A 72,089-nucleotide genomic window follows, 5' to 3' on the forward strand; every position below is an offset into this window, starting at 1 on the left:
CCTAGGGCAGCACAAAACCTAAATATACTACTGCATATTAGGGCTTATTTAGACAAAATCCGATTTACAGCATGTTTTTAGATTGTGGGAAGAAACCCACGCAGGCACAGGGAGAACATGCAAACTCCAGGCAGATGGTGTCACGGGCGCGACCCTTTTTGCTGCTAGGTGAAAGTACTATCCACTACACCACTGTGCTGAACGAACATGATCGCGGCTGAAAGGATGAGATCAGTGTTTTTTTTCCGATCTCATGCTTTCCAGCCTGGAGGAGAGATGTGGGGTCTTATTGACCCCGCCTCTCTCCATAAAGAGGACCTGTCACACACTATTCCTATTACAAGGGATGTTTACATTCCTTGTAATAGGAATAAAAGTGATTAAAAAAAAAAGGGACAAAAAAGTGCAAAAAGAAAAATATTACGTAAAAAAAAATTAAAACGCCCCTGTCCCTAGTAGCTCGCACTCAGAAGCGAACACGCATGTAAGTCCCGCCCACATATATAAACACTGTTCAAACCACACATGTGAGGTATTGACGCGTGCGTTAGAGTGAGAGCAATAATTCTAGCCCTAGACCTCCTCTGTAACTCTGAATTGGTAACCTCTAAAATAAAATCAAGCATCGCCTATGGAGATTTTTAAGTCCCGAAGTTTGGCGCCATTTCATGAGTGTGTGCAATATTAAAGCGTGAGAAGTTAGGTATCTATTTACTCGGTGTAACATCATCTTTCACATTATCACAACAAATTGGGCTAACTTTACTGCTTTATTTTTTATGGGAGGCAGCGGTGTGGGATCTCTGTAACTTGTCTCCAGTAAACATTTCATCCGCCACTGATTACTGACTACCAATATGAGTCCTAACCCATCACTATATACTCTATGTTGCACATTACATACTCCTGACCCCTGCACTATATACTCTATGTTGTACATTACATACTCCTGACCCCCGCACTATATACTCTATGTTGTACATTACATACTCCTGACCCCTGCACTATATACTCTATGTTGTACATTACATACTCCTGACCCCCGCACTATATACTCTATGTTGTACATTACATACTCCTGTCCCCTGCACTATATACTCTATGTTGTACATTACATACTCCTGACCCCCGCACTATATACTCTATGTTGTACATTACATACTCCTGACCCCTGCACTATATACTCTATGTTGTACATTACATACTCCTGACCCCCGCACTATATACTCTATGTTGTACATTACATACTCCTGTCCCCTGCACTATATACTCTATGTTGTACATTACATACTCTTTATTATCTCTGAACAAGAACGGTTGGAGAGCCGGTTTAGGGCCAGGACACATTTGAGTAGATGCAATGACAATTGGCAGACTCCGAGACTTCTATAGGTAGACTGCTATACAGTGGAAGGCCACCACTTCTGTATAGGTAGGACCGCTGTCTCCTATGGTAACAAATCTTGTTACAGTCACTATTGGTAGTTCTACATAACTCTTGGTAACACAGAATAGTTCTCTTCTTCTCACACAGTCTCTCACTGCAGATCTTCTCTCCCTGAGCTCCCGGTCTCTCACTAGTAGGGATGAGCTTTATGTTCGGGTCGAATATGAGTTCCACTCTAACATTGGCTGTTCGTCCGTTCATCGAAAAACAAATATTATGGGGCAATAAAAGGAAAAAGAGACAATTTGGGAGAGATGAACACTCTTCCAGATTCAGGGATTTTAAAGTGAGAAGTGTCAAATGTTGTAAAAAGGCAAGTACACCAAACACAGAAGGTTTTACAAAATTATTAAAAGTTTTTTTAATAATAATAATTCATAAAAACAATTATAGAAATAAATTGGACCACAGTAGTTACAAAAGCGAGATTAGTGACAGTATGCAGGTAGCCAACACGTTTCGCACAAAGGTGCTTCGTCAGGGCCTTGCAACTTTTCTTTTGGATTAAGTGGTCTGTGTGTGACATAAAAATATGCCATTAATACACATCAAATAATACAGTATAATACATTACATATTTTTGTCAGTACAAACATGATTTCTGTGTGCTCACCGATTCTGCTAGTAACTGAAGCAAATATGTCAAAACGCGGCCCAGAGGGTCCCAATGGCACGAGGAACAAGGATTGCCAAGGCAAAATATGTAATGTAATGTATTATACTTATTAAAAAACTTTTGATAATTTTGTAAAACTTTCTGTGTTTGGTGTACTTGCCTTTTTACAACATTTGACACTTCTCACTTTAAAATCCCTGAATCTGGAAGAGTGTTCATCTCTCCAAAATTGTCTCTTTTTCCTTTTATTGTTTTTAACCACGGGATTGTGAGTCCTTGTCATTTGGATCAGGAAACCGTCCCACCATCTTTCTTTTTTATGCCAGAATATTATGGGGCGTTTGCGCCAAATTCGAGCACCGCGTCACGCACCATAATGCACTGCGAGATCGCAGTACAATGCTGTATGATGATTGGCCAAAGCATGCACTATGACCCGCATACTTTGGCCAATCCCAGCGCCGTCAGCAAAGAGAGCCATAATTGGCCAAAGGCAGGGTGCCTTTGGCCAATCATGGATCAGGGGGACTAGGTCCACACCCCACACTATATAAGGTCGTATGCACGTCGGCCCTATGTAGTGTGTTGTTGGCGTGGACAGAGACAGAGTGTCATTTAGATTGAGCAGGCAGGTGATTCAGTTAGCTGCAGTGCATTTAATATATATATATATATATATATATTGTACAGGACGCCAGGGTTGGGTCCTGGACGGGTGCTATACAGCACTACTATTTGGGCTATGGTCCCTTTTAAATAGCGGGACGAGTGTTCAGGGGGTCACCCAAAGTGGGTGAAGGATTCCAGGTAAGAGTTAATCCAGAGAGGACTGGCTCGCAGTTCTCTCTATCTTGATTAGGGATGAGCCGACCATACCCGGGTTCGGTTCGCACCAGAACGTTCGAACAGACCGCGGGTTCGCGCGAACATTTAGAACCCCATTGAAGTCTATGGGACTCGAACGTTCGAATTCAAAAACGCTCATTTTAAAGACCAATATTCAATTTAATGTTGAAAAACGTCTTTCAGAACCCGGGTCTTGCCCCAGGGAACATGTATTTTTTTAAAACGCCCGTTTTTCCGGAGCAGCGATTTTAATGATGCTTAAAGTTAAAAAAAGGAATACATATGTGTAGCGCTGAGATTAATAAAGTGAATATCAAAATACCATACTGAGTGTAATAATAAAAGTGAAAACACCTATGAATAAATGTCAAACACAAATCCTGAGACTTGTATAGGTCCCTCTGGTGCGAGGAATGAGGAAGGGTGCCAAACTGGCACGTGATCTGATATACCTGATAGGGTACCAGATATGAATAAAAAGTCCAACAAAACACAATACTGTGATAACCAAATATAAATGAACATCCAACGATCCTTCAAGTGAGTGAGTGAATAAATGGAATATGCGTGACTTCTTTATCGTGACAGTCCCACCACCGAAAAAAGTGCTGGCTTACCGGAACTTGTTGACCACTGATTGTATGTATGCCATACAAAGGTCAATCAAGGCTTTGTATGACAGATGTCAAAAAAACGATCCTTGGCAGGAAACAAAGGCCCAACAGATTGAGATGTCTTTAAATGGAATGGATCACCAGGAGCGAACTGGAAGCTGTAGCTGAAGTTGGAATCCCGAAAGCAATTGGCTCAGTGTGTTAAAATTGCATAAAGAAAGGAAAGAAGGGTGGCCACATAGCGTAACTCCGTATGATAAAATACGTGTTTATTCACAGCTAACAAACTTACATTTGGCTGGAAGTAAAATAGCTCTTGCATGCAAATGGGGCAACAGTGGAGTCCTCTGTTGCCCCATTTGCATGCAAGAGCTCTTCCAGTTTGATTGACCTTTGTTGGCATACGCCATCAGTGGTCAACAAGTTCCGGTAAGCCAGCACTTTTTTCGGTGGTGGGACTGTCACGATAAAGAAGTCACGCATATTCCATTTATTCACTCACTCACTTGAAGGATCGTTGGATGTTCATTTATATTTGGTTATCACAGTATTGTGTTTTGTTGGACTTTTTATTCATATCTGGTACCCTATCAGGTATATCAGATCACGTGCCAGTTTGGCACCCTTCCTCATTCCTCGCACCAGAGGGACCTATACAAGTCTCAGGATTTGTGTTTGACATTTATTCATAGGTGTTTTCACTTTTATTATTACACTCAGTATGGTATTTTGATATTCACTTTATTAATCTCAGCGCTACACATATGTATTCTTTTGTTGTTTTGCTTTTTTGAATGAGCCGTGTTAGCAGCTACCATCCACGTTCAATTGGCAGCGCAGGGTATTCACCTTTTTTAAAGTGAAAAAAAAATGAAAAATTCCTTTAAATATCACACCCGCTGTGTGTCTATAGTAGTGGCACGTGTTTAGAAATGTCCCTGCACAACATGAAATTATTTTAAGAACAAAGTAATTTAATACTGCTTGTGCACATGCTGTGTGTCAACAATATCTCGATTATTTTAGGGGTGGTGGGGGGGGGGCATTATTTTTTTGGTGAAAGCAAAATTGTAGAAAAAAGGGCACCCCTCAAACAGACTGTAATTGGAGCGCAACAAAGAGCCACGTGCAAAGTATTGCATCAAAAATTGTTATTAGGCGCCCCTGTTAAACAGGGGCAGAAAAATTAGGCCTTAGGCACTGGTGGCGGAGCACAGAAAAACAAAATTTCTTACTAGCTATCAGCAAGAAAAGTGAGGAGGATAAGGATATTCCATCAGCAGCATAACAGGACAGTCACTCAGCATCAGCAGTCTCAAAGGGATCTGACATTTCAACAAAAAATTATTATTCAATAAAATCAGCATCAGGTGCTTGGTAGCTGGTGTTGATTCATTTTGATGAAGGTCAGTCGATCAACAGAGTCGGTGGAGAGGCGCACCCTGTGATCGGTCACAAAGCCTCCAGCAGCACTGAATGTGCGTTCTGAAAGAACACTGGATGCAGGGCAAGCCAGTAGCTCAATTGCGTACTGTGCAAGCTCTGGCCAGTGATCCATCCTCAAGACCCAGTAAGCCAGAGGATTTTCCGTGGGGAAGGTGTCCAAGTCGGATCTTGCCGCTAGGTATTCCCGGACCATGTAAACCAGACGCTGGCGATGGTTGCTGGAACCGCTCAGACCTTGGGGCTGTGGACTAAAAAATTGTTTGAACGCATCGGTCAGACGGCCACCTTCTCCACCGCTCCTTCTCTGACTCACCGAAGCCTCAGCAAGACGTTGTCCAGGGCCAGGTTTTGGTAATCCCCCCCCGGTTCTGGGAACGCATTGCAGAGGCCCTTCTGCAAGGCCTCCCGCAGAAGTTTCATCTTCTGCTCCCTCTGCGATGGCAACATAAGGTCCGCTACCTTACTCTTGTAACGTGGATCAAGGAGAGTTGCCAGCCAGTAATGATCCCTCTCCTTGATAGCACGTACACGAGGATCCTTACGCAGGCTTTGCAGGATCAGGGAGGCCATGCAGCGTAGGTTTTCAGAGGCATTCGGGGCAGAGTCCTCTGGGTCACTGAGGACGACAGGATCCGCAGCCACCTCATCCCAGCCATGTAAAAGTCCACGTGTTCCTTGGGACTGTAAATGATCCCTTGAAGACTGCTGCTGTTGATGCTGAGTGCTAGGCTCCACCTCCATGCTGCTGATACAATCATCCTCCTCCTCCTCATCCTTTGTTCTAGGTGGGCAAGCAGGAACAGTGTCTGGATAAAGGGGGCCTTGAGGTGAAGTCCTCCTCTTCCTCCCTCTGTTCTGCCTCAAGGGCCCTGTCCATTATTCCACGTAGGGTGTGCTCCAACATGTGAATAAGCGGGACAGTCTCTCTGATGCATGCACTGTCACTGCTCACCATCCTCGTGGCCTCCTCAAATGGTGACAGGACAGTGCATGCATCCCTGATCAAGGCCCACTGGCGTGGTGAAAAAAACCCAAGCTCTCCTGAGCCAGTTCTGCTGCCATATTGGCACAGGTACTCATTGATGGCCCTCTGCTGCGTGTGCAGCCGCTGCAGCATGGCCAACGTAGAGTTCCATCTGGTGGGCATGTCACAGATTAGGCGGTTCTTGGGCAGGTTGTATTCCCTCTGGAGGTCTGTCAGCCGAGCAGTGGCATTATATGACCTCCGGAAATGCACACAGACTTTCCTGGCCTGCTTCAGGACATCCTGTAAGCCCGGGTACCTGCCCAAGAACCGCTGCACCACCAAATTGAGAACATGCGCAAAACAGGGCACATGGGTGAGTTTTCCCTGTCGCAGGGCAGAGAGGAGGTTGGTGCCATTATCGCTGACCACCATTCCAGGCTTCAGCTGGCGTGGTGTCAACCAGCTCTGAGCCTGCCCCTGCAGAGCTGAAAGAACCTCTTCACCAGTGTGGCTCCTGTCTCCCAAGCACACCAGCTGTAGCACCGCATGGCATCTCTTGGCCTGCATTCCTGCGTAGCTCCTCGTACGCCTATGGAGCATGGCTGGTTCTGAGGAAACATCACCACAGGAAGAGGCCACAGAGGAAGAAGAGGAGGGGGTGGAGGAGAGAGGTGTGTCACAAGCAGTAGTAGTGTTTTGGAGGCGTGGTGGCGGAACAACCTCCAAAACTACTGTACCTTGCCCTGCGTCCTTCCCAGCTGCCAGCAGAGTCACCCAATGGGCCGTAAAAGACAGGTAATGTCCCTGTCCATGCCTGCTGGACCATGAGTCAGCGGTAAGATGCACCTTACCACTGACCGCCCTGTCCAGCGAGGCATGGACATTGCCTTCCACATGCCGGTAGAGAGCCGGAATCGCCTTCCGTGAGAAAAAGTGGCGTTTGGGTACTTGCCACTGAGGTACTGCACATTCCACAAACTCACGCAAGGGGGCAGAATCTACCAACTGAAAAGGTAACAGTTGAAGTGCTAGCAATTTTGCTAAGCTAGCATTCAACCGCTGGGCATGAGGATGGCTGGGAGTGTACTTCTTTCGGCGCTGCAGCAGATGGGGCAGGGAAATTTGTCTGGTACTATCAGTAGATTGCCTGCATGTACTACCACTACTAGGTTGTGACACACCTATTTCTACAACTTCAGTGCAGGCTTCAGAGAGGACTGGGGGTCTAGTGGGGTTGGAGGTCACAGAAGGGCAAGGGGAGGTCCGCTTTGGTCTTTGGTGTGGGTCTTTCTGGTATGCTTGCCAACGAGCTGCATGGCAGCTCGACATATGTCTGGACAAGCATGTGGTGCCCAAGCGGGTGATGTTTTGGCCACGCGAGATACGCTTGAGACATATGTTGCAAACAGCAAAGGTACGATCTGATGGACATGTTTCAAAAAAGGCCCACACCAAAGAACTTTTGCTGTACCGTTGAGACACAGCAGTGCCACGTAATGCAGTTGGTGTGCTGCCCTTAAGCTGACCCCTGGAGGGCATCCTGCCTCTTTGGAGATGTGCTTTGTCGTCCTCCTCCTCCTCCTCTCTCCTATCAGGCACCCAGGCAGAGTCAGTGACCTCATCATCCCCTCCCTCCTCATCATCACTGTCGACAACCTGACAGTATGCTCCAGCTGGGGGAACATCACTCCCAGATTGTTGTCCCTCTCGCCCCCCCCTCTCTCCCTGGGCTCACATCAATGCCTTCCTCTATCTGTGTTCCGTCATCGGAGTCTTCAAAACGCTGCGCATCTTCATGCAGCATGTACCCAACACTGTGTTGAAACAGTTTGGGGGACTCCTCAGGAGGACATGGTGGGACTAGAAAAGGATTGTGTGAAGCCATTGTGCAGAGGGAAGAGGACGCCTTGGCAGCTGCTTTGCCAGACAAACTATGATCAGTCTGTGTGAGAGAGGATGAGGAGGATGAGGACGGCTTGGTCATCCACTCCACTAATTTCTCTGCATGTTGAGGCTCAACACGGCCAGCTCCCGAAAAGAAGGACGAGCGGCCACGGACACGTGCTGAAGAGGATGCACCACATCCACCACCAGCGTTACCTCTAGATGCAGAGCCTGCTTGCCCTCGTGACTCTCTGCCTCTCTTTGTCCTTCCAGACATATTTATGCATTCAGGTGCTATGTAACTGCACACGCGCAGTAAGAGCGACTGCGTTCAGGTGCTATGTAACAAAATAGACGCAGTCACACCAACTGCGTTCAGGTGGTATTAAACTGCACACGCGCAGTAAGAGCGACTGCGTTCAGGTGCTATGTAACAAAACAGACGCAGTCACACCAACTGCGTTCAGGTGGTATGTAACAGCACACACGCAGTGACACCAACTGCCTTTAGGTGGTATTAAACAGCACCCGCACAGTAAGAGCGACTGCGCTCAAGTGCTATGTAACAGCACACACGCAGTGACACCAACTGCGTTTAGGTGGTATTAAACAGCACCCGCGCAGTAAGAGCGACTGCGTTCAGGTGCTATGTAACAGCACACACGCAGTGACACCAACTGCATTTAGTTGCTATTAAACAGCACACACACAGTAAGAATGACTGAGTTTCTGTGCAATTCAATAGCCCAGTTGCATTAACAACGACTGCGTTTCTGTGCAAATTGCACACGTGCAGTAACAGGTAATGCGTGTATGTGCAATTAACTAGCACACGTTGAATAACACGGAGTACTAAGTTTAAGCTAATCTCTAATGCAGGCAATACAACACGTTAGAGCACTGCATGAAGAACAATCTCCTGCCTGACAGATACTAATAGCAGATCTAGCTGAGCTATACAGTTTATAAATATATTGACAACTCCTAGGGATGTGAATATATTGTCTACAAACTGTAGATTTAACTATACTGACTAGCCTTCCTGCTCCATCTATCTATCTATCTGGTAGAAAAGACACTGTGTCTCTATCTATCTCTCTCTCTCTAACTGTCTGACTGCTCCTCTCTTTCACAAAGCCGAAACACACTACACGAGGCCGCCTTGCAGGCTGCCTTTTATAGTGTGGGGCGTGTACTAAACCCCCCTGAGCCATAATTGACCAAAGCCAGCCTGGCTTTGGCCAATTATGGCTCTTCGTTTTTTGCTCGCTGTGATTGGCCAAGCATGCGGGACATACAGCATGCTTGGCCAATCATCAGCGCTCAACGCCGCAGTGAATTATAGGATGTTTTGCGTCATTCGAATTTGGCGCGAACGACCCGTTTTGTTCGAGTTTCGTCGAACGACCGATGTTCGAGTCGAACATACGTTCGTATCGAACGCGAAGCTCATCCCTAATCTTGATAGAGTAATTTGGGGCCTGGAATTCTGGAGGCTCTAAAGCGCTATTTGGGTGGGAAAGAGCCTCCACTCCTAAACACTGGAAGTCAGCACACAAGGTGTTAACATTCACAGAGAACCACCCATTTAAACAGGAATTGATGCTGGAGGTGTGTGAGGGAGTGTGGAGATTGCACCTGTGAAGACAAGCTGGGAGTCTGATAGCTGCTGTTCAGAATACAGTGAGGACTTTATTGGAATACAGGGGGCGAAGACCTGTCTACCAACGAACTGTATGTGTTTTGTTTTGACTTATTTTTGGTGCTGAAGATAAGCAGACTTTATTTGATGCTGAAGCTAAGTGGACTTTTTGTTTATAGTTTTCCTTGTGTGCTGAGAAAAGCCTTATTTTTTGTTGACCTATGAATAAAAGCCTTTTTATGTTCAGCTCGAACGGTTTGTGCACTTAATCCCACCGAGCGTCAGTTTAAAACTAAAAACTGACATTTAAAGAGACAGTGTACTTATGGCATGTCTTGGGTGAAATCAGCCCAGACATTGCAAATAGGCAAAGGCATGGAAGAGGTCATCAAGGCTCTGGCACAAGCCACCGTGACCCAGCAGCAAGCGTTGGCAGAGGCAAACCGTCGCCATGAGGAAGCGATGGCTTAGCAGCAAGAAAACACACGACTGCCAGTCGCCCAGTTTACGGCTCAGCAGGAGTCCTCTCAAGCACAGGTGGCTGCCTTGCAGGAGGCAGTACAACGGCTGGTTCAGGGACGAGAGCAAGCGGTCGTTGCCGCTAACAACCCAGTGTCTGTGAGAGCCAGTCATTTTTTACAAAAGTTAACACCCAGCGATGATGTTAGAGGCCTTTCTTACTGCCTTCGAAAGGATAGCAGAGAGAGAGGGGTGGCCCCGTGACCAATGGGCTGGCATTATCTCCCCTTTCCTCACCGGTGACCCGCAAAAGGCCTACTTTGATCTCCCGTCTGAGCACATCAGCGACTATGAGCGACTGAAGGCAGAGATCCTGGCCTGCCTGGGGGTAACCACAGCCATCTGGGCTCAGAGGGTGCATCGCTGGCGGTACAAACCTGACAGACCACCCAAGTCACAAATGCATGAACTGATACAGCTGGTAAAAAAAATGGCTGCAGCCCGAAAAGTTGTCCGGTCCACAAATGGTGGAACGGGTGGTGATGGACTTGTACCTGCGGTCCCTGCCAGAGGACCTACAAGGCTGGGTAAGCCATGGAGACCCTGCAACTGCTGACCAGCTGGTTGAGTTGGTTGAAAGGTATACCGTTGTAGAGGACTTGCTTGGGCCTGCCAAGCGTCGGGAACCCACGCTAAGGCCAACCACACCGACCACAACACCTAGGAGAGAATCCCTACAAGATATGGGAACTTGCAGACCTGCATCAGCTTCCGCAGAAGCACGAAGGTTGGCGCCAGCCCCAAGGACAAGGGACCTACAGTGTTGGCGGTGTCTGTCCTGGGGGCATACCCAGGCACAATGCCCACTGCAGGAGGAGCCTATGGACTGCGGGACTGGTCGGAGAAGCTCCTTCTATGTGCAAAGTGTGTGTGCCACTCATCTTGATCTGGCTGCAGGACGGTTTGAGTGTGAAGTGTGGGTAAACCACCTTCCTGCCAGGGCTCTACTGGACTCCGGTAGCATGGTAACACTAGTACATGCCAGGGTACTTGGGAGGCTTGGGCCAGTAACCAAGACGCTACGGGTAGTATGCATCCATGGGGACACCAAGGAGTACCCCTTGGTCCCGGTGACTGTTTCCTATGGCCATGCCTCAGTTACACAGGAGGTTGGGGTGGTAAAAAGTTTAATTCATGACATCATAGTGGGGCGGGACTGTCCACTATTTCTGGAACTATGGACCCAGGTACAGATGGGGCTTCCAGGAGAACTGGGGACACTGGACCTGGAAGGGACAGGGTCTGAGGGGTCTGAACCTGAAACCTCCCCAACACACCCCTCTGATATGGAGATACCTGCCACCAATAATGAAACTGCAGAGAATGCTAATGTGGAGGATAATGCCCCTGTCCCAGGTCTAGAAACCGAGTTGATCTCTGAGGGGGGGGGGGGAGTCTTCCCATTGTGAGTTATGCTGGGGGAGGATGATGAGGAGCTCTCCCAGGTTGAGGAGGGGGAAGGAGAAACATCCTCAAGGCCAGTACATCCAGACCTGGATGTATCCAGGGGTGTGTTTGGCACCGCCCAATTACAGGACCCTATCTTGGTCAATGCTCGAGAGCAGGTTTCTGTTATTGATGGGGTCTCACAAATGCCAGACGCAGACCAGAGGTTTCCTCACTTTGCATTGAAGGGGGACTTGGTATATCGAGTGGCTGAGAGCCGAGGGGAAACTATAGAGCAGTTGCTGGTTCCCCAACCGTATAGGCGGATACTCCTTGATCTGGCCCACAACGATGCACTGGGAGGACACCTGGGGGCGGAGAAAACAGAGGCCAGGATAACCGACCGGTTTTACTGGCCAGGGCTGAAGGCCGAGGTTAAAAGGTATTGTGCGTCTTGTCCCATTTGCCAGTTAACCGCCCCAGTGTCCCACTATAGAAACCCTCTGGTACCCTTGCCGATTATTGAGGTCCCGTTTGAGCGGATCGCTATGGATCTGGTGGGACCCCTGGTAAAGTCGGCCCGGGGGCACCAATACATATTGGTCATCCTAGATTATGCAACTAGGTATCCAGAAGCCATCCCTTTGAGGAAAATCTCCTCTAAGGCCATTGCCAGGGAATCGTTTCAAATGTTCTCACGAACTGGGTTCCCCAAAGAGATACTGACAGATCAGGGTACCCCTTTAATGTCAAAGGTGATGGTGGACTTGTACAAACTGTTTCAAATTAAGCAGTTGCGGACGTCCGTCTGTCACCTGCAGACCGATGGCCTGGTTGAGAGGTTTAATAAAACCCTAAAGTCCATGTTGAAAAGAGTGGTCCAGAAAGATGGAAAGGATTGGGATATGTTACTCCCTGCTCTGTTGTTTGCTATCCGGGAGGTTCCACAAGTATCCACGGGCTTCTCACCATTTGAATTAGTGTATGGACAAAGGCCCCGGGGGTTACTCGATCTTGTAAAAGAGACGTGGGAAAGTGAGTCCTCACCGCATAAAACGGTGGTAGAGCATATCTCTCAAATGCGAGAGAGAGTGGCTAAGGTGATGCCGCTAGTGAGGGAGCACATGCAGAAGGCTCAGGATGCCCAAAGAAGAGTGTATAACAGGTCGGCTAAAATTAGACAGTTCCAAGTAGGAGACCGGGTGGCTGTTCTAATACCCACGGTAGAGAGCAAATTCTTGGCCAAGTGGCAAGGCCCATTTGGGGTGGTAGAGAAAGTCGGTGAGGTGGACTACAAGGTACACCAGCCAGGGAAAAGAAAACCATACCAGATCTATCATGTTAATTTGTTGAAACCCTGGAGAGACAGAGAACAAGTGTCCACGGTAGTAGGGGTACAGTCAGGGGACCAAGCAGGGATCGACCTGGTGCAGGTTGCTGCTACCCTGACTGGGCCCCAAACCCAGCAAACAAAATAATTTTTACAAAGAAATAAGGATATGTTTTCAGGGTTGCCCGGTCGCACCAATGTCATCGAGCATGACATTGTGACCGAGCCGATTGTAAAAAACAGATTAAGGCCTTACCGTATCCCAGAAGCTCATAGGGTGGCAGTGTCGGAAGAGGTTAAAAGAATGTTCGAGCTTGGAGTCATTGAAGAGTCGCAGAGCGAGGGGTCAAGTCCAATCGTGTTGGTACCCAAGCCCAACGGCACCCTCCGCTTCTGCAACGACTTCAGAAAACTTAATGAAGTCTCCAAGTTTGACGCATACCCCATGCCACGGGTAGATGAGCTAATTGAGAGGTTAGGTCCTGCCAGGTACATCACCACGCTGGACCTCACAAAAGGGTACTGGCAGATCTCCCTGACTAAGGAAGCCAGGGAGAAAATGGCCTTCTCTCCCCCGGAAGGCCACTTCCAATATAAAAGGATGCCGTTTGGTCTACACTCAGCCCCCGCCACATTCCAAAGGGCCATGGACAAAACTCTGCGTCCACACCAATGGTACGCTTCGGTCTATCTTCAGCACTGATTGGGAGTCCCACCTTCCCCGGGTTCAGGCAGTTGTAGACTCCTTGAGAAGAGCAGGATTCACCATCAATCCAGAGAAGTGTGCCATTGGGATGGAGGAAGCAAAATACCTAGGGTATATTGTGGGTAGAGGGCTGGTGAAGCCCCAAATGAATAAGGTGGAGGCCATACAGGACTGGCCCCGTCCCCTAACCAAGAAGCAGGTCAGAGCGTTTTTGGGCATAGTTGGCTATTATAGGAGGTTTGTTCCCAACTTCGCCACTATTGCTGCACCGCTGACTGACTTGACCAAAGGCAGAAAGTCAGTGATGATAAAGTGGAACGCCGAGGCCGAGACAGCTTTTCAAAAGCTTAAGACAGCTTTGTGCCAAGATCCGGTGCTTGTAGCTCCAGATTTAAAAAGAGATTTTGGAGTGCAGACAGATGCTTCCAGTGAAGGGTTGGGAGCGGTCCTGTCTCAGGAAATCAATGGAGAGGAGCACCCCGTGGTTTTTCTTAGTAGGAAGCTGACGTCAGCTGAGAGAAACTACGCAGTGGTGGAGCGGGAGTGTCTGGCCATCAAGTGGGCTTTGGACTCCCTACGATATTTCCTCCTGGGTAGGAAGTTTCGCTTGGTGTCAGACCACGCTCCCCTTACGTGGATGAGACAAAACAAGCACACCAATGCCAGGGTTCCTTTCTCTCCAGGAGTTCAATTTTTTGGTAGAGCACAGACCCGGGAGACAACATCAGAATGCCGATGCCCTCTCCCGTGTCCATTGTATGGTGTCTACTGGTGCCTCCAACACCTCCGCGTTGAGGCAGAGGGGGGGGGGATATGTACAGGACGCCAGGGTTGGGTCCTGGACGGGTGCTATACAGCACTACTATTTGGGCTATGGTCCCTTTTAAATAGCGGGACGAGTGTTCAGGGGGTCACCCAAAGTGAGTGAAGGATTCCAGGTAAGAGTTAATCCAGAGAGGACTTCCTCGCAGTTCTCTCTGTCTTGATAGAGTAATTTGGGGCCTGGAATTCTGGAGGCTCTAAAGCGCTATTTGGGTGGGAAAGAGCCTCCACTCCTAAACACTGGGAGCCAGCACACAAGGTGTTAACACTCCCAGAGAACCACCCATTTAAACAGGAAGTGGTGCTGGAGGTGTGTGAGGGAGTGTGGAGATTGCACCTGTGAAGACAAGCTGGGAGTCTGATAGCTGCTGTTCAGAATACAGTGAGGACTTTCTTGGAATACAGGGGGCGAAGACCCGTCTACCAACGAACTGTATGTGTTTTGTTTTGACTTATTTTTGGTGCTGAAGATAAGCAGACTTTATTTGATGCTGAAGCTAAGTGGACTTTTCGTTTATAGTTTTCCTTGTGTGCTGAGAAAAGCCTTATTTTTTGTTGACCTATGAATAAAAGCCTTTTTATGTTCAGCTCGACCGGTTTGTGCACTTAATCCCACCGAGCTATAGCCCCCGAACGTTACAATATATACAGTCTCCTACACACACACACATATATATATCCACTGCATCCAGTGTAGCTAGATCTGACTGCAGGCCGTTCCTGGTGTACTTTTTCTAATATACTTTCAGGCAGGCAGGTGATTCAGTGAGTTGCAGTCAATTAAATTATATATATATATATACAGTCTCCTACATATATATATCCACTGCATCCAGTCTAGCCAAGCCAATCTCCTTTTTTTTCGGTGTTGAGCCATAACATGCAGAAGAGTTGGTGCAGTGGATAACAAAGCCGTCCTCATCCTCTGTCACCCAGGCTCAGAGTAGTTTGCCTGCCAATGCAGCTGCCACAGCGGCCTATTCCATCGGCTCCATGTCATCAGTCAATCCTTCCCTAGCCCCACCATCGTGCACGGAGGAGTCCCCCGAACTGTTTGACCACAGTGTCGGGTATAGCACTGTGAGAATGCGCAGCATTTTGAAGGCTCTGATGATGGGACCCAGGTTGAAGAAGGGAGTAACGTGAGCCTAGAGAGAGGTGGTGCCCAAGAAGGACAAGAAACTGGCAGTCATGTTCCCCCAGCTGCAGCATACTGCCAAGTTTGCTCCAGTGAGGAGGAGGGAGGGGATGATGAGGTCACTGTCTCTACTTGGGTGCCTGATAGAAGAGAGGAGGAGGAGGCACATCTCCAACGAGGCAGAATGCCCTCCAGGGGGCAGCTTAAGGGCAGCCACCCTATTGCATCACACCACAGAGCTAAGCATGTGCAGGGCGCTGCTGACTCCCCGCGTTTTTTGAAAATCTTTTTTTTTTGGCACTCTTTTTTGTTGTTTGCAACATTTGTCTGAAGCGTATCAAGTGTGGCCAAAACAGCAGCCGCTTGGGCACCACATGCTTGTCCAGACATATGTCGACCTCCCATGCAGTCCGCTGGCAAGCATACCTCAAAGACCCACATCAAAGAACAAAGCGGACCTCCCCTTGCCCCTGATCCGCTGGGATCTCCAACCCCAGTATACCTTCAGTCCTCTCAGAAACCTGCACTGAGAGGAATGAGGAATGGAGGTGTATAATTAGGTGTCCCAAGTACTGTAGCAGGCAAATTTCCCTACCCCTGTTGCTTAATCGTAGAAAGAAATTAGGTCCCAGCCATCCACATGCTCAGCGTCTGAATGCTAGCTTGGCCATATTGCTAGCACTGCAACTGCTGCCTTTTCAGCTGGTAGACTCTGCCCCCTTTTGTGAAATGTGCGGTACCTCAATTGCAGGTTCCCAAACGTCATTTCTTTTCATGGAAGGCCATTCCGGCTCTCTACCGGCATGTGGAAGTCAATGTCTTAACGTCGTTGGACAGGTCGGTCAGCAGTAAGGTGCATATTACCGCTGACTCATGGTCCAGCAGGCATGGACAGGGACATAACCTTTATTTCACGGCACACTGGGTAACTGCTGGCAGCTGGGAAGGATGCAGGACAGGGTACAGTATTGTAGGAGCTTGTTCCGCCACCACGCCTCCAAAATGCTAGTAGTGGTGATTCCTCTATGGCTCCTATATTCTTCTCTCCACAGTCCACACATGTCTGACTCCTCCCATGACCCCTGTCCTGGCAGCACTCCCACTCTTGACTCCTCTGTAGGCTCCACCCAGAGACTGCAGACATGATACAAGAGATGGTCAGAGACTGTGCAGACATGATACAAGAGATGGTCAGATACTGTGCAGACATGATACAGGAGATGGTCAGAGACTTTGCAGACATGATACAGGAGATGGTCAGAGACTTGATACAGGAGAAGGTCAGAGACTGTGCAAACATGATACAGGAGATGGTCAGAGACTGTGCAGACATGATACAAGAGATGGTCAGATACTGTGCAGACATCATACAGGAGATGGTCAGAGACTTTGCAGACATGATACAGGAGAAAGAAAATAACCGCTCAGTAGTCTTCAAAGAACCTCCTCACTGGAACCAAACCATGGGTGCCGGCAATAATGATGCAAAAATACGAAGGAAACTTGGACAGTCGCACTCCAAAAAGGTTCTTTTAATTAAAATCGATCACAAAACATGCCACAGCAAAAAAATTGGAACAAAAGCTAACATTTCGCACTGTAGCTTCAGTGCTTAGTCATGACTAAGGACTGAAGCTACAGTGCAAAACGTTAGCTTTTGTTCCAATTTTTTTGCTGTGGCATGTTCATTTTGTAATCGATTTTAATTAAAAGAACATTTTTGGAGTGCGGCTGTCCAAGTTTCCTTCGTATTTTTGCATGATACAGGAGATGGTCAGAGACTGTGCGGACATGATACAGGAGATGGTCAGAGACTGTGGAGACATGATGCAGGAGATGGTCAGAGACTGTGCAAACATGATACAGGAGATGGTCAGAAACTATGCAGACATTCACCTGTGTCCAGTCCTAGGAGGAGACTTTATGGTAAAGGAGAGAGCAGTACGCAGGCTTCACCTAGATCCCCCATCATCTGATAAACACATAGAAACAATGTATTCAGTCAGTGTGTGTGTTTCCTACAGATGGATCCAGTAATGGGAACCCACCAGAGAGATGTCCCCGTCCTCTGTATTCCCGGGATTCCACACAGGAAGGTCACACCATCCCCCACCATCATCAGGTAGATGAGGAACAATTATTGGTAGTTATGATTTATACACAAACATGTTTATTATAATGAATGTTTTATTATATATTCAGAGTGGAAACCTCGGGGATGATAATATTGATGTTAAAGAAGAGTATAAAGAGGAGGATGAGGAGTATGGAGTGATGGAGTAGTTTTCAGAAGGACACAAGGATATGATGGAGCCACCCAATACCAGGAACCCACCAGAGAGATGTCCCCGTCCTCTGTATTCCCGGGATTCCACACAGGAAGGTCACACCATCCCCCACTTTTACAAGGTCGGTGGGGCGGAGCATCTAGAACATGGACTGGTGGAGATTATGTGTGGATTTTGTATGTAAGTTTATATCTTACAGATGATATTCTCTCTCATTCTCTTGGTTTAGAGTGGAGATCCAATCGATATAGAATTTGAGGTGAAATCAGAAGAAGAAGAGAGGTATGTGAGGGATGATCAGCAGTCTATGGAGGAGGATGGAATAACGGGGACATTTATAGAGGAGGACACTCCTACAGAGATCAGCACAGGTGGGTCATTAACACTAAATCCATTCCTCCACCCATACTGCTCACTAGGGATGAGCCTGATGTTGGAGTTGAACGTAAGTTCGACTCCAACATTAGGTGTTTGACGAATAGCGAACAATTTGGGGTGTTCGCGGAAAATTCGAAAGCCGCGGAACACCCTTTAGAAGTCTATAGGAGGAATCAAAAGTGCTAAGTGCTAAAGGTTAATATGCAAGTTATTGTCCTAAAAAGTGTTTGGGGACCCGGGTCCTGCCCCAGGTGACATGTATCAATGCAAAAAAGTTTTGGGTGCAGTGATTTTAATAATGCAATGAAGCAATAAAAGTAAAATGTTCCTTTAAATTTCGTACCTGGGGGGTGTCTATAGTATGCCTGTAAAGTGGCTTGTGTTTCCCGTGTGTAGAACAGTCCCTGCACAAAATGACATTTCTAAAGGAAAAAAGTTATTAAAACTGATCGGGGCTATAATGAATTGGCGGTGTCCCAGCAATACAGATAAAACTCATTGAAAAAAACGGCATGGATTCCCCCCCCCCCAGTCCATTAACAGGCCCTTTCTGCATCCCCCCCCCCACTCCAAAGCACCTTGGGGCAAATCCACAAAAAACCTGCCTAACTTAACTTTCAGCAGTTAGGTTACACTGGCAGAAAATTTCTACCTAAGTGCCCGATCCACAAAGCACTTACCCAGAAATTTTCGGCTGTGTAACTTAAGTGCCTCCGTCGCAAGGCGGTCTTCTCATCCAGGGGGCGATGACAATTTAAATGAGGCGCGCTCCCACGCCGGACATTCTGCGCATGTCATTTTTCCCGACGGGCAGCGTGCAAAATTACGTTACGTCGGGCTTTGTGGATTGCGACGGGACAATAAAGTTGCGTCGGGAAAAAAAAAAGTTACGCGGCGAAAAATAAAATTTGAAATTTAAAAAAAATAGCGGCGATCGAAAAAAAGGTATGTTTTTACAAGGTGTTACTAGTTTACACCTTGTAAAAGCATCCCTAATTTTACGCATGCAAAACGTAACTTACGCAGAAAACACAAAGCTAAAAAGCTTTGTGGATCTGCCTAAGTACTCATTTGCATACGCAAAGCGGCATTTCGACTCGAAATGCCCCCAGCGGCGGATGCGGTACTGCATCTTAAGATCTGACAGTGTAAGTGTCTTACAGATGTCAGATCTTCTGCCTATCTTTGGAAAAATCCTTTTGAGGATCAGATCCAAAGATAGGCACAGGGATACGCAGGCTGAACAGCAGTTCCGCCTGCGTATCTCCTTTGAGGATTTGGCCCCTTGTCCCCATTTTGATGGGGACAAGGGCCTCATCCCCACAACCCTTGCTCGGTAGGGGTGGAGGGCTTATCGGATTCTTGAAGCCCCCTTTAACAAGAGGCCTCCCAGAGCTTGCCCCCCCCCCATGTGAATTGGTAAGTTGTAAAAGAGACGAGACCTTTATTAAAAATTCAAATGTCCAGCGATGTCCCCTCATCTTCTATTCCTCTGCGACGAACCGAAGAAAAAAAAAAGCCACAACAGCTCCGCCTCCCTGGGAGGCTCCTGCTGACTGAAACTTCTTTCGGTTTGATACCTGCTATATAGCTAAGGGCTGGGCCACCTGGTGATGTAAACAGGTGGCCCCGCCCCCAGCTATATAACAGCTGTCACCGGCAGGAGAAGCATCACTCGGCGGAGCTTCCAATGGAGGTGGAGGTGGAACTGTTGCAGCTTTTATTTATTTTTTACTTTTTTTTTTTATATTTAATAAAGGACTTGTCCCGAAGTGTCTCTTGTAAAAAATAATATTATTTTGTGAAATAGGGGGGACATTGTACCCCGTTACCAATTCACATAGGGGGGCCCCTGATCTGGGGTTCCCTTTGTTAAAGGGGGCTTCCAGATTACGATATGCCCCCCGCCTGCAGACCCCCACAACCATCAGGCAGGTGTTGTGGGATGAGGCCCTTGTCCCCATCAATATGGGGACAAGGTGCTTTGGGGTGGGGGGGGCACAGAACCCCCCTTCCCCAAAGCACCCTTCCCATCTTGAGGGCATGTGGTCTGGTATGATTCAGGAAGGGGGGGGCACTCTCTTGTCCCCCCTCTTTTCCTGTGGCCTGCCAGGTTGCGTGCTCGGATAAGGGCCTGATATGAATTTTGGGGGGGGGGGAACCCCCACGCAATTTTTCTTTTTAATTTTGTTTTGGGGTTCCTCTTAATATTCATACCAGACCGAAAGGACCCTCGTCCTATAATCTTCTCATCACTGTCACCCCTATAAAAGACGGTTCTCGTTGTTTCCTCATTCTCTGACTAAGGTCCATGAATAAAGAAATGATCTGGTAGGAGATCATTTACTAGTTACCTTGAGGGGGGAATTGTAAGATCCTCAGAGACAAAGCTGACTGATGTGGGCGGAGTCCTGGTTTAGGGGAACCAATCAGCTCATGTCTAGTAATAATCTTTGTATTTCTATTTTAGTAGATGGACGGGAGATGAGGAAAACCTCAGAGGATTGTCTCACTTTGTCTCCAGACTGTAAAGTAGAAGATGAGGACATCACACAGTATAGTCCAGGAGAAAACCCGACTACCTCAAATGTCCATCCGGCACCACACAGTGTAGATGGACCATCGTATTCCTCTTATCCTGAGCAACCTCAGACTGTGCGGGAGGGTGCCGGACCATCGTATTCCTCTTATCCTGAGGAACTTCAGACTGTGCGGGATGGTGCCGGACCATCGTATTCCTCTTATCCTGAGGAACCTCAGACTGTGCGGGACGGTGCCGGACCATCGTATTCCTTATATCCCAAGGATCCTCAGACTGTGCGGGACGGTAGCGTCCTTGCAACAGATGAGAGGTTGTCCTGTCCCGAGTCCGGGAAGTGTTTCAGTTCCAAAGGCAGTCTTAATAAGCATAAAAAATCTCACACAGTTGAGAAGCCATATTACTGTCCTGAGTGCGGGAAATGTTTTTCAGAGAAGTCCAGTCTTTCCAGACACCAGAGATCACACAAGGGGGAGAAGCCTTTTTCCTGTTCTGAGTGCAGAAAATGTTTTTCAGATAAGTACCATCTTTCCACACACCAGAGATCACACACGGGGGAGAAGCCTTTTTCCTGTTCTGAGTGCAGAAAATGTTTTTCAGAGAAGTCCAGTCTTTCCACACATCAGAGATCTCACACGGGGGAGAAGCCTTTTTCCTGTTCTGAGTGCAGAAAATGTTTTTCAGATAAGTACCATCTTTCCACACACCAGAGATCACACACGGGGGAGAAGCCTTTTTCCTGTTCTGAGTGCGGGATATGTTTTTCAGTGAAGTCCAGTCTTTCCACACATCAGAGATCTCACACGGGGGAGAAGCTTTTTTCCTGTTCTGAGTGCGGGAAATGTTTTTTAGAGAAGTCCAGTCTTTCCAAACATCAGAGATCTCACACAAGGGAGAAGCCTTTTTCCTGTTCTGAGTGCGGGAAATGTTTTTCAATGAAGTCCACTCTTTACAGACATCAGAGATCTCACACGGGGGAGAAGCCGTACTCCTGTTCTGAGTGCGGGAAATGTTTTTTAGATAAGTCCAGTCTTTCCACACATCAGAGATCTCACACGGGGGAGAAGCCGTATTCCTGTTCTGAGTGCGGGAAATGTTTTTCAATGAAGTCCACTCTTTACAGACATCAGAGATCTCACACGGGGGAGAAGCCGTATTTCTGTCCTGAGTTCGGGAAATGTTTTTCAGTGAAGTCCAGTCTTTCCACACATAAGAGATCTCACACGGGGGAGAAGCCTTTTTCCTGTTCTGAGTGCGGGAAATGTTTTTCAGTGAAGTCCAATCTTTCCACACATAAGAGATCTCACACGGGGGAGAAGCTGTATTCCTGTCCTGAGTGTGGGAAATGTTTTTCAGTGAAGTCCAATCTTTCCACACATCGGAGATCTCACACGGGGGAGAAGCCGTATTCCTGTCCTGAGTGCGGGAAATGTTTTTCAGTGAAGTCCAATCTTTCCACACATCAGAGATCTCACATGCGGGAGAAGCCGTATTCCTGTCCTGAGTGAGGGAAATGTTCCTCACTGAAGTCCTGTCTTCCTGTACATCAGGGGTCCCACACAACCCCTCGAGGTGTATTAGTGAGTGCGGGAAATGTCTTGTATGTGAATGTTGCTGGACATGTGGGGAAGAAGCACACCCTGATATACGGGTGAAACTCAAAAAATTTGAATATGGTACAAAAGTTCATTTATTTAACTAATGCAACTTAAAAGGCGAGACTAATATATGAGAGAGACTCATTACATGCAAAGCAAGAGGGTTCAAGCCGTGATTTGTCATCATTGTGATGATTGTGGCTTCCAGCTCATGAAAACCCCAAATCCACAATCTCAGAAAATTCCAATATTCCATGCAATCAATAAAACACGGATTGTACAGAGAATGATATCGCACCTCTGAAAAGTAGAAGCTGGGTATTAATTGTGTGAAAATAGTGCAGCGCTGCGTATCTATAAATCTTATAGAAACAAATAATTATACATTCCATAAAACTATTTATGAAAAAAGAAAATAAATAAATGATAAAAAAACAGTTCATATGGAGGTCTCCAAAGCTGTCACCGCTGTGAAAAATCCGATTTAAATTGATCCAATATTTTTTAATTCAATGTTTTTTATTAAAATTTTCAATTCGTATTACATAGTACAGTTAAGACTTGTACGTCGTGCAACGACGTCATGGAACATGTATCAACAAACGTATTACGTTCACCAACATATATCACGATTATTAACATAAGGCAAAGAACACAATGGATATAAAACACATGTTCGGTCCTCTTCCCTGGAGCGACACCCCATATAGGATCATTAGTGTCGCATGAGTAAAGAGGGGCTATATAACAAAAATCCATTGTACGGTGCATTTTTCCCGTAAGGGAATTGTCATAGCTAGTAGTCAAGAAGGAAAAACAGTAAACGTCAACGTGAGTACCATAGTATTGCTCGGTCAAGAAGTATACCAGAAGGGTCCCTTGTCCAGGCGATCCAGGGTTGCCAGAGTGCCCGTGTTTTTGGGAGACTGTCCAGTACTGGCTGCTGTTATAGTCTCGTAGCTGAAGTGAAGTGCCACTAGGTCAATGACCTGGGCTATGGAAGGGATCTGATCCGACTTCCAGTGTCTTGTTATGTTGAGCCTGGCTGCCAGGAGTATGTGTGTGGTCACGTGTCTTATAGGATGGGGGATGTCTTCAATGGTTAAGTTAAGGATTTTAAGAGCAGGTGAAGGGGGTAGTTTGACGTTAGTAACTTCGGAAATGAGCTTGAAGGTGTTCGTCCGGTAGTTTTGGATGTTGGGGCATGTCCAAAAAATGTGCATTAAGTCCCCTTTAGTGACTTTACACCTCCAGCAAGCGTCGGAGTTGTGATTGCTAAACAATGCCAATTTGGTGGGAGTGAGGTACCATCGAAGGGAGATTTTCTGGGTGAGTTCCCAAAGGGCTGAGGATTTGGTGGCCTTATAGACCGTTTTGAGGGCGCATTGCCATTGGTCTTCAGTAAAATTACATGCAAGATCAGATTCCCACTTGATGTGAGGGGTCAGTTTGGAGAATGTGCATTTGTTGTGGAGAACGTTGTAAAAGTGGGAGATGCCCCTGGTCTTAGAGGTAGGGTCGGTGAGATAATCCCCCGTTTTAGGAGGGATACAGTAAAGGGGAAGGGGTATAGTGTTTAAGCAGTGGTGTACCCGTAGAAAAGTAAAATGCTCGGAGTCTGGGAGTTCAAATTCAGTTTGCAGCTGAGAGAAAGTCTTGGTGCGACCGTCCTGCAGTAAGTCGAGTAGATGGTGGATCCCTTTGAGGGACCATCGTTTTAGTGACCGGTCTGGTGACAGGAACTGGAGAGATTCCAGAGGGATAGCAACACTTGATGTGTCAGAAGTAGAGTCAAACAGGGAGATCAGTCTTTCCCACGCTTAAACCGATTCTTTCATAGGTGGAGGCATGGATGGTGGAACGAGGGCACCTAGAGGGGTGCTTAGTAACCAGTTTTTTAGGTCGGGTCTAGTGAGAGAGAAGCTTTCCATTTGTCCCCACGGTGACCTTTTTAACGGTTGGAACAATCCAGGAAGTTGGGCAAGGATAGCTGCTGTATGGTAGTCTCTTAAGTCTATTGATCCTGTTCCCTCCGCTAGTTTAGTCAAGATGGAGTGTGCGCAGCAGGATTTTTTCCCGCTACACAGATATTTGTTATACGTCGTTTGAACAGATCTGAAAAATGAGGCAGGTAGTGGAATGGGGAGGGTCCTGAAGAAGTACAGAATTTGGGGTAAGCAAGTCATTTTAAAGGCTGCAAGTCTTCCTGACCAGGAGAGTTCATGTTTTGCTAGGGACTGTGAGTTTTTTTGGATGTTTTGCAGCAGTGGTAAGAAATGACAAGAGTAGAGATTTTTGAGTGTTCTAGGTAGTTGGATGCCCAGGTAAGAAATGTCAGTGTGTTCCCATGTGAACGGGTGTTGAAGTTGTAAGAGATTCCTGGTTGTAGCGTCAATGTGTATGTCCAATATAAATGATTTAGTCGTGTTGACCTTGTAGTATGATACCGAACTGAACCATTGCAATCATTTTTGTACCTCAGCCAGGGAGGAGGATGGATTTGTGAGGATAAGGATGACATCATCCGCGAATAGACTGATTTTGTGGGATCGTGAACCAAGTTGAAGGCCTGTGATGGTGGTACAGGATCGGACATGTTCCGCCAGGGGTTCCATAAGCATGTTGAAGATGAGTGGGGATAGAGGACTCCCCTGACGTGTGCCGTTAGTAATGGAGAAGGGACAGGAAAGCATGCCTTCCGTGAATACTTGGGCCTTAGGATTAGTATACAGTGCTAGAATGGCATTTAGAATAAGGCCTCTCAATCCAAATTTTTGGAGTACAGCTTCAAGGTATGTCCAGTGAACCCTGTCGAACGCCTTCTCTGCGTCCAAAGATAGGAGCAGAGAAGGCGTTTCCGGTGGATTCCGCGTGGTGGATTATGTTAAGCATCCTCTTGGTGGCATCTGATGCCTGCCTGCCCTTTGTGAATCCCGTTTGGTCTTTGTGTATAAGTTCGGGCATAATTCCTAACAATCGTGAGGCTATGGTTTTGGCATATATTTTAAGGTCGAGATTAAGCAGAGATTGGGCGAGATTGGGCGAAAATTTTGAGGGACATTTGGTTCCTTCCCTGGCTTCGGCAAAGTTATGATCAGTGCATTTAAAAATTAATTCGGAAAAGTAGAAGAGGAGGCAGCGTTATTGTACACTTCAGTAAGATGTGGGGCTAAATAGGAGGAGAACTGTTTGTAGTATCCATCAGGCCCAGGTGCTTTACCACTAGGCAGGGAGTTAATTGATCTACTAATTTCTTGTACAGGCATTAAGCGTGTCCAATTGCTGTAAGTCAAGGAGGGGAGGTCAATAGCGCGGAGGAAGTTGTCAATGTCAGTGCGCATAGGCTGCGGGTTGTTAGGATCACGTGTATAGGTCACCATAGTAAGCACTGAATGCGTCCGCTATGTCCTGGGGGTTCGTCAGGGAGATTCCTATGGGGGTGGAAGAGTTGGTGGATTTTGGTTTTGGCTCGTCTGCCTTTAAGGCATTGTGACAGTTTCTTCCCGGCTTTGTTGGAGGTGGAGTATGATGTCGCTTTATGTTTTCTCTGAAAAAATTCATAGGAGTGGAGAAGCAGGGTTTTAAGTTCCTGTCCTAGGGATAACCGAAGTTTCGTCTGTGGGTCTGCAGGGTTTGTTTGTGGCTCGTTTCTAGCGTCGCTATCTGAGTTGTCAGTTCATCTACACGCTGCGCCCTCTCTCTTTTAAGACGTGAACTCAGTTTTATTAACATTCCTCTCATATACGCTTTATGGGCGCTCCACACCACTGCAGGGTCAGACACATAGCCTTTGTTTAACGTGAAAAAGTCAATGATCTGTTCAGAGATTTCTGGCGTGTATTTGTCGTTCTGTAGCAGGAAGTCATTAGCCCGCCAGGGAAACGTGTTTCGTTGTAGGGTAGAATCTTCGATTATCATCAAGATTGGGGCATGGTCTGACCATGTCGTGGTGTGGTTAGTAGACATGTAGATTTTCTGTAAAATCCACTTATCAGCTAAAAACAAGTCAATTCTAGAGTACGTGCGATGTCTGGAGGAGAAAAAAGTAAAATCTCTCTCAGAGCCGCGGAGACAGCGCCAGACATCATATAAATCGTGATTTGAAAGGAAGTTCTTTAGTGGCGATCCCCGTCTTTTTGCTGCTGAGGTGGTGTCTAAAAGAATGTCCGGGACCAAGTTGAAGTCCCCGCAAAGAATCAGATGGCCTTTTTGAATAGGTTTTCCTGTGGCAAACACTTTGTGGAGGAACTTCAGCTGGTGTGTGTTTGGGGCGTAGACATTCACCAAGGTGTATGAAACATGGTTTATGGAGCAAACTATATTCAGAAAACGACCAGTAGGGTCTGCAATGGAGTCTAACAAGTGGAAGTCCACAGTGTCCTTGAATGCGACCATGACGCCTCTAGATTTAGCGGAGTGGGAGGCATGGAACACGTGAGGGAACTGATGGTTTGAACAAAGGGGCAAATCCGATGGTAATAAATGGGTTTCCTGGATACATAATATGTCACTACGGAGGGACTTGGTGATCCTCCATAGTGAGTGACGTTTGGCAGGGTGGTTGAGGCCATTCACATTCAGTGAACAGATCGAGAGCAGCATCTTGTCGGCCGCAGGCCGGTGTGTGGTGTAGAGTAGCACTTACAGTTAGACGTTGTAGGCCAGATCTGGTGATGTCCTGGAGACAGGTTCAATAGCCGGCGTGAAGCAGTCCGGAAACCTAGGAGCGAGTGCGTCAAATGGCTGGAATAGAGAAATACGTTAGATACAGCTTCAGAAAAAAAAGAAAACAAAGAAAAAAAAAACAAATGAGGGGGAAAACCAAATGCAGGCGTTAACATGCGATGCTCAAACAAAAAAAATGTGCGGAGGGGGTGGTAACGGCACAGTAGCCTCCAAGTAGGGGGAACTGAACAGTCAGTAACGTGGGAGAGCAAAGAAAATGGGGGTGACAGGTTGTCAGAGCTCAGGGGAGCTATATTGACGTTAATTAGCTGCACTTTACAGGTAAATGTGCATCTCTCAGGTGTGGTTGGGGTCCAAGCTTCTGCGAGGAGTCAATGCTCTTTTACCCTTTCGTCTTCCAGGACAGCCCTGTAGATGTAGCTCCTCCCTCCGGGACAGGAAACACAATCACCCCCAATTATAAAAGGCGGTCCTCCAGGCCTTCTCCTCAGTTTTTTGTGTTTCCTGCCGGACGGGAGGAGATACAATCAGGGAACGTATCTTGTTTTTTTATGTGAGAGAACCTACCTCAGACCTTCAGCACTCCTCTGGCCCTAGGGGTAGAGAGCGTAGCTGGAGTCTCCCCCGCCGTGAGCTCGGCGAGAGTCGGACCCCGTTGGCGGCGGATCCGTCCCCTGGAATGATCCCGGATGGCAGGGCCACGAGGTGAGAGATGCCATCGAATCGGCGCGCCACTTCCGGTGTTCGATAGGGGGCGGGTTCCGTGCGTTCCAAAGAGAGGAAGTTAGTATTCTCGGCGGAAGCGCGTCATCAGGGGGCGCCCGGAAGTATCGTTCCTACTTCAAAAAAGGGCGCGGAGGAGACTCGAAGGATCCAGCGCTAGTGTTTGATTCAGTGAGGCTGAAACGAATAACACAGGACCATGGAGGCAGCAGCGGCTATTTCCGATCCTGGTCCAACAGGCACCGGTACCTCTCAGGTAAGGCCTGGTGATGGCACATGGCTTACTCTGTTAGGTAGGGGATTGTTACCCCAGATACCCCCCCCCTAGGTGGTGAGCCTGTTTGGTGGAGGGTTCTGCACCTTCTAGGAAACCTTTTCACAGTGGTGAATGTAGGTCTAGCTGGTTGTAATGTGGTCAAACTGTGTTGTTTATTTTAACAGGTCAAGGCCCATGATAAGAACCAGCCTCCTAGGAAGAAATGTGCAGTGTGTGGGACAAAGCTAAGTTCTAACTGGGATAAGCCTTTATGTCCTGACTGTGTTAATAGCTTGGTTAAGGAAAGTTCGATAACCACTTGTAACCAAATGTTAGCATCTTTTAAAGATGAAATGGCATCCACATTTCAGTCGTTTAAGGGACTGATAGACAGGATGCAGGCTCCAGCCCCGTCCCTAACTAGGGCCTCTAGTGTTCATTCCTTACAAATTCAGGAAGAAGAGGAGGAGGTTAGAGACAGAACTCCCAGATCAGTTGTTTCCTCTCAGGCAGGTTCAGCATCTGAATCAGAAGGAGAGGAGGATTCCTCCAGGGCGGCCAGATACAAATTATCATTAGATGATGTGGGGGATCTTCTAAATGCCATCTATGATACTTTAGATATCCAAGAGGAACAGGTTCAGCTCTCACGGCATGACCTCATGTATCAGGGGAATGCGACTAGAACCAAAGTTTTTCCGGTTCATAAGTCTTTGATTGATATGATTCTGCGAGAGTGGGAACAACCTGAAAGAAGACCCTTTTTTTCAGGCAGCCTCAAACGTAGGTTTCCATTTGAATCAGATGTGTCTCATCCTTGGAACAAGGTTCCTAGACTGGATGCCCCTTTAGCCAAGGTCTCCAGGAGGACAGATTTGGCATTTGATGACCTAGGTTCCCTTCGGGACCCAATGGACAAAAGGGGGGACCTACTATTGAAAAGAGCTTGGGACGCCTCTGCGATCAGTTTAAAACCAGCTCTATCAGCTACTTGTGTAGCAAGGAACTTAGAGTGTTGGCTCACCCAGTTACAGGCACACATCTTAGCCGGTACCACTAGACAGGAGCTTTTAAAATCTTTTCCACTCTTGTTCAAGGCAGTGGGTTTTCTAGCTGATGCCTCAGAGGAGTCAGTAAAGTTGGCTGCAAGGTCAGCAGCCCTTGTCAATGCAGCCAGAAGATCAGTATGGCTAAAAACTTGGACGGGAGATGCCGCCTCAAAATTAAAATTGTGTGGTCTTCCGTTTTCAGGAGATCACCTTTTTGGACCCGGCCTCCAGGAGGCTTTGGAACGTACTCAGGACAGGAAGAAGGCCTTTCCTGAGAAAAAGAAAAAGGCTGAGGGAAAGAGTTTTTTTCGTGGCTTCAGGGGTTCAAACTTTTGGCAAAACCAGAAGAAGGAAGGCCAACCCAAGAAGCACTGGGCAGGCCACAAGGGGCGTGGTAGAGGAGGAATCCTGTTTAATCCTCCTCAACCCCCCCCCAAAACCGCAATGACTCCTGTGTCCCCGTGGGAGGAAGGTTGGGGCAGTTCCTCCCACAATGGACCAAGGCAACTTCAAGCCCGTTCATTCTAAATCTAATAGAGAACGGATACAAGCTGGAGTTTGCGTCACTGCCTCACTGGAACTTCAGGGTGACTCATCCACCCAGGGAAAAGGCAAAGGCAGAAGCTCTCATGCTGTCTCTAGGAGAATTAGTGGATCAGAGGGTCCTAATTCCGGTACCCCTGGAGGAGCAGGGACAGGGAGTGTATTCCCATGTTTTCATAGTAAGGAAGCCATCAGGGAAGTTCAGGATGATCCTGAACCTTCGGCCCCTGAACAAGTTTGTAAAATACAAAAGGTTCAGAATGGAGTCGATCTTTACAGTATCAAGATGTCTGTTCCCGGGTTGTTACATGGCGACCCTGGATCTCAGGGATGCTTACCTGCACATCCCTATACATCCAGATTACCAAAAATTTCTCAGGGTAGCAGTAAGTGTAAGGCCGGGTACACACGAACAAACATGTATGGTGAAAGCGGTCCGTCGGACCGTTTTCACCATACATGTCTGCCAGAGGGCTTCTGTACGATGGTTGTACACACCATCGTACAGAAGTCCGCGCGTAAACAATACGCGGGGCGTGTCCGCGTCGTCACCGCGGCGATGACGCGGAGACGTGGGCGGGCCTGCCATTTAAAGGCTTCCATGCATGCGTCGAAGTCATTCGACGCATGCGAGGGACGGCGGGCGCCTGGACATGTACGGTAGGTCTGTACTGACGACCGTACATGTCCGAGCGGGCAGGATTCCAGCGGACGGTTTTAAAACACGTCCAGGAATATTTGCCCGCTGGGAAAAGGCCCGGCGGGCAAATGTTTGCTGGAATTCGGCCCGCTCGCGCCCACACACGACCGAACATGTATGCTGAAACTGGCCCGCGGACCAGTTTCAGCATACATGTTTGGTCGTGTGTACGGGGCCTAACCCTAGGGATTCAACACTTCCAGTTCCAAGCCCTGCCCTTTGGTCTATCCTCGTCACCAAGAATTTTTACCAAGGTTCTAGCAGAAGCTCTTGCCCCTCTCAGGGACCAAGCGATCACAGTAATCCCATATCTGGACGATCTACTGTTTGTAGCAAGATCGGCTCAACAGTTAGAAAGGGATTTACTGGTGGCACAGGAGTATCTCTCCTCACTCGGGTGGATAATCAACCGGGACAAATCCCAGCTGGTACCATCCCAGGAGGTGGTATACCTAGGGTACAGGATATCTTCGGTAAAGAGAAAAATTTATCTCCCCGAGGAAAAGGTTACCAAATTAAGTCAGGCTGTTGCCCAGCTACAGTCCAATCAGTGGATTTCAATCAGAGAGGTAATGAGAGTCCTGGGATTCATGACATCCTGTTTCCCTGCAGTTCCTTGGGCAAGACATCATCAACGCCCATTACAGGAACTTATGCTCCGTCTCTGGAGTGGCCAAAGTCAGGATTTAGAGTCTCTGATTCCAATCTCAGCCAGGGTAAAGAGGAAGTTGTGGTGGTGGAGAGGACATCACAATCTGAGCAAGGGTCTAGACTGGTCCTTCCCGGTAGAAGTAATAGTGACAACGGACGCAAGTGCCTGGGGCTGGGGAGCCCACCTAGAGGAAGCAGTAGCCCAGGGAGCATGGTCTCCAGCGGAGGCAAGTCGCTCTTCCAATCAAAGAGAGCTGTTGGCAATCCTAAGGACAATAGAGTCATTTCAGGAAAGGTTGGTAGGACATCACCTGCAAGTTCGCTCGGACAACGCAGCGGCTGTCGCGTACCTGAACAAGCAGGGAGGGACAAGAAGTCCGGCCTTGCAAGAAATATCCAACAGAATCCTCTCCTGGGCGGAGACCAACTTATTTTCACTGACAGCAGTCCACCTAAAGGGTACTCAAAACTCTCTGGCAGATTACTTAAGTCGCCAGCCAGTGAAGCAGGACGAATGGTCCCTAAACGAAGAGGTATTCGCTCAGATAACACAGAGGTGGGGTCTTCCGGAAATAGATCTTTTTGCCTCAGAAAAGAACAGGAAGGTAACCCAGTTCTTCTCAATACATCCCAGAGACCAGGCCTTAAGGATAGACGCATTTACCAGTCCTTGGAGGTTCAACATCTGCTACGCCTTCCCCCCAGTAAGGATGATAGCAGCAGTGCTCCAGAAATTTCGATTGGAGTCGACAGACTTGATTTTGATCGCACCCTGCTGGCCAAAGAGGCCCTGGTTCGCAATCCTGAAGGAACTATGCATTCTTCCTCCATTTCCCCTTCCAATCCGGAAGGATCTGATCTCGCAGGGTCCAATCCTACACCCGCAGATAGACAGACTGAATCTAACTGCGTGGTATCTGAGGAACAGTTATTGAGAGCAGAGGGTTTCTCAGAGAAGGTAATACACACCCTATTGCAGTGCAGAAAGCCAGTTACAAGAGCAATCTATGCCAAATTCTGGAAGAGATTTTGTTCCTGGATGAAAGAACAGAAGTTAGATCATCCAGGTATTACAGCTATTCTGGATTTTTTACAGGCTGGGGTAGATCTGGGTCTCTCCCCTAGCACCCTAAAAGTACAGGTAGCAGCCCTGAGTGTCTTCTTGCAGTGTTCCCTTCAGCAGAATTCATTCGTTAAGAGTTTTTTCAAGGCCTTATCAAGATCAAGGCCAGTGAGGGTTTCAACCTGTCCTTCTTGGGATCTTTCGTTGGTGCTCAGAGCACTTTCAGGTAAACCTTTTGAACCTCTGGAGGAATCCATCCTAAAATGGGTTACACTTAAAACAGTCCTCTTGGTGGCAGTGACCTCAGCCAGACGGGTGAGTGAGCTACAGGCTCTTTCAATTTTGGAGCCTTTTTTGTTAATTTTTGATGATAGGATTATTTTGAAAACAGACCCCAGTTTTCTTCCTAAGGTTGTGTCCAAGTTCCATAGGACACAGGACATTGTCCTTCCTTCTTTTTGTTCCACCTCAGACTCAGAGGGAGCACCCCAAAACTTATTAGATGTCAGGAGGTGCCTTTTACTTTACTTAGAAGCTTCCAAAGAGTTTAGGAAGAGCGATTCCCTTTTTGTTAATTTTTCAGGAAGTAAAAAGGGACATAAAGCATCTAAATCCTCCATTGCTAGATGGATCAGGATGGCAATAGGTAAGGCTTATGAGTTAGAGGGCCTGCAAGCCCCATTCGTTAAAGCACACTCGACCAGAGCAGTTTCGAGTTCATGGGCTGAGAGGGCCGGAGCCTCACCAGAAGAGATTTGCAAGGCGGCAACGTGGTCAAGTTATACTACTTTCGCCAAGCACTATCGCCTGGACTTGATGTCTGAGAAGGATCAGGCATTTGGTAGGAGGGTCCTCCAAGCAGTAACCCCACCCTGATAAGTAAGTTTCTTGCCAATCATCTACAGGGCTGTCCTGGAAGATGAAAGGGTAAAATCGGAGTTAGGCTTACCGGTAACTCTGTTTTCAGGAGTCTTCCAGGACAGCCTGGCTTCCCACCCGGTCTTTATATTTCTGAACTGGAAATGGAAGTTTGTACTAACGATGTGTTGGTAGATTATGTTTTTCAGAGCCCTTCAGGAATTCTTGGATGAACTGAGGAGAAGGCCTGGAGGACCGCCTTTTATAATTGGGGGTGATTGTGTTTCCTGTCCCGGAGGGAGGAGCTACATCTACAGGGCTGTCCTGGAAGACTCCTGAAAACAGAGTTACCGGTAAGCCTAACTCCGATTTTTTCAAGCGGAGCGGTATTGGGAGGTTCGATGAGAATTCCCCAAGTATGGAGGAGACGCAGGCCTTTGTTTAGATCTCCGATCGCATGGGTTTGGCCGTTTCTTGTGATGAGGAGGGTGGCCGGGTAACGCCACTTATATGGCATCTTGTGGGTTTGGATTCCTTTGGTGACCGGGTTCAGCTGTTTGCATAGCTGGAGGGTGTACTTGGAGAGGTCCGGGTAGAATTGTATACCGGTAAACGGAGCTGGCAAGGGTGATTCGGCTTTGACTCCCATCATCAGTTTTTCTTTGATGTGGTAGAAGTGGATCCTCATTAGGACATCCCTGGGCACGGAAGCTGCTAGGTGGGATGGCTTGGCTATTCTGTGTATTCTGTCAATGATCGCCTCCTGTGGGGGTGCCTCAGGTATGATAAGGCGCATTAGGTCCGTGGCATAGCGCGGGAGGTCCGCAGGTGAAATGTTTTTAGATACCCCTCTCAACTTAACGTTATTTCTGCAGGACCTGTCCTCTAAATCGGCCAGCTTGGCGCGCATCCATGACTGTTCGTCTTTAATGTCAGCATAATAGTCAATGACCTCATTCACCGTGACTGTGCATTCAGTGAGGCCTCTCTCAACATTGCCCACTCTAGCATTCAGCGCATGCATGTCTGAGGTGAGTTTAGTGAACAATGAGGAGAGGTCTGCAGGGACAGTAACATGTCCTTTAGGGTAGTGTCCATCACTGGCTGGCCTGAGGTGGGGAAGGAGGCTACAGAGGAGTTCAGGGCCTTGCTGGAAAGGAGGGGGCCAAAAGCATGGGCCTCGATTTGCGTCCGCTGCGACGGCGCATCCAGCCTCATCTTAGACTTTGCAGGGCTGGTAGGGAGAAGATCACACTCCGGGGGGTCGGAGAGCTGTGTAGAGGTACCTGTACTGTGGTGGTCCTCTGAGCAGGCATCCGGGAGATCCGTGTAGGAGCCGCGCTGCGCGACCTGGTTGGCACCATCTTGGGAGGTGTTGTGCCCATCCACCGGCTTGTAGGCGAATTCGGTAATTTTCTGGGGTTTGTGCGCCGTGAGCCTTTTTCTGGAGGAGCTCATCATGCTCTCCGGTGTCCCAGGAGCAAGGATGGCCATGGATGAGGTCGTGCGGGTGGCCTACGTTGTGGATTCTTTCCCCTGGCTGACGCGCTGATGGCTTAAGCGTCCATCTTCTTCTCCGGCCGGACACGCCCCCCAATGGATCCAATATTCAGTGCGCACCCCCACCTGCTAAAATGCATGCTCATAGACAGATCACTCCTCATGTCCGATCACGATCCGTCCACTTTACCAATGGTAGTTGTAACAGGAGTCACTTTTGGGCACAGATTGAGCCAGGAAATAAAGAGACATATATTGGATTGTTTTAACATGGACAGTAATCTACCATACATTCCTTAATGTCTGTAAAGAATATTGTGACCCTGGATTAACTATGTGTGGCAAGACTGGGCACAGATGATAGGAAATCTTATACTCTACATTGTAACATAAAAAAAAAGAAAATCTATAAAGAATATTGTGACCCTACCGGTCAATAATGACTCTTTTCAATGATTAGCCCTGGCTAGTGACACGTTAAATGAGCCTGGCTCTTGAAAGGCCTTCCATTGTGTGAGGCTGTTGAGATGCTAACTAAGACTGCTTCTGTGGATTGAAACTGAGAGTCAGCCTGGCTCCTAGACCTCTCATTATGTATACTGTTTATGTGTGGAATGTACTTGTCGGAGATGTAAAATCTGGGGGATAATTAACTCTGAATATCATTATGTAAAAGAATGTGATTGAAGCCCCCCCATGGTGTGATGAGAGGGGGTGGAGAGTTTGATTGTTCCTGTGATTTCTGTAACCTGTTGTACTGCATATAAGCAAGCTAAGAAACCATTAAAGGTTGTCATTCATTTTGAAACCAGAAAGCACAGAGCTGTGTGTCTCGTCTTATTTTGGGAAATGAGGTGGACCGGGTCCTGTTGGTTGGAGTGTCGATAAGCTGTCTTGGATTGAATGGTATATCGTGAACGGATTTAACCCCTGTCCCATTTGGGGTTCCGTTACAATTGGTGGTTAGCAGCAGGATAATTCCATCGCTTAAAGGACAGCTACAAGGACTACTGGAGAACCGTGGCAGACCAGCCAGCAACCATAAGAAGATGGACGTGATCACAGAACTTGTCCAAATGGATGGAGCGGAAAGACCCAATTTAACGGAAAGGCCCAGCGTAACAGACAGGACACCCGAGAAGGCAAGTTTTGATCGGGCTGTCAAACTAAGACTGGCCCACTATGGTCCTAACCCTCCACCGGAGATCATAGACCGAGTTATAGCTGCTGTGGACGCAAATTGGCTAAGGCAAAGACGTTCTGCAGCAGCAGAAGTCACAGCAGCACCAACTGAAAGGAGAAAGATAAATTTTGCTGCTTTTAAGAACTTCATTGAAACTGAAGGGGAGATTGATGGGTACCTTGCTGATTTTGAATGGCAATGTACCCTACACCGGGTGCCCACAGAGGAATGGGTTACCATTTTGTCTGGGAAATTTTCCGGCCGGGCCAGTGAAGCATTCAGGGCCATCCCAGACAAGGATATTTTGAACTATGGACTGGTAAAAGAATCACTTTTGGCCAGGTATGCCGTCACACCGGAGGCGGTTCCGAGAGACGAGCAAGCAGACTGGAGACTCATATACCGAGTGGGCATGCCGCCTACACCGCACAGCATCCCACTGGGTCGATGGATGCCAAGCAGAATCCGGGGAAGAGGTGCTGCAGGTGTTCCTGCTGGAGCACTTCTTTGAAAAACTGTCCCGGGAAGTCAGAGAATGGGTCTGGGACAGAAACCCTTTCTCCTTGTCTGAAGCAGCTCGCCTGGCGGACGAATACACAGACGCCCGCAAACTGGATAACTCTGTGGTCAAGACCATAGCTCGGGTGGATTATCGATCAGCGGCACCCCCGCCGGCTATTGCCTTCAAACCCCAGTCGGACCGTCCCACAACACCACCTCCAGTGGCCACTTATCCTCTGCAGCCTAGGTTCAACTCCCAGGACTACTCACAGCCCATCAGGTGTTTTGGGTGTAAACAGCTAGGACACAGAAAGCTAGAATGTCCATTGAATCCGCCCAGGCAGTCATAGTCATGGAGACAGCCAGAAAGGGGGAACCCCCACACATCCATGCCTGCAGCCCACTGCGTTGAGGAGGAAGAACATTGGGGCGTTCTGCACCAGGCAGATCCGATACAAGCAGCTAACCAGGACAACAGGCAGCAACACAGGCAGACTGTCCGGGTCAATGGAAAGGTAGCCAATGGGCTACGCGATACTGGGGCCACGATGACCTTGCTACAGAAGAAACTCATCCCAGAGAGCCAGCACACCGGAGACACACCGTAGCCGTAAGAGTAGCGCGAGGCACCGTCTTCTGGCTACCCGTTGCCCAGGTTCACCTGGATTGGGGGGTTGGTTTGGGACATGTTAATGTGGGGGTGATGAAGGATTTGCCAGCAGATGTACTACTGGGGAATGATTTGGCCCCCCTTGTTTCTGCGTATGCCCCGATGTGCCCCGCTGAAGCCCACACAGTGACTACCTGTGCCCCAACCCGGAACCAACTCGCTTGCTGCTGAGACCCGGGTAAGACTACCTTCTCCGACATGTACTGTAGATCCGGCACAATATCACAGTCTAAAATGGGAATGTGACAAGTTGGCCAGTGAGAAATCAGAGATGCAACGACACTACGTCATGTATTATGAGATGTTCCGTGGCTTGAACATTGAAATGCACAAACAGGCTGAAATTGTCAAAAGATTAAATGTGATTTGCATCCAGGTGGTGCCTTATCTCTCCCAAGAGCATCAGCAACAGGTTTTGGGAGCCATTGAGAGAGCAAAGCAAGTGACTGTTCCAGAACTGAATTCCATTATTCACCTTCACCATCAGCTACCGACCTGGTAAGCCAAATGGCAATGCTGATGGTTTATCCCGGCAAACAGACGTCATCCCGGCCTCCTAGTTCCAGACATCCCCAAGTTGACCCGAAAAGGATCAAGCCGGGTCTGCCGGAAGTGTTCCACAAGGAGGGAGCCATGTAACAGGAGTCACTTTTGGGCACAGATTGAGCCAGGAAATAAAGAGACATATATTAAATTGTTTTAACATGGACAGTAATCTACCATACATTCCTTAAAGTGGATGTAAACCCAAAACATTTAACATAACATAACATATGATAAACATTTCCAAGCTAGATATGTAAATAACCTGTAACACAAAGCAAACGGACTTTATAATTTGGCAAGTTTTTATCTGGAATTCTGTTAATTTTCACTGAACATTAAGAGAATTGCTCAGCGCTGGATTAACTATGTGTGGCAAGACTGGGCACAGATGATAGGAAATCTTATACTCTACATTGTAACATAAAAAAAAAGAAAATCTATAAAGAATATTGTGACCCTACCGGTCAATAATGACTCTTTTCAATGATTAGCCCTGGCTAGTGACACGTTAAATGAGCCTGGCTCTTGAAAGGCCTTCCATTGTGTGAGGCTGTTGAGATGCTAACTTAGACTGCAACTGTGGATTGAAACTGAGAGTCAGCCTGGCTCCTAGACCTCTCATTATGTATGCTGTTTATGTGTGGAATGTACTTGTCGGAGATGTAACATCTGGGGGATAATTAACTCTGAATATCATTATGTAAAAGAATGTCATTGAAGCCCCCCCCATGGTGTGATGAGGGGGTGGAGAGTTTGATTGTTCCTGTGATTTCTGTAACCTGTTGTACTGCATATAAGCAAGCTAAGAAACCATTAAAGTTGTCATTCATTTTGAAACCAGAAAGCACAGAGCTGTGTGTCTCGTCTTATTCTGGGAAATGGGATGGATCGGGTCCTGTTGGTTGGAGTGTCGATAAGCTGTCTTGGATGGAATGGAATATCGTGAACAGATTTAACCCCTGTCCCATTTGGGGTTCCGTTACAGTAGTAATTCCTACAGTCTCCAGACTGCACCCCTGTGTGGGGAATCAATGTACAAATTGTCTCCAAACACCACCGTCCTCCATTCACTTATTAATAATCAATTCCACTTCTATATCCCGGGGGGAAGGACATGAAAGAAAAAACACAAGTACCATAGTGCTCTCTGCTTCTGAATTTATTATAAAAGCCCCCCTAAAAAGTTAAGCAGTGTGGTGGAAATTTCAAGATGTATTTATTATGTATTGTCATAGTGTCACCCATGGTTGGTTCTCCCTCAGCCCGCTCTAGAAAGCTGACTGGGGCAGACAGACTGGTGGGGATACACTTCCTGATTTGGAGAAGGGTGTTTGTGGAGGGGGGGTGTCGGCCGGCGAAAGGGCCCCTGTGTGATGCACAGATATTCGCCTTCTAGGTGCGTCCGCTCTGCAAGAGCATTGTCAATTTAGCTGGTGTGCGCTCCTGTCATCTCTCAGTACCTGATCAACACTGTTTTGTGATGTGCGCCTACACCTGCAGATAATCTCTCATCAGGAACTGTATCCTATTGTTGTTATTATATTGCTGTATTGTTATTGATTATTACTGTATCATATCGTGTTGTTATATTGCTGTATTGTGGTGTTGTTGTATTATATTGTTATTGAATATTACTGTATTGAATCCCTGAGAAGAGAGGAAAACTGGGGGCAAGTTTTTTTTTTTGACTTAGTCCAAAAAAAAACTTGCCCCCAGTTTTCCTCTCTTCTCATACATATTAGGACGCGGCACCTTATCACATTAGCAAGTATCCACATGTTCACTACATGTGAGGATACTGTTTCCTCCTCTGTATTGAATCCCTGCTGGACGGGGTTATCTGTGCTGCCAAATCAATATATGGTCATTTGTTGTATCGAGCCCACATGCTCCTCCATGGAGGAGGTCACATGCTGTGTCATCACTTCCTATGGTCACATGCTGTGATCTCCTCCAATCAGATGTGGTCTGTGAAGCCTATTGTGTTAATAAAACTGCCTGTGAGGGCGTTGGCAAACCAGTGAAGGCTGGGAGCTAGGATGGAATGAGAACAATTGGTGAGGTCTCTTGACTTGTATGGATGGGCAGAGAATGGATGGTGAGTGAACTTATTTAGCTTTAACATGGCTTATTTTCATTAAGACGGGGTATGTGCTTTTTAGCACAGGGCAAAGTGGCGGTGTGCTCTGCGTACAGACAATTTTGCCATGACAGAATTGGCGGGACAGAAATTTAGGAGTAGATTGAGCCCCCTTTGGGCATTGGTTCAGATGGGGGAAAGTAGTCCTATGTTCCGATGCGTGGGGGGGGGGGCTCTGCTCTACAAAAGAACAAATTTGTCGTCTTTTTGAAATAATGCTTGGGTGATTGTGTGCGCTTGTGAAATCGATTGGACCTTGTGTGTGTGTGTGGATTTGATCCTATATGTATATGTGATTTTGATCGTGTGTATGCCTGAATGCTGTATGATTGAACAGATTGAAGTTATGTGCCCATGGTTTACAGTGAAGCTGTTTGGAAAAGTTACTTTTGTGTGATGTATTGAGCAACCAGACTTGTTCTATTGTAAGACGGCAGCATTGTGCCATGTGCTTTGGTGGGGGAGGGGTGATTTGTTTGGTGGGCCATGTGGCTTGGGGGAGGGGCGGACAGTGTTCTGATTCTGTGTTTCTTGACTTTGCAACTTTCAGAACAAAGTTAGATATAACATTTTATGATGCATATGGAAACTGTATATTGTGGATGATTTGTCTGTATAGAGGTGGGGTTATTCAGCCTGCAATGTGTGCGGCTGAGACTTTTTTTGTATTTTCTGAATGTCTTGTTCCTGTGTATGGAATGTTCATGTCAATGAGAAAAGGAGACTGTGTGTATTTAGATCATTTTATGTTGGACGGGTTGCCTTTGTATAGTTCAGCCAGGCAAGGCATGTTCCATGGTGTAAGATGGCCCTCTTGCCATGTGGCTCCTGGGAGGGGCGGACAGTATTGTTGGATCCCTGTGTGCTTCTTGAATTTTGTAATATGTTCAATGATCTATGTGAGGAATAGAGATTGTGCTGTAAACAATACCATACAGGCTTTTTATGTTGGAAGGTTTTAAATGATGTGACCTCACTGTGTATATTTTTTAAATGGCTTGTTATATATAAAGGGTGATGCCGCAGTTTGTACATGAGCTTTGAGAAAAAGAGTGTTTTTGTTCTAATGTTGCGCATGTAACTAGAAAATGTTTTTAATGTTCATTTTTGTTTGTCTTTGTGGAGAAAGATTCTAGGCAGGTTTTTGAAAACTGCACCTGGCAGGCATCGTGTTTGCTGCCATGGTCGTCGGCGGCCATTTTGGGAAGTGCAGTCTGTTTGCTCTGTGGGTCATCCTGGGTCATCTTTTGGGTGTGATACCATGTGACTGAGCAGTGGAATTTTGCAGCCTTTGGGGCAGATTTAGATGTTTAGTGCGAATTGAGTAGCGCAGTCTTTTCTGTGTTGGAATCTGGTGGACAACATTTTTGTTTTCCCGTGTGTGTAGTACTGTCTGTCCTGTGGTAAAAAAAAAGGTGATTTGGAGGCGCAGTTAAATTGTTTTTTTGCAAGCGTAAATGGCGCCATTGTTGCTTGGCTTGTTGTCGGCCATTTTGAGATGCAGTTTAAGCGCTATCTTTTGAATAGTGCTTGCGTGCTAGGGCTAAGTTATATACAGGATCTGACTAACCTACCGGCTGACTTTGTAGTGTAAGAATGGAGGCTTTTGTGTAGAATTTCGTTTTTGGGTGAAAGACTGCTTTGCATGCACTGAATTTTGATGGGACTGGCTTTTGACTGCGTTTTTGTGCACAGCGATGTGCGTTTTTGTTTTTAATATCGGTTTAAAATGAAATCTCTATTTTACACTGAATTTCAATAGATAGTAAAACTAACTTTAACTGTGAGTTTCTGGTACCCTTAACGATGTGTGTTATTTTTATATTATTTGCATTTTTAATTGTTTGGGTATTTTCTTTGAGTATCTCAGAGGGAAATTCATGCACCTCCCCCATTGTTTTGGATATTATTGCTGTAGCTGCATCTTTTATTGTTGGTAGGAAAGAAAGGCTTTGGTTTTAACCACTTCCATACAGGGTATTTTCACCCCCTTCCTGCCCAGACCAATTTTTAGTTTTCAGCGCTGTCGCACTTTGAATGACAATTGCGCGGTCGTGCGACGTGGCTCCCAAACAAAATTGGCGTCCTTTTTTTCCCACAAATAGAGCTTTCTTTTGGTGGTATTTGATCACCTCTGCGGTTTTTATTTTTTGCACAATAAACAAAAGAAGAGCGACAATTTTGAAAAAAAACACAATATCTTTAACTTTTTGATTCAATTAAATATCATAATTTAAAAAAAAAAAAAAAATCTTTTCCTCAGTTTAGACCGATACGTATTCTACATATTTTTGGTAAAAAAAAACGCAATAAGCGTATTTAATCGGTTTGCGCAAAAGTTCTAGCGTCTACAAAATAGGAAATATAATTATGGCATTTTTTTTTACTAGTAATGGTGGCGATCTGCGTTTTTTTTTTTTTTTTTTTATTGTGACCGTGACATTTCGGTGGACATATCGGACACTTTTGACACATTTTTGGGGCCATTCACATTTACACAGCGATTAGTGCTATAAAATGCACTGATTACTGTGTAAATGTGACTGGCAGGGAAGGGGTTAACACTAGGGGGCGCTGAAGGGGTTAAATATGTTCCCTAAGGTGTGTTCTAACTGTTAGGGGGACACACAAGGGGAGGAGATCGATGTGTGTTCCTCTGTACTGGGAACACACATCGGTCTCCTCACCACTGACATGACATGGATCTGTGTGTTTACACACACAGATCCATAGTCCTGCCGTGATTGCGGGTAATCGCGGGTGCCCGGCGGACATCGCGGCCGCCGGGCACGCGCACCGGGTCCCGAGGAATGCGGAGGCGCGCGCGTGCCCCCTAGCGGCCGGAAAAGACAGGACATCATATGACGTCCAGTCTGAAGGACGAAAGGTCCCCACCGACGTAATTTTACTATGGCTCGGTGGGGAAGTGGTTAATACTCGCTTTTGCTTGAATAGGGGAGGGGCGACGCCCTGAGGGAAGGGAACTCTGATGTTCTAAGCACGCATACAAGCAACATTATACTGTTGCTCGTGTTATACTCTAACATTATTAGAGTGCTGTTGTTTCTAATAGTGTGCTATGTTGTGTTTCATGTAACTAACATTTGTTTGTGCTATTGAAGTCGGCCATTTTGAGACGCAGCATGTCTTTAAAGTTGGTGGGAGGAGTTTTGGAGTCTTCTGAAAGATGAGCAATGAGAATTGTGTCCTAAGGGGCAATGGAAAATATTTTGGCGTTTTAAAGGTTTTTGTGAAGTGTTCTACTGTAAATACAGTTTTGGGTATGCGAGAGCGAAAGGGAGGGGGGGCATCACCATTGTTGTTGTGACATCTAGATGCAGATAGAAAGAAGCCATAAAATAGTTTTGAAAAGTGGAGGATTTCATGGTGCGTTGTAAGTTGTCTGATGAACACATTTAGGAGGCTTTATATCGTGAGACAGGTCGGGCCGTGTACAATAACCGGAATTCTTGTGCGCGATTGTATTAGCATAAATGTGAGGAGTATTACGATAACAGCCCCGGTCAGGCCGTGTATAAAAATCAGAAATCCGGGTGTCGGTTATGATTATAAAGGCGCAAGCCATAACTGCTCCGAAAATAAAGCGCATGGTACTCTGGACGCAGAGGTCACCAAAAACATCGATTTGAATCGTCATGGGATGTGCCGCCCATGCAGCGCACCAGTCAGACAGCTGCACCACACATGAGGTCTGGGTTTGGGGCTCCGGACATGAGACCCCTTAAAGAAGGACATAGGTGGTCAGAGGGTACAGTAAGGTGTACTCCTTTGGAAGGTACTCTGGCTGGAGGTATGAGACCTCAGAATAAAGATACCTTGGATGTAGTTCAGATGTGGCTTCAGAAATCTGTAATGATGAGCGTGGATGGAGGTGTGGTACACGCTTTGGTGACTCTCAAAGGAGAGCGTTGTATAGCTGGTCTATGCAAGGCTCTCACGCTATTCTCATATTTTCCCATTGTATTTTCTTCTATTGCTGAAAGTGAAGGCAAATTTCCGGCTGGTTTTTGTTTTTTCATTTTTGTTTTGGATACTATGAATATCTCCTCCACATTTGTATCGGAATGTTTGTGTGTAGTAACGTGAATATGTTCGAATTTACCGCGGTGATCCTCCGATGCATCGCGGCTGTTGTATTTTTGTAGGAACGGGAAAAGTAAGGGTTACAGAGAGTTTTGTTTGAATCGGTTTTGAAAGAATGTCATTGAAAATTTACAGGAATGTCATTTTTGTTTGCCATTCTCTGCAAGATAAATATGAAGGATGAAGTAATGATTTCTGTTTAAGTATTTTTCAGGTCCAAGAAGCTTCTGGAAGTGTCTGTACATAGAGAGCAGGTGTATGTAGACAGCTGTACACATAGATAAATACGAGTCCAAGGGGATTAAAGTATCAGGCTACTTCATTGTTTCTTCTTCCTCCAGTCTGTAATGAGGAAGAAAAGGGGGGGATAAATAAATGTAAAAGTGACAGTTTTTCGAACTAATAACACTAATCTTTCTAATTCTAATCAAGTTTGTGCCAAGACTGTCTTCCTTTGATGGAATTTGAATCGGCAAGCAGCAGTCTAGCGAAGTAGGTTCCCATCTTAGATGCTAGAAATTGTTCGAAATACCTCATAAATTGGGACTATGTAGGCAACACGCAAAAAGTTCAAAATATATATAAAAAATATCTATTTATTACAAAATCACATATACAAAAATTGATCAAAAGAATCACATAAATCACATAAATATGCAATGTATATATCATAAACGATGCAATACTGTCCGGCATACGGTACCATCACCATGGTTTGGGAGGTTAAGTAGCTGAAGGGCCGACGCGTTTCGAATGCTACGCATTCTTCTTCATGGCATATACAAGTATTACATCTGAGATGAATCAAAGAATAATGAAATTATAAAGCATATTAACAATATGATAATGTACTTTTCTTGTCAAAAAGGAGAAAAAGCAGCATATATAATGATATACCTTCTTCCCTAGACAAAGAAATAGCGCATATATTCATAAAAAGACGCTCACCTGCTGTTTAAAAACTTCGTGCCTAGGGGTATGAGCCAAATGCCCGCCGGTATTATGGGACATGGGTGTCTCCTTTTGCAGGTTGAACCATACAGAAATCCCCCGAATTGTTGTCACTCCAAACCATGGTGATGGTACCGTATGCCGGACAGTATTGCATCGTTTATGATATATACATTGCATATTTATGTGATTTATTTATGTGATTCTTTTGATCAATTTTTGTATATGTGATTTTGTAATAAATAGATATTTTTTATATATATTTTGAACTTTTTGCGTGTTGCCTACATAGTCCCAATTTATGAGGTATTTCGAACAATTTCTAGTACTATGGGATGATGGCAACTACATGCTGCCATACATGAGTTGGTCTTTTTTCCCATCTTAGATGCTAAGAACCTCTCAATGGTTCCAGGTATTACAGGTGGTGGTAAGCGATTACAGGCGACGGTGAGGCACGCACAGATTGTGCAGTGAACAGTCCCGAGGTCGGGGTTATTGTCATAAGGTTTGTTTGGAGGTCAACCGAAACCAGGGTCGTACTCCCCTCACCAGCTGTCACGTCTTTTCTCAGGTGATGGGGTGAGTGCGATCACTGTAACATGAACTTCAAAGGGGTTCAGGAGAGTCTCTCCTGGACCCCGACACGGTAATTGGTTTTTATTTTTCCCAACCAGGTGACTGGGTCGTTTGTAAAGAAACTTGATGGATGAGACCACGCCAGCCACTGCAAGAAGCGGCTCCTCCACATCAAAGAAATGAGTAGTATCTTCGTTTATTTTGTATTTGTTTGTTTAGTAAATTTTAGCAGAGGTAACGATGAAATACATCCCAAGTTATTATTTAAAGTCTATTTTATGACTATTTAAGAAAGTGAACGGGACGGATTGCGGGGTCTGTTCTGAGTCTCCACCGAGCTTTAGTCCCCAGCGATGACAGCGGTACATGCTATTTATGATGTTATGATTGGTATGAGGATTATTGCAAACTAGTGAAGACTCCGGACAGACACTTGGCAATAGAATTTAATGAGATGTCTTTAGAGGGTAGAATTGTTTTTTGTTTTTATGTCTCTGCCTCTTGTTGGTTGGGTATCTATAGCTTATTAAGGAAATTCCCCCAATGCAAGAGGTTCATGTGTGGTGGTGAAGCTGTCCCAGCATCCTATATCGCGGCCGATCGCAAGGATCTGATGGCGCAAGAGAAAGTAGGAATGTCAGGGACAGCAAGACGGGAATTGTTCACCAACCCGGACCAGGTCTGGGCATGGTTTCCTGCATGTACAAGGTGGGGGGGTTTGAGCTTATGATACGATTGAACAATTCACACCTATTGAGGATGGAATGTTTTTATGTGACTGTTGAAGCTACAAGGAAGTTCTCACGGTCCAAGGGCGGTTTCTGGGAATTTACAAGTAAAGATTGTTATACCTGGATCGAGGATACTGGGAATTGGAGTTCAGGCCCATATGGATAATGTTTGGGTCCCTGCAAGGCAGAGCCAGAGCTGTAGCTAAGTGAAGGTTGGGAGTCCTTTGAAGGGTCTGGGAATCTTTGGGGATTAATTTTTATTTTACAGCGGATCGTGGTTGATGGAAATGGGAATATATATACTCATGTGGTTTTTATTTCTATTCTTTCTATGTCGTGATGAGGCGCTCCTGTTGCCTGATTGGACGCGTGACCAGAGCCGGAGCAGATGACCACATTTTCCTTGATGAGACGCCCCGAAGCCGGACCCATTTACAAGACACAGAGGACCCCAGACCGATCGATTACTACAGCTCACCAAGTTGTTTCCTCCTTATAAGTCATGTCTCCTGAAGAACAGAGTCTACATGTCAAGCCGTGTTTTCCAGGTGTAAAGAAGAAGATCATCGCGGGACACTTGGGAGAATATGACAAAAAAAGGGAGGACTGTTGTGGAAAATTCTATAAATGTATGTTGTCAGATGTCCCCCCAGTGTCGGTTTTGCTGTAGTGCGCTCAGGTGAGCGAATACACGCATACAGACGTTGGTGGAAGGCCATTGGGGCAAACACCTTTCCATGGAAACAGCAGATCTGCACGCTCCTTTTAGGGACGTTAATTTATGCCTCAGCAAGGAACTGGCCACTTCTTGCCGACTGCATTAAATGACCCCAAGTGGACAGATCTGCGTACCTGGAAACTGTAGGATAACTATATGAAAATTATGGTTATCTGATCCATGATTTAAGTATGGTTTGCAACATTGGCAGTCTGCACATGGCTCTATGTGCAGTGGCCATGCTTTCTGATTCCTTTGTGTCTCACAGAGCATGGCCACTGCCCGCAGCCATTTGTATACATCACTACTAGCATTGTTTGAATCACATGTCTGTGATTGGTTCTTTTGAATGTATACACCATGTCTGATTGGCTGTTTTGTAAAGCCACACCTTCTTTTGTTACTCAAATTGACATAAATAAAGAGAAAAGGGGCTTGAAGTCAGAAGAGATGATGACTGAGAGCTGAATAGAATGAGAACATGCTGGTGTGAGGTCTCTTGCTTGTATGAATGGCAGAGAATGATGGTGAGTGAACCTATTTAGTTTAATTATGGATTATTTCATTAAGATGGATTCTGTGCTTAATAGCACAGGGCAAAATGGCGGTATGCTCTGCGTACAGCCCAGCTTTTTGCCACGACACCGTCTAGTTCCTATCCTTGTAAAGGACCATTCTTAGCTGGATGGATAAAGGTCCTTTGGCTGGATGGGAACTAGATTTCTCACTGTGAGCTGGCTAGTTCCTATCCTTTACCAGGACCCGACCACTATGGAGAAAAGGGTCCTTTTGCTGGATAGGAACTAGCTCTCTCACTGTGAGTTGGATAGTTCCTATCCCTATACAGGACCTGACCACTATAGAGAAAAAGGTCCTTACACAGGATAGAAACTAGCTCCCTCACTGTGAGCTGTCTAGATTCTATCCCTGTAAAGGACCATTCTTGGCTGGAGGGATAAAGGTCCTTTAGCTGGATGGGAACTAGATTTCTCACTGTGAACCATCTAGTTCCTATCCCTGTAAAGGGCTGGAGGGATAAAGGTCCTTTGGCTGGATGGGAACTAGCTACCTCACTGTGAGCTGGCTAGTTCCTATCCTTTAAAAGGATCTAAACACTATGGAGAAAAAGGTCCTTTCGCAGGATAGGAACTAGCTCTCTCACTGTGAGTTGGATAGTTCCTATACCTATACAGGACCTGACCACTAGGGGGCTAAAAGGTCCTTTCGCTGGATAGGAAATAGCTCATTCACACTGAACAAGCTATATCCTACCCTGAGAAATGACAGGGTCCTTCTACTGGCCAGGAACTAGTCGCAACCCTTCCAGCAACGTCTCCTCACTACTTCTTCCTGACTCACCTCTCACCCGGAACTTCCTGTCTGTACCTGACATCACTTCCTGTCTTCCATAGAGACTTCCTGTCTGCCATCTTGTGGAGCTCAGAGGAACTGCAGAAACGTCTCGTAGTGTGAACACGTCCTTGTGCTGTGTGTGTGTGTACTGTATATCCTTATAGATGGATCACCTCCACATCAGTTATTGTGTCTCCGATCACCTCCACATCAGTTATTGTGTCCCTGATCACCTCCACATCAGTTATTGTGTCCCCGATCACCTCCACATCAGTTATTGTGTCCCCGATCACCTCCACGCCAGTTATTGTGTCCCTGATCACATCCACACCAGTTATTGTGTCCCTGATCACCTCCACACCAGTTATCGTGTCCCTGATCACCTCCACATCAGTTATTGTGTCCCTGATCACCTCCACATCAGTTATTGTGTCCCTGATCACCTCCCCACCAGTTATCGTGTCCCTGGTCACCTCCACACAAGTTATTGTGTCCCTGATCACATCCACACCAGTTATTGTGTCCCTGATCACCTCCACGCCAGTTATTGTGTCCCTGATCACCTCCACACCAGTTATCGTGTCCCTGATCACCTCCACACCAGTTATTGTGTCCCTGATCACCTCCACACCAGTTATTGTGTCCCTGATCACCTCCACACCAGTTATTGTATCCCCGATCACCTCCACATCAGTTATTGTGTCCCCGATCACCTCCCCACCAGTTATTGTGTCCCCGATCACCTCCACACCAGTTATAGTGTCCCTGATCACCTCCACACCAGTTATAGTGTCCCTGATCACCACTACCCCAGTTATTGTGTTCCTGATCACCTTCACACCAGTTATTGCGTCCCCGATCACCTCCACATCAGTTATTGTGTCCCGATCACCTCCACATCAGTCATTGTGTCCCGATCACCTCCACATCAGTCATTGTGTCCCTGATCACCTCCACACCAGTTATTGTGTCCCTGATCACCTCCACACCAATTATTGCGTCCCTGATCACCTCCACATCAGTTATTGGGGCTGATTTACCAAGCCTTTACTCCATGACTCATGGAGTAAAAGCAGGAGTAGCAGCCGTTTTGACATTTACTATTGAAATACGCTGCTAGTGCAGTGTATTTCAATAGTTACTAATGTGCTCAGTGCGCCCAGGAGAGGGCGCATGGTGCGCCTGATAGACCTGGCGCACGGCACATTGAAATGTAAATATCGGGGATTCGGGCGGGAGTTTATTAGGGGAGGGAGGGGGTGATGCAGGGGAAGTGTAGTGACATGTGTTTGAATGTGTTTGGCGGGCCGAATTGAAAGTGAAAGTGTTTTTTGTAAACAGATCCCCGTACGCTTGCACAGTGCGCCTGAACCTCAGGAGGTTCATTTTCATACTGGGCATGCGTACAGGGAAATTTCGGAGCTTCCCGAGCGCCATGTCAGTACGCCGAGAAAATCTTGGTAAATACCAATCGGCGTACCCGTGATTGCGCTGCGTGACGCGGCGCACGGGAATCTCCGACCTGTTTTCAGCCTGCGCTGACGATGAAGGGGAACTCTGCGCCAAATTTCAAACTTGAAACCGGCGCGGGTCCCCCTCCAGGGGTACATTAGGCTCTTAGGCTTGGTCTGGAATGTGAGGGGTTAAACCCGCGCCGAAAATCGGCGCGGGGGTTCCCCCCCCCCGATCCAAACCAAACCCTCATCCCAAGCACGCAGTCTGGCCCGGACAGGAATGGGGGTGGGGACGAGCGAGCGCCCCCCCCTCCTGAGCCGTACCAGACCGCATGCCCTCAACATGGGGGAGTGTGTGCTGTGGGGGAGGGGGGCTCTGCCCCCCCACCCCAAAGCACTCTTGTCCCCATGTCGATAGGGACAAGAGCCTCTTCCCGACAACCCTTGCCATTGGTTGTCGGGGTATGCGGGCGGGGGCTAATCGGAATCTGCGATCCCCCTTTAATAAGAGGTCCCCCAGGTGCCGGCCCCCCACCCTATGTGAATGAGTATGGGGTACATCGTACCTCTACCCATTCACCTGGGGGAAAATGTAAAGAAAAAAAAACACACCACACAGAATAAAATTATTTATTAATCAGCTCCGGAGCCCCCCCTTTCTTCTTTAGCTCTTTCACAAGGGGGGGTTTCTTCTTTCCCGATCTTCCGCCGGGACCCTGGGCTTCGGTGATTTCTGCTGGGGGAGGGCGCCATCCCTCGGTCCTCTCCGGAGCCTTCCGCCGGGGGCCCCCACCCCATTTAAGCTCTTTTTCATTAGGGGGGGCATCCAGACTTTGGCGACTTCTGCCGGGGGATGGCGCCTATCCCCCGGTCTTTCCGGTGCCTTCCGCCAGGGTTCCGGCCTTGTTCCTCGTCTTCTACCGGGGGTGAGCCAACTCCCCGTTTTTTTCTCCGCTCCCTCTTCCCGCTTCTTTCTTCTCTGTTCCCTCTTCTGCCTGTCTCCTCCGGGAGCTCAGGGCTTTCTTTCCGCTGTCTCCTTCCTTGTCTTCCATTCGATGTTGACACGACGAGGTTCCGCGCTGACATGCCGTGTGAGCGGCGGGCATCGACTTATATAGGGCAATGCCACCATGTGACCTCAACCCATGTGACATCACATTCCCTGGGCATGATGGGAATGTGATGTCACATGGGTTGAGGTCACATGGTGGCATTGCCCTATATAAGTCAATGCCCATAGCTCACACGGCATTCCAGCCGTGTGGAATAAATGGTAAATAAATAAAACACCACACACATTAATAAATTAATTTATTAGTCAGCCGGGGGTCTTCTGCCGAGGGTCTTCTGCCGGGGCCCCCCACCACCACCCCATTAGGCCCCGGCAGAAGACACCCGGCTGACTAATAAATACATTTATTAATGTGTGTGGTGTTTTATTTATTTACATTTTTTTTCCCCAGGTGAATGAGTAGGGGTACAATGTACCCCTTACTCATTCAGATAGGGTGGGGGGCCGGAATCTGGGAGCCACCTTATTAAAGGGGCCTCTCAGATTCTGATAAGCCCCCCGCCCGCATACCCCGACAACCAACGGCCAGGGTTGTCGGGAAGAGGCTCTTGTCCCTATCGACATGGGGACAAGAGTGCTTTGGGGTGAAGGGCAGTGCCCCCCTCCCCCACAGCACACACTCCCCCATGTTGAGGGCATGCGGTCTGGTACGGCTCAGGAGGGGGGGGGGGCGCTCGCTCGTCCCCGCCCCCATTCCTGTCCGGTCAGACTGCGTGCCTGGGATAAGGGCTTGGTCTGGATCTTGGGGGGGGACCCCACGCTGGTTTTCGGTGTGGGTTTAACCCCTTATGTTCCAGACCAAGTCTAAGAGCCTGGTATGCACCTGGAGGGGAACCCACATTTTTTTTCTTTATTTGGTCTGGAGATTTTTATTTTTAAAACTACGACCATAAAAAAGTTAACAAATATACAAAATAAACAAAATAACACAAAACAAACAACACACACAAACCATCATACCACCCTCCAAGAAAATAACTGCAAAAAAAATAAAAATAAACCACAACAACATTAGAACGGGTATTTACAACAGGCTCACTGGTACAAGAAAAAGTCTTTATAGTCCATCAGAAAAAGCTTGTCCAGATCATTGCCAACAAAAAAAAGAACAAAACCAACTTAAAACGGCTCACTGGTACAGTAGGGAAATATTAAAGTCCATAAAAACCACAACTGTCATGATCATCGCCAACCCACAACACACCCCACCACCAGAACAACAAATACCTACAACCCACGTATGAGCGAGAACATGATAATCAGACATGTCTGTAGTCTTATTTCAAAAATAAACAATAAACAAAATCTAAGGGGGGTGAGAAAGGAAAGTTGCCCCTACCCATGGAGAGGGGCAGGGTCATGGCCTAAGGGGGCTGGAAGAGGAACCCCCTCCATAAATGGGCACACCTCTCAGGCCCGACCCTGCTCCTTTCCAGATCCCGCACTTTCACCAACTCCCGAAAGATATCGCCCACCACCTCATGCACAGACAGGATTTTGTCCCTAGTGGACACCAAACACCGAGCGTGCCAAGTGTAGTAAAGCACAACTACGCTGACTAAATAAAGTGATGATAACTGAAAACCCCTGCGGACCCCGAAGTCACCATACACCCGCTCAGCATAGGTCAGGGCCGGAAGGCAGGGGTAGCCAATGGCACCCCCTACCCCCGTAAGAACCTCCATGTTGAAGGGACATTGGACCAGAAAATGGTCCATGGTCTCCAATGTCCCTCCACATTCCCGTCGGGGACAGCCCCTGTCCCCTAGGTTCAGATACTTGAGATTTGCACGGACGTACAGTCGTCCATGGAACGACCTCCATGCAAGATCCCAAAACTTGTTCGGAATTCTGGAAGAATTCAAGAGGGCTAACCCCTCCGTGAGGACCCTCTCAGGACAGTCCCTTAAAGACAGGGGCTTCAAAATGTCCGAGGCCATGACCCTCAGGTACAGCTCACGCCGACCCAGAGAGCCCACCTCAAGGGCAGTTATCCGCCACTGCCTCAGTACCTTCAATGCCAGGGGGACGTAGGATGGGAGATACCCATGCGATCTCCTCAGATCGCCGGGCCTCCCCCCCTCCCCCCACCTCCTCAGGAACAGCAAGAGCCAGTCCTTGCATGAACATTCCCACCAGGAAGGCGCGTCCACAAAGATGGACTGCAAGTTGTACTTTACAAAAATTATGATGAAGAACACCACCGGGTTGACCATGTCCAACCCTCCTTGCCTTCGCTGGTGGTATGTGACCTCCCTCTTGATCAGGTTCAGTCTGTTTCCCCACAACAGCAGGAAGAACAGACCATAGACCCGAGCATAGAGAGATGCTGGCAAAAGACACACGTAGCTCACAAAGAGAAATTCAGGCAGTAAGTACGTCTTGACCAAGCATACCCTTTCCCTCAGGGAAAGTTTCCAACCTCTCCAGGCCTTCACCTTCCGAGTGGCACTCACCAGCCTGCGCTCCCAATTTAGCTTGGGATAATCACCCGGGCCGAAATGAATGCCAAGTACTCGAATCTCTGGTACGGGCGTGGGGAACACGTCCGGAAGGGGGAACTGCTCCCCCTCCTTCCCCATCCAGAAAACTTCACTCTTGTCCCAATTGACCAGCGAACCTGACGCCTCCGAGTAGCACCCGATCTGGGATTCCACATAATGGGCCTCCTCACGACCAGATACCACCACCGAGACGTCATCCGCGTAGGCCATGACCTTCACTGCCGAAACCGGACCCCCGACAGGTCCCACCGGAACCCCCCCCAAGACGCTCGCAGTCTAGCCTCCTTACGAAGGGGTCAACCGCAAAGATGTACAGGAGGGGGCTCAACGGGCAGCCCTGCCGGACGCCAGAGTCCACAGAAAAGGCCCGACCCACCCAACCGTTGACAAGAGGGAAGCTCTCAGCTCCCCTATACAATACCTGTAGCCAATCAACAAATTGATCAGGCAGACCGTATCTCCTCAGAAGCAGCCAAAGGTACTCATGGTTCACCCGATCAAATGCCTTAGCCTGATCCAGTGCAAGCAGATACCGCTCGCTGCCATCAGCCCTGCACCTTTCCACAGCCTCCCGGACGTTCAGGACGGCACCAAAAGTGCCCCGGCCAGGAATTGTGCAGTGCTGAGAGGGAGACAGCATCCTGCCCGCCAAAGCAGACAGACGTGTAAACAAGATCTTTGCCAGTATCTTCCTATCTGTGGTAAGAAGGGCGATGGGACGCCAATTCTCCACCACAGACGGGTCTTTTCCCTTTGACAGAAGGATCAGAGCTGACCTTCTCATTGAGGGAGGCAGCAGGCCATAGGCCAAACATTCACGGTACACGTCCCTCAAATGAGGAGCTAAGAGGCTCTTAAAGGTTTTGTAAAACTCTGCCGTGAGTCCATCGGGCCCAGGCAACTTTTTAGATGCTAAAGAGCTGATAGCCTGCTCGACTTCAGCTACCGAGATCTCTTCTGTCAGAGAGTCAGGAAGGTCAGACCCCACTTCCAGTGGGGTCTCATCAAGGAATACCCTGACTTTCTCCATGTCTAGAGGCCGCTTCTTCAGGAGGTCCGAAAAGTGGTCTCTGACGACACCCAGGATCCCCGATCTGGACCGGACCAGAGATCCCGAGGCATCCTTCAGGCCGTGTACGACCTTCGAACTCGCCGCCTCACCACAGCTCCTGTAGGGATCGGGAGAGATAAACTTCCCATAATCCCTCTCAAAAACCAGGGAGGCGAGACGGTCGTACTGACACTCCTTCATCTGCGCCTTCAGACCGGATATCTGTTCCTGAGAGCCCCCAGAGGACACCAGGCGGTCAAGCTGCCTGCGTAGTCTCTGGTAGGCCTGGTACTTGGAAGCTGCCCTGTACCCAGAGATTTCCCGGAAAAAGTCACCAGACCTCTTTTTAACTACTTCCCACCATTCAAGGCGGGAGCAGTTGCCCTCAAGGAGCGAGGTCTGGTCTAGGAAGAAAACCTCATAGGCTTCCCTAACCTCAGGATCCTCCAGTAGCGACCCATTCAGGCGCCACAAACCCCTCCCTTTCTGAGGAGTGTCGGCGACATTCAGGGCCACAGATACCATACAGTGATCGGAGAACTCCACCGACTGCAGCTCTGGAGCCGAGCAAGCAGAGTCCCCCTTTAAAAAAAACCTATCTAATCTACTCTTAGAACTACCTCGGGAAAATGTGAAACCAGTGAGGTTGGGGAGGTGACGAACGTGCACATCCACCAACCCGGCCTCCCTCACTACGCTATTCAAAAAAGTACTATCATATCCCAGAGGGTTGGCAGCACCTGCCCGGTCTTTGGGCCTAGTGATCATATTAAAGTCACCACCAAAGATCACCTGCTGGGATGTAAAAAGATAAGGCTTAACCGCCGTAAGGAGGCTCTTCCTCTCCCTCTTAGTTTGAGGCCCATAAAAATTAATGAGCCGGAGGAATTGCCCCCTCACGACAGCGTCCACCACCAGACATCTACCAATCTCCACTTCAATCACTCGCCGGCAAGCCACCGAACCAGTCTTAAAAAGGACCGCAACACCACTGCAGGGCTCGGCCGCAAGAGACCAGAGGGAGGGCCCACATCTCCACTCCCTCTTTGCTAGATGCATCTCTGCCACAGATGCCAGCCAGGTCTCCTGCAAAAACAAAATTTCAGCTTCAACACGGCTGAGAAAATCAAAGGCCATAAAACGAGCTCCTGCAGAACGAATACTTGCAACATTAATGGTCGCAAGCCGTATTGGAGAGGGTACCGCCATCAAAATGATTGAAAGGGTCACGTTCTCCTTCATACTACAAACACCAAAACATATTTACACTCCCTCCTCCTCTGAGTCCGAGGAGGAGGAGAGGACACCAAACGGGTTCCCCAGGGACACCCCACTTCGTGCCCCTGAGGGAACCCCACCCTTTACAGGAGACCTCCCGCCCCCAGATTTTACAGCCTTCCCCCTCTTCCTGCGTCTCACCTGCTCCCACTCCTGCCATCTCTCTGAGGTGACTACGCCACCCCCCTCCTCGGACCCGCTGCTCGAGATTTCCCTCTTAGATGAGGCTCGAGCAGCTTCCGTCTCCATGGCCACAAGGCCAGAGGAGACTTTGGGTCCAGAAGGGGGGGGATGGGAGAGGCAGGAGGGGGGCCAGAGACAGGGGGGGGGACAGGAAGGGGATCAGACTTGGCAGAAGAAGGGGGAGGGGGGGGACGGGACTTGGGAGGGGGGGGACGAGGGGAGGGGTACGGGGATGGGAAGATGAGGGGGGGCTGCATGGGGAGGCAGATAGAACAGGTGGAGGGGGAGGGCAATTGCGAGGAGGGGAAGGGGGAAGGGGGATGGGGATCGGCCCTGCAAAAAAAGGAGGGGAAAGCCGGGGCCCCTGACCCTCAGGCCCGGGACCCCCAGGCCTCCCCGACTCCTCCCCACCGGCTTCGCCTTCCGGATCGGGAGCCTCCTGGCCAACTGAGCCCGTATCTCCCGGGGGGGGAGCCCCTCGCCCACGCCTGCTCCGCCTTCTTTGAGGCTGTGGGCCTGTTGGTCCCTCCGGAGGGGCATTAGGGGCCCCAGGATCCCCACCCCCCCGGCCATCACTCGCCGGGGGGGCATCGGCCGCTCCCGGCCCGGGAGGTCCCCCCCCTGAGAAAGAACCCCGATATGCTTTGGGGCACCGACTGAATGGGTGCCCCATCTCACCACACAGATTGCAAAAGATCTTCCCACATGAGTCGGACTGGTGGCCAAACTCAAGGCACCGGCTACATCAAACCACCGTACAGTCCGAACTCATGTGGGTCGGGCTGCCACACTTAAAGCAGCGGCGGGGCTGGCCCGGGTAGAAGGCCAGGATCCGGTCTCTGCCCAGGAAGGCGCTGCCAGGGAGGTGGGCAACACTGTTGCCCTCCCTCTTGAGCCGGATCCTGGTCAACCAAGCCCCGGTCCAAACCCCGCGCTCATCAAGGTTCTTTCTCAGGGGGGTTTGCAACTGCCCGTACCTCCCGAGCCAGGTGGCAATGTCCTCCGGAGGGAGCGACTCATTCCTCACCAGGATGGTGATGTTCGTAACCTCCTCCTGCCTGGAGATGAGAATGAGCCTGTACTTCTTCCAAGGGTCAACGCCCCTCACCAGCCCGAAGCTGGTGATGAAGCGTTCCATACACACGGGAGTGACAAAACGTATATCAAACTCCCGTGTGTTGGTGGGATGGATGACAGCAAAAAGGTCACCCACCCCAAAACCCAAGGAGAGTACCAGGCCCACCACCTCACCTCGGGCGGGGCAGGGGTCCGGACCCTCGTACCGAAGCTGGACAACATTCCTACGCCTCCACTCTGGACCACCTGTACCCCTCGTCCACGCCGACCCCTGCGTCCTCTCCTGGTCAGCAGGGGGGGTGCGGAAATTCTGGGCGCCAAACCGGCTGCACAGGTGGTCCAGAGGGGCACGAGAGCCCGCCACCTGGGCGAAAGAGCGACCCCCCCTTAGGGCAGATAATAAGTTGGCCTCCGGAGACCCCTGAAAGATGTTCTCCGGAAGCGGGGCACCCCCGTCAGCACCCCCAGAAGTGGGGGGGGACGGGGGGCCCCCATCCCTGCCGGTGGTGTTGCACCCACCCCCACTGAACTACCCTGACCCCCCTGACCCACCACCCTTGGCCTGACTACAGGCCCCTCCCCCCCTGGGGCCACAGCAGAGGGGGGTACCTCCCCCACCAAACTCCCCCAACCAGACCCCTCTGCGACCTCACCAGCCCCTTGGGACTCAACCCGCACACTTGTCTCTGGGGGGATGCCCCCCTGGGACCCCTCCAGCTGACGGATAAAATCATATGCAGCACTGTCCTCCGGGAGGGGCCCCACCTGACAATCCCCCCACCCTGCCTGTGCTGCTGGAAGCCCTTCAGGGCTGGTGTCCATAGGGACCTGGGGGGTAGGCAGCTTACCGTCCATACCGTCCTGCCGGGGGTGCCCAGAGGTGCTTGCTGCAATAACCGGGACTGGGCACCCCTGCACCCCCGGCCCATCACCCCCCAGGTCCACTCCCGTGCTGGTGACACCAGCCGAAAATTCACTGGAAGTCACTTCCGGTCACGGGGGGGAGGGGGGGGGGGTGGGATTGGTGCAAGGTCTACATCCGGCCGCGGGGGGGAGCACTTCCGGTCGCGGGGGGAGCACTTCCGGTCGCGGGGGGAGCACTTCCGGTTGACCTGGGGGGGGGGGGGGGGGGCGGTACTTCCTGGTCCCTGATGCTGGCTGCTCCTCCCCCAGCAGCCAGCGCCATCTTGGCCACGCTGCAGACAAGAACTTTTAATGTTTTTCCTGGTACTTCAACGCCATGCACCTGCCTCTCACCCTGTTCAATACCAGCCGCAGGAGCGGTCACTGGCGCTGCCTCTGCCAGGTCCTCCCGCTCTACTGCAGGCTGAGGGGTCCTGGAGACAGGCACACAGCGGGCTTCCACAATTGCAGCGTGGCCCTCCTGTGGGAGCCCGGGTGTGCTGACCCGTAGACGCAGGGGGGGTACCTCTGGCGGCGCTTGGGCCCTGCGACCTCCTGGATCACTGGGCTCCCCTGTCCTTGCCAACCCCCCAGTCCCTTTAACGGACCGAGGGATCGGCTCCCGGGAGCCCTCCCCAGGTTTTATGGCCTTGCTGGGCCCTGCACCACCGGAACTCCCACCCCCCACACTACACCCAGGCTCTCCCGGTTTCCCCGGCTGCTTGGGGGCTTGGGACCCCGACCGCCCGCTTCTCCTCACCGCCTGGCTTCCTTCCCGGCTCACCTGCTGGAGGGTCTTCCTGAGCTCCTCCAAGAAGCACACCTCTCCAGCCCCACGCTCAAAGAATCCACCCAAAAAGTCCCAGATCTCTTTGACTTCTAAATTGAGGGTGTTGATGGCCCCCCTAAACTCCGACCTCCTAGTACTGGTACACCTGTCCCTCAGGCCTGCGAGAGATGTCATTTTTTCCACGCAGGCCTGGGATATCCTCACCAGCAGGGATTTGATCTTATCCCGCCTCTTCCTAGCTTTAGCTTCCGTCTCACCTGGCTGGGGAGCGGTCCAATCAGAAAGTCCTTCCTGGGTCCCTAGGAAGAGACGGTCCTCCCTGCTGATGGTGGTGGTGGTGATCTGGCTGGAGGGCAGGTGCTGCTGGTTCCTCCGGAGGCCGGAGGCAGGTCCTTCTCCTGGGCTGAGGGAGGCCATCCCTCCCCTCTTCCGGGGCCAGGGGCTGGGGCTGGAGGCTGGTCCTAGGTGGCTGGATCCTCTGGAACACAGGAGCTCTGGAAGACAGGTCTTCTCTCTACTCCAGCAGGAAGTGGAATGACCAAAGTGGGAGGAGCTGGAAGCTTTTTGGTCTGGAGATTTTTTATTTAAAGACACGACATTAAAAGCCAAGCCCCAATTGGCTTTAAAACAGAGTAACATAATTATGTCATTACAACATTAATACATCAACACCCCACAACTTACTTACACTGTACAAAAACAAAGTCTTTACAAAAAGAAACTCCAACTCATTAAAATCCAACATTAACAATTCCCCAACATTACCAAATACTCTAGAAACCTCCTGCTACACTCTTAATTACTTCATTTTTTTTTTTTTTTCTAAATATTATTTACTTTAAATATACCAAAATTTACTCAGCCTCCATGTTGGGGTCTCCATCTGAGGGACCCACAACTGCAGTGTCCAACACAAGAAATGTATTGTGTACGGACACTGGATTAGAAGGAGGGGGACCAGGACCAAGACCAACACAAGACACTGAGGTCTGTTTTTTCTTGCCCTTCCCCTTGACAGATTCCCACTCAACCTCTCGACTCTTCTCCCTCCTCCTCTTCTCCCCCCGAGATTCACTAGGAGCATCGGAGAGATCAGAGGAGTCGGAGGAATCGGAATCTATTGTTGTATTGTTGTACACATCCGAATCTGACTCAGAAAAAACATTGCAAGCTTTATCAAAGGAAAAAACCTCATCCTCACACTCTGAAGGTGCAGGAGATGGACCAGGGGATGAAGTAGAGGATGGGGCAGAGGATAGAACAGGAAATGGGGCAGGGGATGGGGTCCAGGTAGGAATGGACTGTGAACCACCATCCAAAGGATGGAGCACCACCACAGGCACACGCTTTACCATTTTAGGATGCTTGACAGGCTCACCAGAACTCAAGACTTGGGGTGTAGGTACCTTGAAAACCCCCTGAGGTACCTCTATAACAGGCTGCCCCTCCCCCGGCACCCCAGAACTGGGCGCCCCTGACCCCAAGGAAGATTTCTTAACCCTTACCCTCCTCACCTTGGGAGCGGGATTTTTGGGGTCCCCGGCCCTCGGGGCCGACCCACAACCTGCGGATGACCCCGGGTCCTCAGAACCAATTGTGAACACCTGAGGCTGAGCACACTGACCTGCAGCTGGTTGAGGCGAAACTGTCAGCACCAGGCCTACAGGAGAGTCACTCTGACCAGCAGCTGGTTGAGATGGAACCAACAGCATTGGGCCTACAGGAGAGTCAGTCTTTTCCTCAGGTGACCTAAAAGCTGCAGGGCAACGACTGAAGGGGTGCCCCAAGACTCCGCACAAATTGCACCGAATCCGGGTACACCCCTCCGCCCTATGCCCCACCTCATCACACTTAGAGCAACGTGTGGCAGCACACTCCGCACTAAAGTACAAAGGGCTGCCACACTTGAAGCAAAGCCTCGGTTGCCCCAGGTAGAAAGCCACCAATCTATCACGCCCAATGTACCCAGTAGCTGGAATATGGGTGACAGTTGACCCGATTCTTCGGAGCTTGACAGGGACAAACCATGCCCCTGTCCAAATCCCCTTAGAACCCAACTCCTTTTTTGGGGGGCCCATAACCTGCCCAAACCTCCCCAAACATGTTGTAATGTCTTCCGCGGGCACGGATTCGTTGCGGACCATGATTGTAACTTTTTTTACATCATCCTGGCGGGACAAAGGGGTTGCCTTAAAAGGCTTCCAGGCAGGGCGATTTTTAACTACTTCCAATTTAGTAAGGAAGCTCTCCATCAGAGTTGCTGTACAAAAACTGATATCATACTCCGGGGAGCCTGCGGGGTGAATAATGGCGAAAATATCTGCCACCCTGAAACCTAGGGCCAGCACCATATCCACCACCGCACTCCTCCCCGGAGCACGATCTGAAATACATAAACCGCCCTGCCAGCGCAGCTGCACCACATTGCGGCGCTTCCTCTCTACCGCCACGGCACGGGCAGCAGCTGGCACAGTGCCCGTGAAAGCCATAGTGCCATGCTGGGCATAAAATCGCCCAAGCTGCACCCTATCCCCAGCAACGTCCGCAAATGACATACCAGTTCTTAAAGCCGACACCACTTGGGCCTCTTGAGACCCACTAATCTGGGGGGGGGTGGGGCAGGGGAAACGCAGGGAACAGGGGGGGCAGGGAGGGCAGCAGGAACGGGAGAGACAGCAGGGGGCACAACAGGGAGAACAACATGGGGGGCACCATTATCCACCAAAACATTATCAGCATCTAACATGACATTGACCATATTGCTCTGGTCGCCCACAGGAGCATCAGGAACACTGGGGGGCTGATTTACCAAGCCTTTACTCCATGACTCATGGAGTAAAAGCAGGAGTAGCAGCCGTTTTGCCATTTACTAAAGAAATACGCTGCTAGTGCAGTGTATTTCCCTAGTTACTAATGTGCTCCGTGCGCCCAGGAGAGGGTGCATTGTGCACCAGTACAGACCTGGCGCACGGCACATTGAAATGTAAATTGCGGGGGTTTGGGCGGGAGTTTATTAGGGGGGGAGGTGGGGGGATGCAGGGGAAGTGAAGTGACATGTGTTTGAATGTGTTTGGCAGGCCGAATTGAAAGGGAAAGTGTTTTTTGAAAACAGATCCCCGTACGCTTGCACAGTGCGCCTGAACCTCGGGAGGTTCATTTGCATACTGGGCATGCGCAGAGAGAAATTTCGGCGCTTCCCGTGCGCCTTGTCAGTACGCCGTGAAAATCTTGGTAAATACCAAGCGGCGTACCCGTGAATGCGCTGCGTGACGCGACGCACGGGAATCTCCGAGCTGTTTTCAGCCCTGAAGGGGAACTCCGCGCCAAATTTCAAACTTGAAATCGGCGCGGGTCCCCCTCCAGGGCTACATTAGGCTCTTAGGCTTGGTCCGGAACGTGAGGGGTTAAACCCGCGCCGATTCGGCGCGGGGGTCCCCCCCAGATCCAAACCAAGCCCTCATCCCAAGCATGCAGTCTGGCCCGGACAGGAATGGGGGTGGGGACGAGCGAGCGCCCCCCCCCTCCTGAGCCGTACCAGACCGCATGCCCTCAACATGGGGGAGTGTGTGCTGTGGGGGAGGGGGACACTGCCCCCCCACCCCACAGCACTCTTGCCCCCATGTCGATAGGGACAAGAGCCTCTTCTTGACAACCCTTGCCATTGGTTGTCGGGGTATGCGGGCGGGGCTAATCGGAATCTGCGAGCTCCCTTTAATAAGGGGGCCCCCAGATGCCGGCCCCCCACCCTATGTGAATGAGTATGGGGTACATCGTACCTCTACCCATTCACATGGGGGAAATGTAAAGTAAAATAAAACACCACACACAATAAAATATTTTATTAATCTGCTCCGGAGCCCCCCCTTTCTTCTTTAGCTCTCTTACAAGGGGGGGTTTCTTCTCTCCCGATCTTCCGCCGGGACCCTGGGCTTCGGTGATTTCTGCCGGGGGAGGGCGCCATCCCTCGGTCCTCTCCGGAGCCTTCCGCCGGATGCCCCCATCCCATTTAAGCTCTTTTACATTAGGGGGGGCATCCGGACTTCGGGGTCTTCTGCCGGGGGATGGCGCCTATCCCCCGGTCTTTCCAGTGCCTTCCGCCAGGGTTCCGGTCTTCCGCCGGGGGTGCGCCAACTCCCAGGTCTTTTCTCTTCTGTCTTCTCTGCTCCTTCTCTTTCTGCCTGGCTCCCCCGCGGAGCCAGGGCTTTCTTCCGTCTTCTTTCTTCTCTCTTCCTTCTTCTGCCTGTCTCCTCCGGGAGCACAGGGCTTGTCTGCGCTGTCCTCTCCCTTCTCTTCCATTGGATGTTGACACGACGAGGTTCCGCGCTGACATGCCGTGTCAGCGGCGGGCATGGACTTATATAGGGTAATGCCACCATGTGACCTCAACCCATGTGACATCACATTCCCTGGGCATGATGGGAATGTGATGTCACATGGGTTGAGGTCACATGGTGGCATTGCCCTATATAAGTCCATGCCCACTGCTCAGACGGCATTCCAGCGCCGGACCTCGTTGTGTCAACATCGAATGGAAGAGAAGGGAGAAGACAGCGGAGACAAGCCCTGTGCTCCGCGGAGGAGACAGGCAGAAGCGGAAGGCATCGCAGAAGCCCGTGGGTGTCGCCCCCGGCGGAAGACACCGTACAAGCCCAGGACCCTCCCCCAAAGGCAGGAGCCTCACTGGTGAAGGGGGTCCCGGTGAATTACGTCGCTGAAGATGGGGGTGGGGTGCCAGTGCACCCCCCCCGCTGAAACCGTCGTAGAAGCCCGGGACCCTCCCCCAAAGGCAGGAGCCTCACTGGTGAAGGGGGTCCCGGTGAATTACGTCGCTGAAGACGGGGGTGGGGTGCCAGTGCACCCCCCCCGCAGAAACCGTCGTAGAAGCCCGGGACCCTCCCCCAAAGGCAGGAGCCTCACTGGTGAAGGGGGGTCCCGGTGAATTACGTCGCTGAAGACGGGGGTGGGGTGCCAGTGCACCCCCCCCCCCCCCGCAGAAACCGTCGTAGAAGCCCGGGACCCTCCCCCAAAGGCAGGAGCCTCACTGGTGAAGGGGGTCCCGGTGAATTACGTCGCTGAAGACGGGGGTGGGGTGCCAGTGCACCCCCCCCCCGCAGAAACCGTCGTAGAAGCCCGGGACCCTCCCCCAAAGGCAGGAGCCTCACTGGTGAAGGGGGTCCCGGTGAATTACGGCGCTGAAGACGGGGGTGGGGTGCCAGTGCACCCCCCCCCGCAGAAACCGTCATAGAAGCCCGGGACCCTCCCCCAAAGGCAGGAGCCTCACTGGTGAAGGGGGTCCCGGTGAATTACGTCGCTGAAGACGGGGGTGGGGTGCCAGTGCACCCCCCCCCCCCGCAGAAACCGTTGTAGAAGCCCGGGACCCTCCCCCAAAGGCAGGAGCCTCACTGGTGAAGGGGGGTCCCGGTGAATTACGGCGCTGAAGACGGGGGTGGGGTGCAAGTGCACCCCCCCCCCCGGCGGAAACCGTCGTAGAAGCCCGGGACCCTCCCCCAAAGGCAGGAGCCTCACTGGTGAAGGGGGTCCCGGTGAAAGACGGCGAAGCCCGGGGCCTAATGGGGTGGTGGTGGGGGGCCCCGGCAGAAGACCCCCGGCAGACTAATAAATTAATTTATTCATGTGTGGTGTTTTATTTCTTTACATTTTTTTCCCCAGGTGAATGGGTAGGGGTACGATGTACCCCCATACTCCTTCACATAGGGTGGGGGGCCGGAATCTGGGGGCCACCTTATTAAAGGTGCCTCTCAGATTCTGATAAGCCCCCCGCCCGCATACCCCGACAACCAACGGCCAGGGTTGTCGGGAAGAGGCTCTTGTCCCTATCGACATGGGGACAAGAGTGCTTTGGGGTGGGGGGGCAGTGCCCCCCTCCCCCACAGCACACACTCCCCCATGTTGAGGGCATGCGGTCCGGTACGGCTCAGGAGGGGGGGGGCGCTCGCTCGTCCCCGCCTTCATTCCTGTCCGGCCAGACTGCGTGCCTGGGATGAGGGCTTGGTCTGGATCTTGGGGGGAACCCCACGCTGGTTTTCGGCGCGGGTTTAACCCCTTATGTTCCAGACCAAGCCTAAGAGCCTGGTATGCACCTGAAGGGGAACCCACATTTTTTTTTTGGTCTGGAGTTCCCCTTCATGAACAGCGATCTGTCATTTACACATGTCAGTCCCCCCCCCTACAGTTAGAACACACCCAGGGAACATATTTAACCCCTCCCTCGCACCTAGTGTTAACCCCTTCCCTGCCAGTGGCATTTTTAGAGTAAGCAATGCATTTTTAGAGCACTGATCACTAGAAAAATGCCAATGGTTCCAAAAAAGTGTCCGATGTGTCCTCCATAATGTCGCAGTACCGATAAAAATCGCTGATCGCCGCAATAACTAGTTTAAACAAAAAAAAGCCATATTTTGTAGACGCTATAACTTTTGCCAAAACCAAACACTAAACGCTATTTGCGATTTTTTGGAACCAAAAAGATGTAGAATACGTATCGGCCTAAACTGAGGGTTTTTTTATTTTTTAGAATATATATTTTTGGGGATATTTATTATAGCAAAAAGTAAAAATAATTTTTACATATGTGGGCGGGACTTACACATCGTTCAAACCACACATGTGAGGTATTGATGCGTGCGTTAGAGCGAGAGCAATACTTTTACCACTAGACCTTCTTTGTAACTATAAACTGGTAACCTGGAAAAAAAAGAAAAAGGTCGCCTATGGGGATATTCACGGAATTAATTTTGGCCCCATTGCAGGAGTGTTTCCAATAGTAAAGCGTGACATGTAAGGTATCTATTTACTCAGTGTAACATCATCTTTCACATTATCCCCAAAAATTGGGCTAACTTTTGTGTTTTGTTAATTTTTAACCACTTGAGCCCGGACCATATTTCTGGTCAATGACCGGGCCAGTTTTTGTGATTCGGCACGGCGTCGCTTTAACTGACAATTGCGCAGTCGTGCGACGTGGCTCCCAAACAAAATTGGCAACCTTTTTTTTCCCACAAATAGATTATTAAATGTGCGTGTTTACTTCTGTCTTTAACACCTCCCCTTCAGGCTGGAAAGCATCAGATCAGGAAAAAAAAAAAAAAAAAAGCTCTCATTCCATTGCAGCTTGGTTCCTACATGTGTGATGAACTGAGCATGCTCAAACACTTAGAAAAAAATTATCCTTTCTTTTTAAAAGGTGAAAAACACTTGGATGCTCATAGAGCGTGGTTTGGGTTAATTGCAGGTGTGCCCAATTACAAGCTCACCCAAACTAGAGACTGCAATTTGTTCATGTGATTTCAATTGCTTCATTACTAGCACTGTTATAAAAAGCAGGGATCGATCAGTCCTCAGCTGCCCTCAGAAGGGGCAGGCTGGCAGAAATGCTGTTGCTAAACACAAATGTGGTTTGTTGCATGGGTTTTGTTTTATTTTGCCAATGGTTTTGGTTTATTTTTAAATGATGTTCACTTTGATGTATTTTTCTATGTGGCCTTATTTTATGAAAAATGTGTGAAGATGTTAAAGCTATGGTTATTTAGAATTTTGAAATGTATTTTTGTTTGTTTGTTTGTTTGTCTTTTTTTGCTTTCCTTGTTTTGTTGACCAATAAAAATTACTTAAAAATTTTTAAGTTTGTCTTGTTACTTTTTCATGCTACATATGTTGACAGCTGCAGCTGAAATCGGTTTGGGCCTAACAAATTATGTGTGATTTTTGTCTAAGCTTCTTTCCTGGTGTGTAATCATGAAATGTTTGCCATGTTTATTCTCCATGACTTTAAAGACAAAACTGGTAATTATTTTCTTTTTTCTGCAGTGGTCCTCAGCCCTCAAGTACCCCCGACAGGACATGTTTTGTGGATTTCTCTTATCAAGAATTGCTGTCCAGACTGTATTTTAAAGCACATGTGCAAGATGAAGGAAAACCTGCAAACATGGCCTGTGGGGGGGGGTTTGCTATTGGTGGACAGGCTTGACGTGCTGATTTACAGCACTGTGCTTAAATCTAGCGCAAGGCAATCCTATTCAAATTGCGGGTGTTTGAGGGAAGCCAAGTGAGTGTTAGAACCCCTGCTTTGTGTTTTTTTATTTTTGTGTTGAGCATTGTGTCCCTTTTCTTAAAATTGGCTTCACTTCCTGTCACACAGCTGAACAGGAAGTGAGGTTAAAACCCTACCAGTGTCATTTCTTGGGGACACAGGTCAATCTAACTAGTGTCCCCATTAAGCAAATTGCACTCCAGCACTGTTGTGTACACCCCAAATCATGGGTCTTCAAACTACGGCCCTCCAGTTGTTCAGGAACTACAATTCCCATCATGCCTAGTCATGCCTAGTCATGTCTGTGAATGTCAGTGCATTACAAGGCCTCATGGGATGTGTAGTTCTACAACAGCTGGAGGGCCGTAGTTTGAGGATCCCTGCCCCAAATGATTATTTAGTTTGGGGTTTAGTAAAGGCAAAGCCACTCTGCAGTACAAGCATAGTTGCTGAAAATCAGAGAGGAAGCACTGATGGTTTTAACATCCAATCCTGTAGAAGCAAAGTTGTTTTGTTTTCTTTCTTCCTTGCTTTGCACTTGTAGGAGTGGATTTGCCTTTAGTAAATGGACCCCAAAGTCCAAGATCCCTAATAATTTGGGGTGTACACAGCAAAATGCTAGAGTGCAATTTGCATAATGGGAAACTATTTAGATTGATCTCTGTGTCCCCAAGAAAAGATATTAGTAAGGTTTTACCCTCACTTCCTGTTTGGCTATGTGACAGGAAGTGAATGAATTAGAAAGGGTGAAGACACCTCACAAATGTTGTCACTATCAGGGGTGCAGATAATACTTATTTGCAAATTAATAATTTTTTAGTTAACATTGGGTGGGGTGCTCTAACGCACACATTCCTACATATTAGCCACGCTGTATCCTGGCCTATTGGCATGGTTATATTTTCTTAGGCCTCTCAATAAAACTCTATGAAATTTGTGCTTAAACTAGAAGAACTATAATCAACAAGTTTTATTTTCTTTAATTTTGGATAGAGTGAGGGAGGGTTATAGGCCCTGTCAGTTTATTTTGTATTATCTGTGTCCAATTGGGGAGATTTGCCTTCACTTCCTGCCCCATAGCCAAACAGGAAGTGAGAGAAAAACTATGCAAATTAACCACTTCCCGCCCAGCCTATGGCCGATTTACGTCCGGGAAGTGGTTACACAATCCTGACAGGATGTCCTGCAGGATTTCATGCCGCGCGCGCCTGTGGGGGCACGCAGCGCGGCGATCGGTGATGCGGGGTGTCAGTCTGATCTCAGTAAAGAGTCTCTCACGGAGACGGAGACTCTTTACCACGTGATCAGCCGTGTCCAATCACGGCTGATCACGATGTAAACAGGAAGAGCCATCGATGGCTCTTCCTCACTCGCGTCTGACAGACGCGAGTATAGGAGAGCCGATCGGCGGCTCTCCTGACAGGGGGCGTTCGCGCTGATTGTTTATCAGCGCAGCCCCCCCTCGGATCACCACACTGGACCACCAGGGATGCCCACTCTGGACCACCAGGGTGGGCAAAAAAAAAAGAAAATATGGAAAAAAAAAAAAAAAGCATTAAAAAAAAAGAAAAAAGATGCCAATCAGTGCCCACAAATGGGCACTGACTGGCAACCTGGGAAAATCAGTGCCACCCCACAGTGTCCATCAGTGCCACCCCACAGTGCCCATCCATGCACAGTGCCCACCTATCAGTGCCCACCTGTGCCACCCATAAGTATCCATCAGTGCCACCCATAAGTGCCGCCCATGAGTGCCCATCTGTGCCGCCCATGAGTGCCCATCAGTGCCGCCTATGAGTGCCCATCAGTGCCGCATACCAGCGCCGCCAATCAATGCCACCTCATCTGTGCCCGTCAGTACTACCTCATCGATGTCCATCAGTGCCATCTCATCGGTGCCCATCAGTGCCGCCATATCAGTGCCCGTAATTGAAAGAGAAAAACTTATTTACAAAAAAATTTACAGAAAAAAATAAAAACGTTTTTTTTTTCAAAATGTGCAGTCTTTTTTTAGTTGTTGCGCAAAAAAAAAAATCGCAGAGGTGATCAAATACCAACAAAAGAAAGCTCTATTTGTGGGGAAAAAAGGACGCCAATTTTGTTTGGGTACAGTGTTGTATGACCGCGCAATTGCCATTCAAAGTGCGACAGTGCTGAAAGCTGAAAATTGGCTTGGGCGGGAAGGTGCGTAAGTGCCTGGTATGGAAGTGGTTAAGGGAATCCAGTGCCCCCCTCCCCCCCAGAACTAGTGTGTGGGTCCCCTGAAAATTCCTGGGCGGGTCATACAAAAACAGGGTGTGACCTTGACAGGAAGGGGTGGGTCATTTTTCTATTAGGAGGTGCAGATATGTAGTCAGGCCTAGGGCAGAACAAAACCTAAATATACTACTGCATATTGGGGCTTATTTAGACCGGATCCGGAGAACATGCAAACTCCATGCAGATGCTGTCACGGGCGGGATTCAAACCAACGACTCTTTTGCTGCTAGGTCAAAGTGCTATACACTACACAACTGTGCTGAATGTACATGATTGCAGCTGAAAGCATGAGAACTTTTTTTTCAATACCATGCTTTCCAGCCTTATTGACCCCGCCTCTCTCCATAAAGAGGACCTGTCACACACTAGTCCTATTACAAGGGATGTTTACATTCCTTGTAATAGGAAGAAAAGTGATCCGAAATCAAAAAAAGTGACAAATAAGTGAAAGAAGAAAAATATGAGCTAAAAAACACAAAAAAATAAACGGCCCTGTCCCTAGAAGCTCGCACTCAGAAGTGAATATGCATGTAAGTCCCGCCCACATATGTAAACACCATTCAAACCACACATGTGAGGTATTGACGCATGCGTTAGAGCGAGAGCAATAATTCTAGCCCTAGACCTCCTCTGTAACTCTGAACTGGTCACCTGTAAAAAAAAAAAGCATCGCCTATGGATATTTTTATGTCCCGAAGTTTGGCGCCATTCCATGAGTGTGTGCAATATTAAAGCATGACAAGTTAGGTATCTATTTACTCGGTGTAACATCATCTTTCACATTATCCATAAAAATTGGGCTAACTTTACTGTTTGTTATTTTTTAATTCGTGAACCGTTTTTGTTTTTGGGCCAAAAAAAAAAAGGCGTTAGCCAAATTATTGCACAAATACCGTTGGAAATCAAATCAAAAATGACCGCCACTTTATTCCCTAGGGTGTCTGCTAAAAAATTATATATAATGTTTGGGGGTCCTGAGTAATTTCCCAGGAAATAAATATAATTTTTACATGGAGGAGAGAAGTGCCAGAATAGTGAATACCACGTGATCAGCCGTGTCCAACCACGGCTGATCACGATGTAAACAGGAAGAGCCGTTGATGGCTCTTCCTCACTCGCGTCTGACAGACGCGAGTAGAGGAGAGCCGATCGGCAGCTCTCCTGACAGGGGGGGTTCGCGCTGATTGTTTATCAGCGCAGCCCCCCCTCGGATCGCCACACTGGACCACCAAGGAAACCCACACTGGGCAAAAAAGGGTAAAAAAAAAAAAGGCAGTAAAAAAAATAAAAAGGCAGTAAAAAAAATAAAAAGGCAGTCAAAAAAATAAAAAGATGCCAATCAGTGCCCACAAATGTGCACTGACTGGCAACATGGATACATCAGTGCCACCCCACAGTGTCCATCAGTGCCACCCCACAGTGCCCATCCATGCCCAGTACCCATCAGTGCCACCCATGAGTGCCCATCTGTGCCGCCCATGAGTGCCCAGTGCCGCCTATGAGTGCCCATCAGTGCCGCCCATGAGTGCCCATCAGTGCCGCCTATGAGTGCCCATCAGTGCCGCATACCAGCGCCGCCAATCATTGCCCATCAGTACTACCTCATCGATTTCCATCAGTGCCATCTCATCGGTGCCCATCAGTGCCGCCATATCAGTGCCAGTAATTGAAAGAGAAAACGTACTTATTTACAAAAAAATGAACAGAAAAAAATAAAAACGTAATTTTTTTCAAAATTTTAAGTCTTTTTTTAGTTGTTGCGCAAACAAAAAAAAATCGCAGAGGTGATCAAATACCACCAAAAGAAATCTCTATTTGTAGGGAAAAAATGACGCCAATTTTGTTTGGGTACAGTGTAGCATGACCGCGCAATTGCCATTCAAAATGCGACAGTGCTGAAAGCTGAAAATTGGCTTGGGCGGGAAGGTGCGTAAGTGCCTGGTATGGAAGTGGTTAAAGCACATGTTCTCGAAGAACTTTCTTTTATGTATTGAACTACATGGCGTTTACGATATTCCATTCCATAAACGGCGTTTACGATATTCCATTCCACCAACCCACGACAGCTTATCGACACTCCACAATCCGGCAGACAGGACCCATTGGATTTCCCCCAGAATTACGAGACACACACAGCTCTGTTCTCTGGTTCCAAACGGATAGATACTTTAATGGGAAAATCAGGCTCTTTATATACAGTCAGTAACAATGACTCAACTACACCCACAACATCATACAATGGGTACTAACGAGCCCCCCTCAATACACATCTTTTAAGATGGACACCTGCTTATACAATACACATTCCTTTAGTCAGACATTCTGACTCCAATTCTAATTACCTACAGCTGGCAAGTCAGACATCTGACCTTTTAGACTGTGCTAATTCACAACACACATTATCATCAATAGAAATTCACACAAAACAGTGTTAATTAGCATCACTCAATGAAAAGGTCTTTAGAAGCCAGACTGTCTACCAAGCTCCAATCCACATCACCACAGTAGCAGACTTAATTAGCACAATAGACAATAGAATGCAATCACAGCAAGCTTTTATCGTACATTACAGCCAGGTAGCTGAAGGTGATGACGTCTTTCAATTAACCCGTTGAGTTCAGAATCAACAACCAGTAATAGTTCTAGATATTCTGAATATATTGTGGATTATCATTACTGTCCCATCTCATGTAATCCGAGATATCAGTTCTCAGTCATCCTATGCCCCTAGTGGACATAGGATGACCCTAGACACAAGAGTCATTGGTGAGGCTGAAACAGAAGTACCCCACACCTTTCAAGAGCCTCTGGGTCCCACGGGCCCTACCGTTACATTATCCTTTATAGTGTGTATATTAAAACACACAGTTTTTATTCACGTTAATTCACGAATTTGTCTCACGATTCGTCATTCATCCAGAACGCAAAGTAAAGCCTTTAAACAGCAGAAGCTGCGCTATTTTAACATTTGAAACCCTCGGGTTTTATCACATAGGAACATCTTTTCATTTTATTTTAGACTTGTTTTTTTATTGTATGTATATGGCAATACATCGCACACTCGTGTAGAGATTAGATTGTAACGGGACTTTACCACGGAGCTCAGCGGTGTGATCGAGTGAGAGCGCCCTGCTGGTTTGCAGATTCAGGTGACACGCTCTCCAGCTCTATGAATGTGAGCTCTGTAGTCACAGGAAGAGGGCGTGTCCTCACAGACTGTGGTGATGCCTGAACGGTTGCCTAGGCAACAGGCAGGTATATAAGGTTTCACCTCATTTGACCCACCCTTCTACTGACGAAGGCCAACAACGTTTAGAAGGGAGGAGCCCTATCTGTGTTGTCAAGCGAAGAGCCGTGGGTCTAGATCGGCGGTGAATGAGCTGGTGATTTGATACTTGCTGTATTTATTGTTATTTCTTGTAAGTGTAACATTTTAGGGGACTCTAGCTATGACTAAGCACTAGTTTCAGTGCGAAACCCGTCAGCAGTCGGGTTTTATTTTGCTGTGACTTGTAGTGCTGTCCTTCTTTTAATAAAGGCGACAATTTGTTCAGAGTGTGGCTGTCCAGAGACAATTTTTGTTCCTGTGTAACTTTTTAGGGGGGACTTTTATAATAAATTCAGAAGCAGAGAGCACTATGGTACTTGTGTTTTTTCTTTCATGTCCTTCCCCCCGAGATATAGAAATGGAATTGATTATTAATAAGTGAATGGAGGAAGGTGGTGTTTGGAGACAATTTATACGTTGATTCCCCACACAGAGGTGCAGTCTGGAGACTGTAGGAATTACTACCATT

Source organism: Rana temporaria (assembly GCF_905171775.1).
Source record: "Rana temporaria chromosome 4 unlocalized genomic scaffold, aRanTem1.1 chr4y, whole genome shotgun sequence".
Classification (NCBI taxonomy): Eukaryota; Metazoa; Chordata; class Amphibia; order Anura; family Ranidae; genus Rana; species Rana temporaria.